Source organism: Triticum urartu, chromosome 7A (assembly GCF_056163025.1).
Source record: "Triticum urartu cultivar PI428250 chromosome 7A, HENAU_Tu73, whole genome shotgun sequence".
NCBI lineage: Eukaryota > Viridiplantae > Streptophyta > Magnoliopsida > Poales > Poaceae > Triticum > Triticum urartu.
In genome coordinates, this window is record NC_141879.1 from 261,464,276 (window position 1) to 261,536,364 (window position 72,089).

The following is a 72,089-nucleotide window of genomic DNA, read 5'->3' on the forward strand; positions in this document are numbered from 1 at the left end:
ATATGGCTTAACTTGAAACGAGAAAAATACACTCGCGGTCAACGTATGTAACAATACGCTCTTTACGGTCACTATATATAGTTTTGCGGTGATTATACGATCACTAGCTCATCGTAGAGCACCGTATTGCACCCTACTGACCGGCCACATAGTCGACGTGGCACTTTGTTGACTGGTTAAATTGTCACCTGGTTTTTGGGTCCCACCTGTCAGTTGGCAGAGCAAAGAAACCAGTTAAACAAAACTTTACGCAGGCGTGACACGAGTCCAACCCTTGCGCGCGAACCGCCCTGGCTGTGTATGTGAGTGCATGCACGTGTCCTCCCTCGGTCTTCCAACAAAGAGTGTACATCGGCTATAAAACAAAGAGTGTAGTACATGATGTACATCTACACTTCCAATGCATTTAGCCTTTAATCTAAATCGATATTGATTGACTAATGCACCAACTTGTGCTGTAGGTATAGGCTACATGTCTATCCTTAATTACAGCATGCAACGGCCTTCATTTAATCTTCTTATCTCAATGGTCGCATGCACACATAAGTCTGCTACTTTTGGGCGTTAATTATGCCCTGGTCAATGTGTAAATCTGTAAATGTACAGTATTTCACGGACGTAGGGAGTAGGTTGAGCACTTGAGCGTGAGCGTGTGTGTTGCGTCGTGTGCTGTGTGCCGCATGGGTGCGTGAGTGTTGCGTGCGTCCATGTGTACGTGTGAGTGTTGCATGTTGCATGCATGCATGCATGCATGGGGCTTACTCCTTCCCATTGACATGTTCATATTTCAAGCTTCCTCTGTTCCCTCCATATGGTGATACTCCCTCTGTTCCCAAATAGTACGGAGTCAAATCCTCCCTCTGTTCCCAAATACGGAGTATTTGTCTTTCTACAGATTTCAACAAGTGACTAGGTACGGAGCAAAATGAGTGAAGTGAGCATAGAGGCATAGGGATACTATAGAAAGGAAGTCCTCACGATCCATTATTCACCATCGCGGTCAGAGAGAACTATTCAACTAGTCTTCGCAGTGATGTGACAATACACGCTGCAGCAGATGGGACACGTAATTAATAAGCTGAACCAGCGTGTTGGTGTTACTAAATCAGCCTTACCCAGTACTGCCATCATGTTTACCAGTAGAGCACGCTTCCGCAAATACGCCTACGCACCTCTGTCCTCCATTAACTGACATGTGGGCCCTGTTGTGGTAGACCCACATGTCATCGGTGTAACTATTTACACTCTGAAGGACGGTATATCCTAGTAGTAGTAATAGTAGAATTGAGGTTGAATGCACTTTCTTCCCCGTCTTCCACTCTTCTTCCTCCTCTCTTCTTCTTCCTCCTCTCTTCCCCATCGTCGGCGCACACCATTTACCCCCGCTCACTGCTCGCCCGCCCACGCCATCTTCCTTGGTAGCTCGCGCATACCATATCCCCCCGCTCACTGCTCGGCCACACGAGGAGAAGCTTCTTCGCTCGCCCGCCCGAATCCACTTCCCCGCTGGCTCGCAGGCACCGAAAACCCCAATGGCAGAACTGACTGACACGCAGAGCCGCGATTGGAATTCCCTCCCCGATGTTCCCTTGGAGCAGATCTGTAGTCGTATGGACCTACTCAGCACCGTCTGTCTGGCCGCATGCTCGGTGTCTTTGTACCGTCTAGTCGGCTGCAACCGGCCGACTCTTTTCAAGACACCCTGCTTGCTGATGCCTGATCCTCGCAGGTGGCCCAAACACCGACTTGACAATCCTACGGAGGTTGCCGTGGTGCCCCTCGACATGCTACCACTACCCGTCCACCTGTCCTTCATGTGCGGCCACTACTGGGCGGGCATGAAGGCCAAATGGATCGTCCTCATCCACCACACCGGTAGTCCATGGCGTCTCGTGGATATCTACACCCAGCGAGAGATCACCCTTCCATCGTTGGATACCGCCGCCATCGAGCCTCGCGGCCCGCCGTACACTCCTGCCTACTAGGCACGAGACACGTCAAGCTTTTGGCTCGACCTATGTTTGCAGAAAGTTGTAATCTGCGAAGTGCCCACACCATCAGAAGACTACATGGATTACAAGCTCATTGCCTTGTTCAACATGGGATTAGTCTATCTGGAATCCGGTCGCCATACATGGTTATGGCTCATCATCAATCCTGTTGAGGCAACATTTCTGTCTGATGCTATAGTGCATGATGGCATCGTTTACGCGGTCGATGCACAGATTGGCTGCCTATACTGGTGGAATCTATCGTCGTGTAATTGTTCTATCTCATCTCATGTTTACCTTATGAATACGACTACCTGTTCATTTGTTACAAATTTAGAATGCATAGCATGTCTATAACCACATCATTGCTATATGTTCCTCTCATTTCGTAGATTTTTATGACCACACATGTTATTGTTAGAGTTGATATGAGAACAATTGGCATCTAATGATTGTTAGAATACATATTATGAGCATAACATCATGATTGCTATATGTTACTCTCATTTACAAGATTTTTATAACAACGCATGTTATTGCTTAGAGTTGATATGAGAACAGTAGTACTCCCTCCGTCCGAAAAAAGTTGTCACCGTGTACATTTTGCAGAAAACACCCCCAGCTTCCCCCTACACAATCCGCACTCCAGGCCTCCCATTCTTCCCCTTGCTACTCCATTCTTTCAATGCTTGCTTGCCGGCGACGCCGTGACACTGCGCCGCCTCGATCCCTTCCTCCCCCTCTCACCCCACGTCGCCTTGCCCCTCCCTCCCCACCTCCGCCCACGCCGATGCCACCTTCTTCCCCCATGCCTCGTTTGAAGCTTGGAATTTTGACCGAAGGTTGGATTTTTGCGCGGCGGCCTAGCGAGGCATCCATCCCCGAGGACCACTAGCCATGGCGGCCGCCGTCCATGTCTACCTCCTCCTCCAGTGCCCCTCCTCCGTCTGCCGCCTTGTCAACCCGGTCTCTTCTCCTCGCCGTGGCGCTCCCCCCTCTCCGCTCCTCCCTCTGCGTCGGCACCTGCCAACTACCCGGCGATGCCTGCTGGCCCTCGTCCGCCCACCTGCTCGCCGTCAACCATGAAGCCCGCCCCCTCCATGGACATCGTCAACCCAAGCACTGGGAAGCACGGGTGGTCAAGGTGGAGGAGCTCACCGTCGAGCTCGCCAGAGCACTACGCGCTCAAGGCGTCCACAACACCTCCACGTGCTCAAGTCCAGAGCTCGCCGGAGCTTCAGATCCAGAGTAAACTCAAGTTCATGCTATAGTTCTGAACTGAAGTTTATTTGTACTGATAGATGTTGAAGACAGTAGACAATTAGCAAATGTCGAAGAAAGTAGACAGATTTGGACTGAATTTTGCTCAATGAATATGGAAAATTATGGTGCACCAGCATAGGGAAAATTTAGCTACTGCTTGAGCTTTTGTGTAATCTTGGTCAATGTTGAAGACAATAGACAGATTTGGACTGATTTTTTCTTTAGTAATCTTGGTCAATGTCAAAACTGTGAAAATTGAAAACAAATTCAGTAATCTTGGTCAATGTCAATGAGAAACCAGTAACTATGGAAGTCAAAATTCAGTAAAATTTTGATCTTTTACTACTGGAAAGTCTGATTTTTGATCTTTTATGCTGCATTGCTGAAAATTGACAGTATTTTTTCATGTACTGAAGTGAAGGCTCAATGCTGCATTGTTGACTGGCACATCAGGGCAACCAGCAGTCCATAAAATTACAAATGATTTCTCCATGGAGCGGAAGATTGGTGGAGGTCCATTCGGAAACGTTTATAAGGTTTGGTTATTTTCCTTTAACATCTTCTATCCTTTCCACCAATTTCCATTTGGAGTACTCATATCTTTGTATCTATGGGATTAATAATACAGGGTGTTGTGCCAGATGATGGCAGAGTGATTGCGGGGAAGAAACATCAGCAAAACGCACCGATGCCGCCTGACAAGGCATTCAACAATGAGGTTCAGAACATTAGGGCATTACCTTTAGCTTTTTATACACTTCCATGTTTGGAGCTAGGACATTTTGATCTCCAAATGCTAGTTTGACATTTCACTAGCAATTCTGAAATACTCATGCTAAAGATTGCAGGAAAATGCTTTTCTCTCTATAGTTTGAGCCACATCTATAGTGCGATCCTTTAAATTCAGATCATGTACTCCTGGGAGTTGTCTGAATTTTTTTGTTAGAACTTGGGAGTCTTACATGACCTGTAGAACATCTAAAGTTCTGTTAGAAGATTCTGTAGTTCAAGGTTTGGTCCTCGGCCGTCTGTTTCTGCTATCTCCTAATCTTAAATGTGTGTAGTTTGCTCCACATCAACTACACATACTGTCAAAACTGACAAGATGTTATACTATTGTCAAAACTGAAAACTGCTGTCATTTTAAATGAATTTCTCTGAAGACATAATTGCAGTGGCTAGTCCTGGATATTGGTGAGAATCAATATTGTGGTTGAAATTCTACGCACACTAGAGTCACTACTGTTGTGTAAATTTTGAACTAACTCAAGAAAAGTGAGCTAGAAAATTTAGTACAAGATCATTGAAATTTTGAAATTTCAGTTTCGAAGCTTCAGTTTTGCATCTCAAGTCTGATTGCCACTAAATTGAGTACAAGATCACTGAAATTTTGTTTGAAGCTTCAGTGTAAATGTTCTATTTTCAGAGTACAAGATCACTAAATACAGTTTCTTGGGGTCCTATTTTTCAGTGTAAATGTTCTATTTTCAGCGTAAAATTTTGTTTAGAAGGGCACCTTATTTTTTTAGATTCTTCTATGATCATGCAGAGACTAACGGAGATAATGGATAGTGCAAAGGAGTCTATTTGGATAATGGCAGGGGAATCCAATTGCCTCGGGGAACAAATTTGACTAAGGTAATTTATGTTGAACATATCACTTCTGTTGTTAGTCTTCTCCTGGCTCACCTCCCTCTGCTCCTAGTCAGAGAGAATGCCAATGTGGCATGGTTTCACTCAAAGACACTACAAAAAAATACACTTCCGTGATGATACATGTTTGTCACAGTAGGTCGCATTTTCTGTCATGCATGTACATCCATGACGATTTTATGACAGAATCAAGATAGTCATACCTGTGTTGTCGTAGAAGTGTTCCATGACATTACCAAAATTATCATCATGGAAGTGTCCACTTCCATGACGATAAATCCCGCGTCACAGAAGTGCTTTCGTCAAGGGTGACCGACACGTGGCATCCACCGTAACGAAACGCCATTAAGCTATCGGGTCGGATTTTGGATCCGATAACCCGTTAACAGCCCCGACCAATGGGGATTTTCCACGTGTAAAATCATCATTGGCTGGAGAAAACACGTGTCGGCTCATCGTTGGGATAGATGTCATCCACTCATTGGACAGAAGGTGCCTATGATACGTCGACACGTGGCATGGCCCAACAGAGGCCCATTCCTGTGAAAAGGCCGGCCCGTTTGACTTGGTCAAAAGGTGGCGGGCCGGCCTATGTAAAGCCTGTTAACGGCCTGTTCGCATATAGCCCATTTACAACCCGCTAACCCAAGGCCCGTTATGCCCTATCCGAATTAGGCCCAGTAGCATCGTCTGGGCCACCCAATAAATTCCAGTCCGTTTTCACTTCTGGCCCATGTATGGCCCATGGCGTCTTTCGGCCCATATGAGGCACTATGTAACTCTTGGCCTATTAACGGCCCGTGGTGAAACTGGCCCATAATGAACAGTGTATCACTTTACACCCATTAACGGCCCGTGGTGAAACTGACCTGTAATGAACAGTGTATCACTTTATACCCATTAACGGCCCGTTATTCCGTTGGGTCGTTTCCAGCCCATGTTATCTTTCGGCCTTCTCAGAGCCCATTTATTCTTGGGCTCATTTCCAGCATTCGTTTACTTACGACCCGTTACTCTCATTTTCTGCTTGTGGGCCAAATTCAGCCCGTGGTTACAGTCGGCCCGTTTGTGGTCCGTTAATACGTTGGGCCGTTTTCATAGCGTCATCAAATACGGCCTATTAACGATGGCCCGTTATGGTTGGCCCATGAACGGACGATTCCAACTCTAGCCCATTTTACGACCATAATGCGGTCTGTTTGGCCCATGTTTGGCCAATCGATCACACGGCCCGTATAAGGCCCATTGATGATACGGCCCGTAGAAGGCCCATTGTTTCTATGGCTCGTAGAAGGCCCATTGTTTCTATGGCCCGTAGAAGGCCCACTGTTTCTACGGCCAGTAGGAGGCCCAGTGTCACTGCAGTAAATATTAGCCCATGGTTATTGTGGCCTAGTTTTAAAAAATAGGTTATTGCAGCCACTAGCTAACCGCGGAAAAAGAACTGCAATGACTACAAGCAAACAAATAAACAAGACAACAAGGAAATAAATAAGCAAGCAACTAACACTAGGCTATCACGGCTATTACACATATTACATCCACTGGGCATCAAAGTTCGCCACCAGTGCAAATATAGGGAACAAAGCAGCATATCATATACACTGGTTGTCAAAGTTGGCGACCAGCGCAAATAAACGCCGCAGCAAAACAAATCCAGAATTGAAACCACTTCAGAAGATCTCAAGAAACAATATCCTGGGTACCCATAATGCTGGCAAGATGCTTAGCAAGCTTATTAACTTTCTCTTGTTTGGCGCTTAAATCCTCCAGCGCTTGCTGTTGCACCAGAAAATATGCATCTGAATTCTGCACGGACTTCCTCAGTCCTTCAGCTTCCTATCGCAGCACATCTGATCGAGTTCTTTCAACTTGAAGTTGAGACTCAAGAAGACGAACTGATTCAGGCAGTGAGTTCGAAGAGCTTGTGCCAGTAGTAGTGGCCAGTAACTCGAACACTACATCAAGGCAGGACTTTTAGGTTCCCTCACTGTCGTCAAGATAGTTTTTATCAGCTTTCTTGGAGACCAACAGGGATGTCTCACTATCTTGAACCTTATCTGCATTACTTCCTTTACCATTGGATAACGCGGTACTGTTCTCCAATATTTTGTCCGCATTCTAAAAGAGAAACAAGCAGACACATCACATGTTTACCATGTTGTCTATGAAACTCATTTTGGTAAATGAGTTCAGTAGTAAAGTGGACATGATAACAACATGAAACAAACATATATCTATGTACTGTGGTCACTTTATGGTCGATATCATTCTAGTTTTTGTTGCCAAATCAAATAGAGACACAGTTCAAATAATATTTGTTCAAGACAAAGCAGAATAGACAGAATATAAGTGTGGGTAACTATAGAGCAATAACAACACTTGTAATGTGCATGACATGAGAACATAACTGTTTATTCAATTGAAACTGAAATCAACATAGAGCAGGTTACAACAGCAAACCAGTTAAAGAAACAGGTTTAAAACATACCTATTGCGCCATTGGAGTTTCAATTCCATCCTTTAAATTTGAAAATAGTTGGTATGAGTAAATACAGTAATGCAAGAGAAAAGGAGTATGAGCCATAGCTACAGAACCTGACCTGAGAACAAGTCTTCTTCTCCTTTAAGCGTTGAGTTGGGATTCAGAGTGATGGTCCTCGTGCTTTGGGTACTGCAGTTCCCTTACTAACTACTCGTGTTTGGGTGCTCTGTGGTGGAGACGGTGCTGTGTCAACTGGAACTGGGTTACTAACTGTTGGGGTTGGGGTTAGAAGGGGTGTAGCTGGTTCTCTGTCCAACTGGGTAGGGGTACAATCTGCGAGAGTCTGGGTTATGTGTGGTGGATCTGGTCCTTGGGCAAGTACAACCGTGGTTCTATCTGCATCAACTGGTAGCACTATCTTTTCTGAAGACCGTGTTGTTACTCACTTAGATACTGCCATCACGCTCTCCAATTCAAATGGCTGATAAACAAGAAAAAGTAATTGAAAGTATAGACATTGTATGATAGACAGGTGCAATGGATAGTGGGGAATAAAAGAGGGCATGAAATAATTCATATTTATGTTGTTTAACCAAACAGGATATCATGACACAATTTCACATATATGATGGCTAACTAAACAGGATAGCATGACACAATTTCACATTATGATGGCTAACTAAAAAATATGGAAAGACATAGTTCAAAATATGAGACTATGTAAACAGGATGACATGACATAACTATATAATGTGTTTATTAAATAGGTTGGCATGCCATAATTCACATACATTCACGGATAGAATGCCATAATTCAAAATATGATGACTGTAAACACTAAACAGGATGAGATGATATAATTATATGATGTCTTTATTAAATGGGTTTCCATGCCATAATTCAGATAGATGATGTGTATGTACTATGTACACATGATGGCATGATATAATTCAAATATATGATTTATATAGTAAGCAAGTAAGCAGATGGCAATCCATATATGATGTAAAAACTAAGCAATGCAAGACAACATGCATGACATGGGTAATATAACCCTGCCAAGTTTGAGCATAGACCTCAGGGGGGAAATAGGACTGGTCATCAATCTCTGAATCCTCCTCTAAGGAGCTCTCTGTAACTAGCAAGATGTCTGCTTCAGCAGGTAGCATTGTCTGCTCTGAATACCTTGTTTTCACTCCAGATACTTCCATCACCGTTTCAAATGGCTGATGCACATGAAGAGTAGTTGAATATACAAACGTTGTCACAAATAAAACACGTAATACAAAAAATGATAGCATGATATAATTCACATACATGATGATTGGCTAAACAGCATGGCATTGCATAATTCACATATATAATTCCTTTGAAAAAAGATAGCATTGTATAATTCACATATATAATGTCTTGCAACAAGATGGCAATGCATAATTCACATATATGGTAATTAGACACTGAACAGGTGGCATTCACACAAAGCATGTCTAAACTAATCAAATGACATAGCAATGCGAGACACCATACGCACGATATGAGCAACATAACCCTGCCAAGTTAGAGCATACACCTCGGGGGGGGGGGGGGGAATAGGACTGGTCATCTGTCTCTGAATCCTCCTCTGAGGAGCTATCCATAACCATCGAGATATGCGCTTCGTCAGATAGCATAGTCTGCTCTGAAGACCTTGTTTTCACTCCAGAATTTGCCATCACCGTGTCAAATGGCTGATGCACACGAAGAGCAGTTGAATGTACTAACATTGTTGACGAATGTAATATGTAACGGAAAAAGGATGGCCTGATATAATTTACATATAAGATGTCTGGCTAAGCAGGATGGCATTGCAAAATTCACATATATGATGCCTGGCTAAACAAGATGGCGTTGCATAACTCACATAAACAATGAATAAAATAAATAGATGGCATTCGCACAAAGGATGTCTAAACTAAGCAGATGACATATTTGATGTATAAAGTAAGCAATGCAAGACACCATATGCATGATATAACCAACATCAGCATGCCAAGTTAGAGCGAAGACCTCAGGGGGTAAATAGGAGTTGTCTTCTCCTTCTGAATCCCCCTCAGAACAGATATCTTCCTCTCGATTACAATCCGAAATGCATGGAGGGGGGCTGCCTTTGCGCCTACCATGGAGCGACGTCTGCATGAAATTTTATTGCCATGCAAGGCTCGTCTCATGTTCAGTTCCATTGTTTACAATAACTGTCATGCATAGGAATAAAACATAGTGAGATTATGTAAGGAGTGCATGCAAAAATCCAGAGTGATGGTAGCAACCTGTGGATAGACCCAAAACCAATAATAGCAGGCAGATAATGGCTTCAGTTAAAAAATATAGATAATGGCTTCTTTACTGTTTGTTTCCCACCCAACAAGAAACTCATAGTAGACACCGGAGATTAACCAGATAGTAGATAGAAACTATTGATAGCGGCCCCGATATGTACCCCACAACCATTTAAAAAATCAAGTTTGACCATTAGTTTGGAGCTGAATCAGAGTCTAATCAGTGAACAGGATGATAAAGTAGCATGTAATATTAAGCGATGCATAACGTAAGCAGACACGAAAGAGTGCGACCTCTCTTGCGGACCCGTGTAGTCCTTGAGGTCATCTGTTCAGTTGATGATAGTAATGCATTTTCATGACTGCCAGCGGCGGGGTAGAAGATCTGAGGCGGCGAAAGACAGTCTGGAGGCTGGATCCCTACTCTGCTGGACCCTTCTGTTGTTGGAGCAGCTGAGCTGGGGTGGACGACGGCGCAGCAGGAGCGGGACAAACCACACAAGGTTTTCTTTGACAAATATCTGTAAGAGAAGTAATTCTGTAAGGGCTCGTTTGAATTGGAGGATTCCAACAATGCAGGGATATGAAATAGACAGGAATAGGATAGGAATGCACGTGCAAAATAGAGAATTTAAAAACACAGGATTTCTGCCAATCTGGGTGTTTGATTCACAACAATTAGAAGATCACAGGATGCAAAGAAGCATGGTGAGATTAAGTCAAACCACAAGAAAATGTACGGTTATAATGCTATTATTCTACTATCTCTTAGTCTTGTGCTTCATGAATAGGAATTTGAAAAGGAGGACAAGTGAAAATTAAAATTCCTACGTTTTTTCTTTCAAGGAGACACTAAAGGAACAAATCCGTGTGCTCAGTGGACAATATATATAACATGTAGAGTAAAAAAGAGATGCAACAAGTGTACAACCTCTTTGGTGAAGCCATGTCGTTCTCAGCGTGATTGGGTTGGCCGGTGAGGATGCTCCGGCTGACTTTGCTGTCGGAGGAGGGGAAGAAGATCTTAGGCGTCTGGAGATGTAGCCCGAGGTACTGCTCCACTGTGATGGAGGGTTTCATCGTTGGAGCAGCTCCGGTGAGTTGTATGACGCCGAGGCTGAAGCAGGACAAGAGAGACAACGAACAACGTTAACCTGAGTGGAATTCTAATAGCATCTCCAATACATGACGTAAAATACATGACCACAAAGTGCTAGATGTAAAATACATTAGCTGCTCATCTCTGAACTTAACTATCGAAACTGAACTTAACTATCGAAACTGAACTTAACTGTCGAAACTGAACTTAACTGTCGAAACTGAACTTAACTGTCGAAACTGAACTTAACTGTCGAAACTGAATTTTGCTGTCGAAACTGAATTTTGCTGTCGAAACTGAACGCACTAGCAAGGTGAGGCTAGACATCGGTCGACTGACTTTTTCATCTCTGGTCAGTCGATTTTGCAGCTGTTGGATACGAAATCAAGGGCCTGCGGTTCATCTTCAACCTCCACCCCCTAAGCTGCCAGCCACCACCGGGCAAACAGCAGCCCCCCGCCGCCCGCGGCCGGCGGTGCGCCGCCCCGAAAACACTCCCCACCGCCGGTCCACCGTCGCCCCGGCCATCCCTCTAGCCCCCCCGTGCTGAGCTTTTTCTCCGGCGATCCCCATGCCACCGCCTCGCCAACGCCCCGCCACCGTCGGCGACCACCGCCCCCATCCTGGACCCTAAGATAGATAGTGGGGTACCTCTCCGGCGAGCCCCCCTCCCCGCTGCGGCTGGTTCTTACTTCACCCCGGCGAGCCCCCCCCCCTGAAAATCGACTGACCCAAAAGTTGATTCAGTCGACTGTAGTGTAGCTAAATCGGAGCAGCATCGCAAGCAAGAGCAGGAGCGAGAGCAGCAGCGCTAGCAAGAGCAATAGCAAGAGCAGACCAGGAAGGGGATCGAGATCAAAAGCAGAGCAGCAGCGCGTGCGAGAGCTAAAGCAGCAGCAGCTCCTACTGATGTGGACGTCGCCGCCGAGGGAGCGACGCCGTGGAGGAAGTGGCCGGCGACGCCGCCGTGGATGGAGCCGCGCTGTGTCGGCTCGGGACCGAGCGCCGGCAGCACTGTGAGATCGAATCAAGAATAAAATGCGGCGATTAGTGTACAACCTCTTTGGTGGCGCCGATTAGGCCGCAACTTCATCCAAGGAAACAGTGATGATGATGCTCTTCGGGTGGTGCAGGTGAAGACGGCGGTGTGGGAATGGAGGTGGCGTGAAAGACGAGGGGAACGTCGGGGCAACTCCTTGGAGGTGGAGGACGGGGTGGCTGAACCGGCGGGACGATGAGATCGACGACGGATCCTCATCCCGTACGGTGGATGAGGGACGTCGAGGTGTTGCTGTGGACGACGTCGTCGGGGAAGAGGCTCCAGCTGGGTGGCAGACGGAGCAGGGTGTGGGGTTTCGTCACGGGTTTTCGCGGGCTCAATGTACGAATGGGTGGGCAGATGGGATGGCAGTGGGGAACCATGGCTTAGAGACGCGCTTGTCCGAAATGTGGGGTAAGTTACGAAAGTACCCCCACAGATTTGAGGCGGTTCTTTCGGTTTAGGGGTACCACGGGCATTTCGCGTGTCGGGATTTCACAGGAGGTGGGAGTTTTCGCACGCGTTGTAATTTCGGAATAGTAAGGCGCGGGTTGAGATGGGGGGAGTTGTCGGAGCACAATGAGACAAAGATATATCTTAAATATTTCGGGCTAACAAGGCGCGGGTTGAAGATGCGGGAGTTTCGCAGCACGATAGACAGAGACGCTAACTTGAATTTTCGGCATAACATGGCGCGGCTTGAAATTTGGGAAGAACAAGCTTAACGTGTACCCAAAAAAAGACAATTTGCACCTCAACACGCACAACACACACAAACACCATTTAGACTAGAGTAAGGTACACGTGCATTGCACGCATGAGATTTGGCAACCAAATTATGAATAAATACCACATTATAGCATGCAAGCTTTGAGTCATATATGCATGATGTAGATGTTTGTTTAATTCTTATAGTTCATTTCATTCAAAATCATCTAGTTTTTATAAGAAAGCTAATATATTTTAAGATTCATGGAATTGTGCGTCGTAAGACATAAATTAAAAACAAATAATGGCAAATCATGTAGAAAAACATTTGGGCAATTCTGATACAGAAGATTCTAGAACAAATAAGAAGTGCTTGTGTTTTGATGTTTGTGCATTATGCTTAAGTTCAACCATGAAGTTTTCTAGATTATACATGTGGCAAAATCTGGTGGAATCTAGATGATATCCAATGGCCAGTAGTGCTCAAATTTGCCATCTTTGGACCATCGGATTCGCCTCATCCAACAACCACCTTTCAAAGTTAAAGTTACCCGCACACAATATAATAAAATATAAAATATAATATATATACATATATAGGGGTATAGATATAGATAGGTGATGCGAAAGCCGCCCATCATCTCCAATTAGAATAGTGTGTCCATGCACGGATGCAACGTGGCCAAATGATGTCTGCCATCGGTATCTCAAATTCAAATCTGTCTGACCTTATTCAATGTGTATACATTACAACATGCTCATTTCCAAATCACACCGCGCAGATCTCCATTATATTCATGCATGCATGGGTTTCAAACATCAGGATCTCTTATTCAAATATTCGAATTCAACTTTATATTGATTATGACCTCACCTATTCTTTTACACCCACACAGTAGTCTTCTGTTTATAATTGTACCACTAACTTTCTCTCGTGCATGCATGCACACACACTACCAGTCGACATTATCCATCGCACACATGCAATCTTTTTCTTCAGGTCGGTCTCCCATGAAGGCACACCCCCACACACATCCCCCTCTCCATCATATCGGGAATTCTTTATCTCTCGCGCATGCATGCGCAACGATCGATGTTCCTCTATGTATGTGTGTATATAGCTAGGTCTTTCATAGTTTTCCACACAAACCGATCAATCGATATATCCAGTGAGGTCTCACCCTCTTTCCCACGTCCATATCGATCAATATATACCTCTCTATATAGGATTAACATATATAGCTAATACACCCACATTAATTATATATCCAACGTCCCCCTCTCATCATCCATGCCTTACGTTTCACCTCTCAGACGCGTGCACAATGGCGAAGACAGGGGGCAGTAAGGGCCCCGCCCCTCCCCCCTAACATCACTATATATCGAGGCTAATATGAATGTGATCATTAGACAATTGCTGCTAAAAATGGTTTAAGTTCATGAATTGACCCTCCTCGTAAAGGATTAGCAATGCTTGCCCCCCTAGCTCATTTATTTTTCATGGCTCCGCCACTGCACGCAACAGCGCACGTGTTCGCCCCCTCTCTTTAAATATCGATCTCGCACTTGTGCATTCCTTCATAGTCTCCCTCCACTCGGCCCCTCGCACCATCTTCTAGCCCCCCACCGGATTTTGCCACATGTAAAATCTAGCAGACTCCATGGTTGAACTTAAGCATAATGCACAAACCTCAAAACAACAGTGGTTCTCTTTTGTTCTAGAATCTTCCGTATCATAACTGCCCAAACTTTTTTCTAGTTGAATTGCCATTATTTGTTTTTACTTTATGCTTTACAACGCACAATTCCATGAATCATAAAATAGATTAAGGGCTTCTTTGATTCAAAGGATTCTCAAAGGAATTTTGGAGGATTCTAATAATTAGGAATTTTTCCTATCTTGGTTGTTTGATTCGTAGGATTGTAAACCATAGGAATTTTTCCATATGATTCATTTGCACTAGATATCATAGGAAACATCCCATCCACTCAAACCTCTTTGAAATAATTCTGCGTTTTTTCTACGCACAATCAAACACTCGTACAATCCTATAGGATTCAAGACGACATTCCACTATAATCCCATGTTTTTCCTATTCCCGCGTTCTTAGCTTTTTTATAAAAACTAATTGATTTTGAATGAGATGAACTATAAGAATTAAATGAATGGTTACATCAGGCATATATGACTCAGAGCTTACATGCTATAGTGTGGTATTTATTCATAATTTGGTTGCAAAATCTGATGCGTGCAATGCACGTGTACCTTACTAGTACTTCGAGTATGTGCAAAACACGTAAATTAGAATACCAATGGCACGCTACACAGTGTCTCTCTTACAGTCCATGAAGCCACGTGGCACATGTGGAGGCGTTGTCGCGACCTCCTTGCATGGATTGATCACAGTCACGTGCTGCTGGTTCCAGAAGAATGTACTCGTCCTCCCTGAGCCATACTGGCGGTACATGCACGAAGCGAAGATGTGCACGCACGCCACGCACGCACTCATTCCCTCGCACGCACACGCGGGTACACGGGCGGACGCAATTTTGTACCAAGATCCACCCCATGTGATAATTTGACGCATGTAAAGTCGTTCACTTCATTGATGGTCAATTAATACAGCGCATGCAAATTGAGTGGACGTGAGGGCGGAAGAAAGACATTATTACTCCACACCGTGCATGCGAGTAGTTAAATCGTGGGTTGCTAGTAGTACTTCCATTGGTCTCCTTCGTATTTTGTGCCAATTTTTGACAGTAACATAATATTTATGCATTTGAGTAGTGTAGTACTTGAAATTTATGTTCCGCTAAACTCATCTGGAGCCGTTTCGGGCCTCGAAACCAAAACCATCAATTAATCTTTACCTTGTTCCCATCGCATTCGAAAGCCTGCTCACACCTACTAGTACGTACCAAACCTGAACGTGTTCCCACTATGCAGGTATTAGTACTAGTGCTAGTACTTAGGTTATAAAAAGGGGAACTACCTAACCGAAAATTACTCTACCTTTCCTCCTCATAAGTGCTTCTTCTTCGTCCGTCGTTGCCATGGCCAGTGAGCAGAGCTCTAGGTCGAGAACTACTCGTAACAAGGGAGCGACAACCAAGGTTGCGGAAAAAAAAGAGGGCTCGCCGCCACACAGAGACCTCAAAAGATCTCTCACGGGCAGGCGATGGCTCCCAGGAGCGCCCTAGCCGCGGAGGCGAACATGCCGAGCCGGCGGAGCTAGAGTCGTTATCCCTCGACGGCATGCCCGATCAGCTCAATAAGCACCTCAATAAGCAGAAGGAGTTCATCCAGGGCTTGATGGAGTTGCTGAAGGAGTGCCTCGACGACATGCTCGCTGAGCTCAATCAGCAGGGGGAGTTGAACGCTGGCTTGGTGATGCTGCTGAAGAAGAGCATTGCCTTGGAGAAGAAGGCGACCGGCGAAATCCTGCGACTTCAGGAGGACAAGGCGAAGCTCTGCCACGAGATCGACCTGTTGAAGGAGAAGAACGCCAGCTGGAAGAAGCTGCATGAGAATAGTAGTTCCTCGATGAAGATGCTGCAGGCCCTCGTCATGGAACAGAAGGAGGAGTTGGCGAAGCTCCGCATCGAGCAGCCGACTGCTGTCAAGGTACGTAATGCAGCCGTGGAACAGATGATGAAGGCTCGCGTCAAGAAATCCCGCGTCATGGACAGAATGAAGAAGATGGCGGAGGAGACGCGCAAGGAGATGGAGGTCATGGAGGCGATGAAGAAGCAGTTACGACTCTGCGGCGAATTAGATCATTTGGGGTGATAATCTTCCTTCTTCTTTTGCTCCTGTGTTTCATCTTTTGCTTCGGGTGTTTCGCCGCATGTGTCACGTTCTCTGCGAGGCATGAATAGAACAATGGTTTTTTTGAGGGAATGAATAGAACAATGCTAACAATGAGATGACTAGAAAATTAGATCATTTTTTATCGCCATATGGCACTGGGCTGCCGTGTTTCGTGCTCCTCCGTCATAGTACTACTCCAGTGGAAAACTTGAGTATACCACACGGTTCTTTGCTCCTCCTCGATCAGGTCGTTGGCGCATTTATACGAGCAGTCAAATCACAAGGCCCCGCCTTCCAGCAGTAATGAGCCGTCAAATCACAAAGGCCCTCGTCTCTCATGAAACCGACCAAGCTAGACTACCCTGCCCTCTAGCCTTTTAAAAAATGTATACTTTTGTACAACAGTAGTATTGATGGATTGCGCCATGGAGCAAAACTTGAAATTTTAAAAAAGGTGGTACATATAGAGAGAGCTCGTCGCCAAATTATGCATATAGTACTATTAAAAAGGCTAGTCACAATAATGGTGTCCAGCACAACCCACCCCTCAAAGAAAACTAAAAGGGTGCTTGGATACGTTTTAGTCCCATGACTAAAAGTAGTGGGACTAAAACATGCTAGCCTCATCCATGCTTGGATCCAAATACTAAAAAGGGTAAAATCAAGTTAATGAGCATTGTTGGGGAACGTAGCAGAAATTCAAAATTTTCTACGCATCACCAAGATCAATCTATGGAGTAATCTAGCAACGAGGGGAAAGAGAGTGCATCTACATACCCTTGTAGATCGCTAAGCGGAAGCGTTCAAGTGAACGGGGTTGATGGAGTCGTACTCGTCGTGATTCAAATCACTGATGATCCTAGTGCCGAACGGACGGCACCTCCGTGTTCAACACACGTACAGCCCGGTGATGTCTCCTACTGAAAGTGCGTTATATCGACTAGAGGGGGGGTGAATAGGCGATTTTTATGAAAGTCTTCAAAACGTGAGAGTTATGAAGACAAACAGTGAAGATTATGCCTATTACTATGCAGCGGAAGTTAGATTACACTAGGCCAGCCATGGTCATGTATTCAATAGAGTGAAAGCACAATGACAAACAGCTTCAGTGTAATAAGGATCAGGTAGGAAGAAGTTATGAAGCCAAACAGATCATGCATTCACGTTGTGAAGACAAAAGATAAAGCAAGCATGCAATGGCTTCACAATGAATAACAGTAAGTCAAAGGAAGTGAAGATGAAACCAGTGACACGTTGAAGACAATGATTTGTTGGACCAGTTCCAGTTGCTGTGACAACTGTACGTCTGCTTGGAGCGGCTAGGTATTTAAACCAAAGGACACACAGTCCCGGACACCCAGTCAAGGACACTTAGTCCAAGACACCCAGTCCTCACCGTATTCTCCTTGAACTAAGGTCACACAGACCTCGTCCAATCACTCGTGGTAAGTCTTCAGGCGACTTCCAAACCTTCACAGACTTCGTTCACTGGCAATCCACAATTTCTCTTGGATGCTCAGAACGCGACGCCTAACCGTCTGGAGGATGCACAGTCCTCAAGTGTAATAAGTCTTCAGATCACTCAGACACAAAGACTTAAGTGATGCCCAATTTACTCTGGCACTGGGTGGTTAGGGCTTTTCTCCTCGCTAGGAATTTTCTCTCAAAGGCTTCGAGGTGGGTTGCTCTCAAATGACAAAAGCCGTGCACTGAAATCTGAGCAGCCAACCGTTTATGGTTGTGGGGGTGGGCTATTTATAGCCACTTGGCAACCCGACCTGATTTTTCCGAAATGGCCCTGGGTCACTAAGGAACTGACACGTATTCCAACGGTCATATTTCGAACTCTCGTGGCAACTTTACTTGAGCTGCAAGTAAAGCTGACTTGTCCGATTCTGGACAAGATTTGCTCTCATAGTCTTCGCTCGAAGACATAGGTTTGTATTAGGCATCACTTCAGTCATTCTGACTGGTTCTCTTGGACCCCACTTAACAGTACGGTGGTTCCTATGACACAACATAAATGAAATAAAACTACGAAGGATCTAAGTCTTCGAGTTCCATAAGCTTCATAGGGAGTCTTCTCATGTCATTTCTTCAATATGAATGTCTTCATAAACCACCATTGTCTTCAATGTCTTCGTACATTTTTAGGGGTCATCTCTGGTAGTAAAACCGAATCAATGAGGGACTTCTACCTGTGTTATCCTGCAATTCTCACAAACACATTAGTCCCTCAACTAGGTTTGTCGTCAATACTCCAAAACCAACTAGGGGTGGCACTAGATGCACTTACAATCTCCCCCTTTTTGGTGATTGATGACAAACTAGTTGAAGTTTTCAACGGGGAATATAATTTGTGAAATTGTAAAGGGATTGTCTTCATAAGTTGCAAGGGCTCCCCCTGAAGATGTGCATATAAGTAATTTGCTTCTTGAATGCAAATGCACATGGCAGGTTGTACTTGTGGAGATCCACTTCAACTTATGATGACAATCCACTATGCATGTAAGAGTATACGAAGATAATGACATGCATAATGGAAAATGGACGTCTGCAGAATGAGATGAGTGCGGAATTTATCGTCGCACATGCGGAATTTATCTTCGCAAACAGAGTGGTAAACAAGTAGCAGACGACCATCGAGTTTTAGTGCTTACAACTCAAAGAAGCAAATGTAGCAGAACGGGAGTTGTAAGCACGAAGCAAAATGTAGCAAAATATAAAGGTAGTCGCCCATAGTGACCCGCTTGAAGACTATAAACATCATATGCTTCTCCCCCTTTTGTCAGGAATGACCAAAAAGGTTTGAAGACATAGAGTTTTCTACGCGTTCCCAGGCGCAGCAGGGTCGGTGGAGTTGTTTGGTGGCGGTGCAGACGAGCTTGGTGCAGATTCGACGCGTGTTGAAGCAGGTGGAGATGATGTCGCGTCATCTTCTTCTTCAATAATCCGGGCAGACACGGTGGCCGCAGAAGAAGAGAACTCTGACTCTTCAAGTGATGGTGTGCTTCGCATCACAGCTTTTCTTGGAGGCGTGGAGTCAAATTTGAATCTCTCTTTGAAGCCATCCTCATGCAGGTCAGCTTCAGTGCACATCATGGTGAGGCCTTTCCAAGTGCGGCGACAGGTCTCGTGTGCGACAAATGCATTCTTGGTTGCCAGATTTCTGATGCGATTGACGTCTTGCATGATGCTTCTCATCTGCCTCTTGAGCCAGTCGTGATGCCTATCGTGCTTTTGGTGAAGAGCCACAAGAAGCTCTCGGTCATTGAGTGCACGAGCGCGCTTCTTTGGTCTCTTTGCAGCTGTGCTGTTAGTGGCTTCAGTTGATGCAGGGGCACGTGTGGTGCCAGCCATTGGATACACTCGGGAGAGAGCTTCAACACCTTCAATATTGTGAGTGAAGCTCTGGTGTTCTGCATTCTGAAGACTTAATGGTTGCTTGGCAGGCTCTGGATATATTGCTTCAGCAGATGTGTCCACATCTGGCAAAAATATCATATGGTTGCGGGCTGACGGTTGATAGGAGATTGCAGAGTGAAGCTTGATCAGACTCATAACCCAAGGAGCATAGAACTTCAATCCAAACAATTCTGAGGCAGACGCTGCAAGTTGACGGATGAAGAGATCCTGTGCGTTGAAGCATTTGCCATGAAGAATGCAGAAGATGAGAGTCTTCATTGCACCTTCAATCGTTGCATATCGAGAGTGTCCCTTAACGGGCCAGAGAGTCCGCCTTATGATGTGATATATTGTTCTGGGCAGGTACTCTAAGTCTTCAACGAAGAACCGAGTTGGATAGGGTGCATTAGGAGGCAATGGCTTCATCATTGAGAGCATCTGACTCATATCTGGCTCAGGACGCTGAAATATGCTCTCAATTGCTTCAGCATGGAGTTGGCAGCCTTCTTCAAAGAATTCTCCAGGAGTGGGAAGGCCGGTAAGCTCAATTATGTCGAAAGCATTGGCTTCATGATGGACATTGCCGGTCATCCACTCCAGGATCCATGTCTTCGGATCTCTGTTATAGCCTTTGATATGGAGGGTGGCATAGAACTGGAGCAGAAGCTCTTCGTTCCAGTGCTCTTCATCGGTGATAAACGGCAGCAGACCCACTTGCTTGAAGCAATCCAGTGCTTCTTCCAGACCAGGCAGACCAGCAACAGCTTCAACCTCAAGGCACTTGTGAGAAAAGATGCGGCCTTGGTTGTATAGGATGCATGAATAATAGCTGCGCTGTTGATAGCTCCAGAACCTATCTGATACAATCCGTTCCCTTGAATAAGGGTTCTTGGAGCTGTTGAAAAACGTGTTGTCTGTCCTGAAGCCGTTGATGTTGAAGGAGCCAGGAGCTGATGCAGGACCTGGGAACCTTGGCAGTCGTGGGATCGGCTTCTGGACATGGGGCCTGTGCGCAACATGATAGTTGAATTGGGGACCCACAGCAGACTCAGGCACAGAAGGTTCAGGAGCAGTAGCTTCATTGTCTTCTGAAGCTGTTGTTGGGGAGGGCTCCACATTTACTTCGGCGTTGTTTGTGGCAGCCTCAACATTTGCAGCCTCCACACGTGTAGTTGGAGGGACGAACTCAGGCACGTTCTCCTGGAGAACTGCTTCTTGTTGGTGCGGGGAAGTTGGAGCTTGTGGTATTTCTGCATGCTCTTCGGATGATGCAGCCGGAATGTCATCAGCAGCCTGAGCCCTTGGCCCTTTGCGAAGCCTACGGAATGTAGGCGCCGGTGGAGTTGCAGTGGGTTGGGGCTCATTATCTTCCTCCTGTGGGCGATCTGCCCACGATGCATCTTGTGTGATTGGCGTCAATGGACGACCAATGCTGATGCTGATCAGTTCGCTTGTCTCAAGTTGAGGAAGGGCTGCATCACCTTGTACATTGTCTTGGAGACCAATATCTTCAGCAGCGTTGGGGTCGGCTGCTGGAATGTCTTCAGCGTGCGGAGCCTCTATGAAAGCAGGCTCATGCACTGTTAACTGACGATCTGCGTCAGGATAGCGGACGGAGAGGGGTTCAACTATCAAGGGCTCTGTGGGAGCAGCCCGAGATTTCTTGGTCTTGCGCTTCTTGATGGTGGGGTCAGAAGGAGAGGCTTCAGAGTGTTTCCTCTTCCTAGCTTCAGCCTCTGCAGTCCGTGTCTTCTTGAGCTCTGAGGCGGTTGATCGACTCTTTGGCTTCGAGCCAGTCGTTGCAGTGGGGAAGACAATCGGAGCAGTTTCTGACCTTGGCGCCTCTGGTTCAGGCACAACAGGCTTCTTTTTCTTCTTCGCGGCCACCCTGGGGTCAATGCCGGGACGCCCAAGTGACTTGTGCTTCTCAGCCTCATTGTAGGCCTGCACGCAGCGATCAGCCAGAGTCTTCATGCGCTCTCGCGAGCCTTGAGCTTCGGCACGCGTCTTCAGAAAGTTCTCTTTCATCTCGTGCAACATGATCTTGAAGTTTTTCACTTCTTGCACGCTGAGCTTGGCTACGTGCTTCTTGAACTGAGCCTTTTCAAAATCAATTTTCTGCTTCAGTTCAACAATGCGCTGGGCTATTGCAAGTTCTGAAGCAATTGCGCCTTGAAAGGCAACGCTGAGGCTTATGGGCAGCTGCAGATCGTCGAAGCTGATGTCCGGTGAGGCAAACCATTCATCGATGAAGTTGTGGATGATGGCGACATTAAACAGAGGCAGATTGTTGAAGATTTCAGCCTCCTCCTTGCTCTTGATGAGCTGCTCAAGAGCATCATCTCCAAGATCTTCATCGCTTGAGAGATCAATGGTTTCGCACTGCAGAATGGCAGCAGCTGTGAGCTCTTTGCCTGTGTGTGGCTGAGGCTTCTTGGCTTCTTGGGGCTTGGAGACTCGTGATAAGTCTTCAGACTGCACACTGGCTTCAGGAGGTGCAGTTGCCAATGGCTTCGCTCTTGAGATTTTGGGAGAAGCGGTTGGCTTTGAAGCTTTTGGCTTCTTCTGCTTTGGCTTCGGCGCAGCAAGGGCGTCATCAGACTCAGTATCTGCTGGAGGGTCATTCACGGCAGTCCCTTGGACTAGGATGCGGGTGATGAGGCCTGCAAGATTGGCATACGGCCCGATGATATTGGGATCGGCGTCGCGTGTGCCATCTGCCCTTGGTTCAGAGGGGCCAGGGTTGAAGTCTAATCCCAGCTTCTTCTTGTTTTGCTTTGCAGAGTTCTGTGCAAATTGGAAGTTGCTCTTGAACAGATTGTCATCGCGACACCAGAGAAGTGATGACGGATGTGCTTCAGCTGGCTGTGGTCCTCTCACCATGCATGGATAGAAGCCTTGAGCAATGGCTTCGTCTCTGGACCTGGGTACGAGATTTTTGTATAATACGTCTCCCCACGGTCTCTTGATGGCGCACTTTTCGGCATACTCCTGAGTGACGAAGCGGTATTGAAACCATTGCTCTGCCCAATATCTTCGAATCCATTGGATTCGTGTCTTGCGCTGACCATAGCTTTCTTCAGGATCAGTTTTGTACATCTCTGCCAATTCATCAGGCAGATCTTTAGACGTTCCACCACGTCTCTGTCTGCCTCCCTTCCTTGCTGCTATTTCTGAAGCCATGAATCTTAACTTGGAAGGCTTCAAGATGTTCAAAGGCTTCAAAGGCTTCCTTTTGCTTGACCAACAAGAACTGGCTTCAGAAGAGTTGATGTGATGCTGCAAGTACTCTGCAAATGAATGCAGACTATGAGAATCAAAGGATTCTCCCACGGACATGTACCTGTGACAGCATTAAGGTGCGAGGGAAGGGGAAGAGGTCATATGCATTCTCAGAAGGTTTTGAAGATAAATTGGTTTAGAAGACAGTGACCTCATTGTGCGAAGACATTCACTTATAGATAAGAAGTTGGTTCCAGATTTGTACGAACCCATTGATCAGTACAAGTGAGGAATCTAACTACTTTATGAAGCACAAGTGAATATACTAGGCATGTTATGAGATGCAGCGAGAGATCTATCTGGTGTGAAGAGAAACTTCTTATTGTAGAAAGTGACAGAACCAAGTGATCAAAAGAGGCTATAAAAAGAAGTTTTATTTACCCCACTGGAACTGCTAGACGGAAGGAAGTTGATGCCGAGCAGTTCAGTTCTCCGTGCCCTAACTTGGCGACGGAAAACACCTACGGCGACGGCGGAGAGGACGATAACCGCGGTCGGCGTGAGGACGACGTTGGAGAGGTTGCGGCAGCGAAGCGCTTCGTCTCCGGTGTCGTCGAGTGCTAGCGGTGGCGCTAGGGTTCGTGCGAGGATGGAAGAAGGAGATAATGACCGCGGTAAGTGTGAATTTATAGACTCAGAGGCGGCACTGTGCTATTACGCAGGTGCCTGGCGGTTCGCATTTGAGGCACGTGTGGCCAGTTAGAGGAAGATTGGGGCTTGTTCCATGTCCCACGCACGCCTAAATTGTCGGGCGGTCGTTCCTGCTTCTCCGGATCTTATGTGGAGGAATGAGCATTAAAAACGGACTTTTATGGTTGTCTCTATGTCTTCGGCTGACAAGGACACAGTGAAGACATTCGACAGTTTCAACAGAATGCATATGACTTGGAGAGATAGAGTTTGAGATAGAAAGCATAGAGAGGTTAGGGTCCGATCACATTCACTTAGTTCAAAAGATTCAACCAAGAAGACATAGCTATAAGTGAATGCTGTAGAGGACAGAACACTAGTATGTATATATCTATATAATCAACATAGTGAAGATAATCATGAATACATGTTGAGTTCGAAGCCAAACTAAATGTGAAGATATTGCAAGGTAACGCCATGAGTGAAACACTTCAAAATGGAATGTTTGGTGGTGGCGTTACCCACCGTATAGGAAGTATTAGACCTAGACACAGCGCACAATTATCGTGGCGCTCCAAAGTCAAATTCCTCATTAATGTATTCACACTTAGAATGTATGTCTTCATTGATTGAAGATATACTTTACTTTGTGTGTTGCACATCTAAGTCATCAATATGCATAAGTGTTAGGATGTGTGCCTGATCACAGGACATTTGAGGATTTCAGGATATTTAGCTCACACCGTAACTTGCAAAACCTCTTCTCATCCAAGGGCTTGGTGAAGATATCTGCCAATTGCTCTTCAGTGTTGACGTGTATGATATCAATGTCTTCCTTTACAACATGATCTCTGAGAAAGTGATGACGAATTTCAATGTGCTTTGTCTTCGAGTGCTGAACTGGGTTGTTGGCAATCTTGATGGCGCTTTCGTTGTCACAGTAAAGTGTCACTTGCTTCAGATGAATGCCATAATCCTTGAGTGTTTTCTTCATCCACAGAAGCTGAGCACAGCAAGATCCAGCAGCAATGTATTCAGATTCAGCAGTGGAGAGAGATACACAGTTCTGCTTCTTTGAAGACCAACATACAAGTGATCGTCCCAGAAAGTGACATGTGCCTGATGTAGACTTGCGATCAACTTTGTCACCAGCATAATCAGCATCCGAAAATCCAACCAAATCAAACTCTGAGCCCTTTGGATACCATAATCCTAGAGTTGGGGTGTGAGCCAAATATCTAAGAATTCGCTTCACAGCTAAGTGATGCGACTCCTTTGGTGCCTCTTGAAATCGAGCACACATGCAAAAACTAAGCATGATATCTGGCCTAGATGCACATAAATAAAGCAAAGACCCAATCATGGAGCGGTATACCTTTTGATCGAACTCTTTACCATTGTCGTCAGGACCTAGATGATGTTTGGCCAGCATTGGTGTTGTGAAGCCTTTGCAGTCTTGCATACCGAACTTTTTCAGGAAATCTTTGAGATACTTCTCTTGAGATATGAAGATGCCATTTCTCTGTTGTCGGATTTGAAGACCAAGGAAGAACTTCAGCTCCCCCATCATGGACATCTGATATTGCTCTTGCATCATATATCCAAACTCTTCACTATACTTCTGATTGGTGCAGCCGAAGATAATGTCATCCACATATATTTGGCACACAAATAGTTCACCATCGTATGACTTCGTGAAAAGAGTGGGATCTAGGGAACCAGGTATGAAGCCTTTGCTCTTCAGAAAGTACTTGAGTGTATCATACCAGGCCCTAGGGGCTTGTTTGAGGCCATACAGTACCTTGTCGAGCTTGTATACCATATCAGGATGTTTTGGATTTTCAAAGCCAGGTGGTTGTGCAACATACACTTCTTCTTCAATCTTGCCATTGAGAAAGGCACTTTTCACATCCATTTGATATAGAAGTATGTTATGATGATTTGCATAGGCCAGCAGTATGCGTATGGCTTCAAGCCTAGCCACAGGAGCAAATGTTTCATCGAAGTCAATGCCCTCCACTTGAGTATATCCTTGAGCAACGAGACGAGCTTTGTTTCTGACAACTTGACCATGCTCATCTTGCTTGTTGCGGTATATCCATTTGGTGCCTATTATGTTGTGCTTCCATGGATCAGGACGCTTAACCAGTTCCCATACATTATTCAGCTCAAACTGTTGAAGCTCTTCTTGCATAGCTTGAATCCATTCAGGTTCCATGAAGGCTTCTTCAACTTTCTTGGGTTCTGATATTGAGACGAATGAGAAATGCCCACAGAAGTTTGCTAGCTGAGTTGCCCTTGAACGAGTGAGTGGACCAGGTGCATTGATGCTGTCAAGTATTTTGTCAATCTGTACTTCATTTGCAACACGAGGATGTATAGGGCGAAGACTTTGCTCTTGCTGATCTGCGTTGTTGTTTGGAGGAATGTCTTCATGCTGAGCATTGTCTTCATGTTGATCAGGTGCTGAGATGATGAGTTCTTCTTCAGGATGAGCTTCAGAAGGCATAATCTCTCCAGTTCCCATAAGCTTGATTGATTCACTAGCTGGAACTTCATCTAGCACATTTGGCAATTGCTCTCTTTGTGATCCATTGGTTTCATCGAACCGCACATCCACAGTTTCAACCACTTTGTAGTGGAAGAGATTGAAGACTCTGTAGGAGTGCGAATCCTTTCCATATCCAAGCATGAATCCCTCATGTGCTTTTGGTGCAAACTTTGAGGTGTGGTGTGGGTCCTTGATCCAGCATCTTGCACCAAATACTCTGAAGTAACTGACGTTTGGCTTCTTGCCAGTTAGGAGTTCATAAGATGTCTTGTTCAGAAGCTTGTGAAGATAAACACGATTGATTGTATGGCATGCAGTATCAATGGCTTCAGTCCAGAATTTTCTTGGAGTCTTGTATTCATCTAGCATTGTTCTGGCCATCTCAATGAGTGTTCTGTTCTTGCGTTCGACGACGCCATTCTGCTGTGGCGTGTATGGAGCTGAGAATTCATGTGTGATGCCCAAGGACAGTGTTCTTGAATTCAGTGCCATTGTCACTTCTGATGTGCTTTATCTTGGCGCCAAAATTGTTCATAGCTCGAATTGCGAAGCGTCTGAAGACATCCTGCACTTCAGTCTTGAAAAGGATTATGTGCACCCAAGTATATCTAGAATAATCATCAACAATTACGAAGCCATAGAGGCAAGCAGTAGTAGTAAAAGTTGAGTAGTGAGTGGGACCGAAAAGATCCATGTGGAGCAGTTCGAAGGGTTGTGTAATAGTCATGATTGTCTTCGAAGGATGTTTTGCCCTTGTCATCTTCCCTGCTTCACAGGCACCGCATAAGTGATCTTTCTTGAACTTGACGCCCTCGATGCCTATGACATGCTTTTTCTTCGCAAGGGTGTGGAGGTTCCTCATGACAGCATGTCCAAGCCTCCGATGCCAAAGCCAGCATTCTGAAGCTTTTGCAAGAAGACATACTGCAAGTTGTGGTCCTCCTGAGAAATCTACCATGTACAAATCACCTTTCCGATACCCTTCAAACACTAGAGATTTGTCAGATTCCATTAGCACCAGGCAACGAAATTTTCCAAACATTACAATCATATTCAAATCGCAAAGCATTGAGACAGACATTAAGTTGAAGCCAAGGGATTCAACAAGCATGACTTTATCCATGTGTTGATCCTTTAAGATTGCAACTCTACCTAGACCCAATACCTTACTTTTACCAGTGTCAGCAAATGTGATGTGGCTCTTGTCGGATGGACGTAAAGTTGAGTCCATAAGAAGGCTTCTTCTGCCAGTCATGTGATTTGTACACCCACTGTCAATAATCCATTCTGAAGACTTTGAAGTCGCTGGTGTCGTACCCTATAGTGCAGTTAGGGGGATAGGCTTCACGAAGAGAATTGTGAAGCATAAACATTTGACGAACCAGTGGGTTGTGAAAACTTAGATCCAGATTAGGACTAATAGGGAGAGTAGCATGCGATTCAGGAGCAAAGTACATAATGATGCCATTCGGGCATTTTATCTTGCGCCCTACAAGATTTTTAAGGTCCCCAGCAATAGCATCAGAAGATTTTGTTTTTCTGCTGGAGACCTTTCCCTGCAAAAGAGAGTTAAGCTTTCTTAACCACCCACGTCTTCAAGGGTGGCTTAGAAGCAATAAGTCTAAGTGCAGCATCTGAGAATTTTGGCTTTGAAGCCTTAGCAAACAGTCTAGCAGGTGGACAATAATACTCATAGGAATAAGCAGAATAATTTTTGGTCATATGAACATGACGATTCGAAGAACCGCTCTCATATTCATATGCCTGAGTATGGTTTCCCTGCAAAGCATTTGCGTTAGTGTGACTCAGGTGAGTCCTCTGTTTGTATGAAGCCTTTGGACCATATGAAGCCTTTGGTCTGAGGTTTGTCTTCTTCAAGTGAGGTGTCATGAAGACATTCACAGGAAGATTTTCCAGACACTTTTTCGGAACCCAGATCTTCTTCATAGGCGGTCCATTCCTGCAGTTAGTACCAATGTACCTGGCAAACACTTCACCATTCTGATTCTTAAACAGTTTATAGTTTGCATCAAAGGATTCATCAATGATAATGGGGTTAGCACAAGTGAAGCCAGATAGATTGGATGGATCTGTTGAGGATTCCTTTGCAGCAACCCATGTGGTTTTGGGGTACTGCTCAGGTTTCCAGTAAGAGCCATCTGCATTAATTTTCCTCACGAACCCAACACCCTCTTTCCTAGGGTTTTGGTTCAGAATCTGCTTCTTAAGGACATCACATAGTGTCTGATGCCCTTTCAGACTTTTGTACATCCCTGTTTCAAGCAATGTCTTCAACCTAGCATTCTCATCAGCAATAGCAGTGGTATCCTCAGCAGAGGGGTTAGTTACCACGTCAATAGTTGAAGATATTGCAACAGCAGTAGCAGTGGAACATTCAGCAACAGAATTAGCATTATCACGCTCAATGCATTTAAGACATGGTGGTTCAAATCCTTCCTGAGCGGAACTGATCTGTTCGGCTCGAAGTGACTCATTTTCCTTTTGAAGATCTTCATGATCCGCTCTCAACTTCTCAAGATCTTGCTTCTTTTGAAGATAATCATAGGAAAGCTTTTCATGAGTAGTTGAGAGAGTCTCAAGACGATCTTCAAGTTCCTGATACTTAACGTGAAGATTTTTTATGTCTTCAATTAAGGATTCAGAACGAGTCATTTCAGCACCCAACAGATCATCGCTTCTGTCTAACAGTTTTTGAATATGTTCCATAGCTTTCTGTTGTTCAGTTGCAATTTTAGCAAGTGTTTTGTAGCTAGGTTTTGAATCACATTCAGAGTCATCGTCACTAGATGTTTCATAGCGAGTAGTGCGTGTGTTTACCTTGGCACCGCGTGCCATGAAGCAGTAGGTAGGAGTGGAGTCGTTCTTGTCATTTGCGTCAGTGTCGGTGATGCAGTCATTGTCTTCAGTGTTGAAGATGGACTTGGCGACATATGCTGTAGCCAGACTCGCAATGCCAGAATCAGACTCCTCCTCAGACTCCACCTCTGCCTCCTCAGATGCGGACTCCTCCTCTGAATCCATCTCCTTTCCAACAAACGCACGTGCCTTGCCAGATGAGCTCTTCTTGTGTGATGAAGACTTTGATGAAGACTTGGAAGAAGACTTTGAGTATTTCTTCTTCTTCTTGTCGTCAGAATCATATTCCTTGCTCTTCTTCTTCCTTCTGTTCTCATTGTCCCACTGTGGACACTCAAAGATGAAGTGTCCAGTTTTTTTGCACTTGTGACATGTTTTCTTCTTGTAGTCATGAGCAGAAGCTTCATCATTCCTTGAGCTTGATCGTGAAGATTTTCTGAAGCCTTTCTTCTTGGTGAATTTTTGGAACTTCTTCACTAGCATTGCAAGTTCTGTTCCAATGTCTTCAGGATCATCAGAACTGCAGTCAGATTCTTCTTCAGATGAGGAGACAGCTTTTGCCTTCAAGGCGCGAGTTCGCCCATAGTTTGGACCGTAGATATCTCTTTTCTCAGAAAGCTGAAACTCATGTGTGTTGAGCCTCTCAAGTATGTCAGACGGATCGAGTGTCTTGAAATCAGGACGTTCTTGAATCATCATGGCCAGAATATCAAACGAACTATCAAGTGATCTCAGCAGCGTCTTGACGATTTCATGTTTGGTGATCTCAGTGGCGCCGAGGGCTTGAAGCTCGTTTGTGATGTCAGTGAGTCTGTCAAATGTGTGCTGGACATTCTCATTGCCATTTCGCTTGAAGCGGTTGAAGAGATTGCGAAGGACACTGATTCTTTGATCTCTCTGGGTTGAGGTGCCTTCATTAACTTTGGAGAGCCAATCCCAGACCAGTTTGGATGTCTTCAAGGCACTCACACGGCCATATTGTCCTTTGGTCAGATGACCACAGATGATATTCTTGGCAGTAGAGTCCAGTTGAATGAATTTCTTGACATCAGCAGCAGTGACACCTTCTCCAGCCTTGGGAACGCCGTTCTCGACGACATACCATAGGTCGACGTCAATGGCTTCAAGATGCATGCGCATCTTATTCTTCCAGTAGGGATATGCAGTTCCATCGAAGACGGGGCAAGCAGCGGAGACTTTGATTATCCCTGCAGTCGACATAGCTAAAACTCCAGGTGGTTAAACCGAATCACACAGAACAAGGGAGCACCTTGCTCTGATACCAATTGAAAGTGCGTTATATCGACTAGAGGGGGGGTGAATAGGCGATTTTTATGAAAGTCTTCAAAACGTGAGAGTTATGAAGACAAACAGTGAAGATTATGCCTATTACTATGCAGCGGAAGTTAGATTACACTAGGCCAGCCATGGTCATGTATTCAATAGAGTGAAAGCACAATGACAAACAGCTTCAGTGTAATAAGGATCAGGTAGGAAGAAGTTATGAAGCCAAACAGATCATGCATTCACGTTGTGAAGACAAAAGATAAAGCAAGCATGCAATGGCTTCACAATGAATAACAGTAAGTCAAAGGAAGTGAAGATGAAACCAGTGACATGTTGAAGACAATGATTTGTTGGACCAGTTCCAGTTGCTGTGACAACTGTACGTCTGCTTGGAGCGGCTAGGTATTTAAACCAAAGGACACACAGTCCCGGACACCCAGTCAAGGACACTTAGTCCAAGACACCCAGTCCTCACCGTATTCTCCTTGAACTAAGGTCACACAGACCTCGTCCAATCACTCATGGTAAGTCTTCAGGCGACTTCCAAACCTTCACAGACTTCGTTCACTGGCAATCCACAATTTCTCTTGGATGCTCAGAACGCGACGCCTAACCGTCTGGAGGATGCACAGTCCTCAAGTGTAATAAGTCTTCAGATCACTCAGACACAAAGACTTAAGTGATGCCCAATTTACTCTGGCACTGGGTGGTTAGGGCTTTTCTCCTCGCTAGGAATTTTCTCTCAAAGGCTTCGAGGTGGGTTGCTCTCAAACGACAAAAGCCGTGCACTGAAATCTGAGCAGCCAACCGTTTATGGTTGTGGGGGTGGGCTATTTATAGCCACTTGGCAACCCGACCTGATTTGTCTGAAATGGCCCTGGGTCACTAAGGAACTGACACGTGTTCCAACGGTCAGATTTCGAACTCTCATGGCAACTTTACTTGAGCTGCAAGTAAAGCTACCTTGTCCGACTCTGGACAAGATTTGCTCTCATAGTCTTCGCTCGAAGACATAGGTTTGTATTAGGCATCACTTCAGTCATTCTGACTGGTTCTCTTGGACCCCACTTAACAGTACAGTGGTTCCTATGACACAACATAAATGAAATAAAACTATGAAGGATCTAAGTCTTCGAGTTCCATAAGCTTCATAGGGAGTCTTCTCATGTCATTGTCTTCAATATGAATGTCTTCATAAACCACCATTGTCTTCAATGTCTTCGTACATTTTTAGGGGTCATCTCTGGTAGTAAAACCGAATCAATGAGGGACTTCTACCTGTGTTATCCTACAATTCTCACAAACACATTAGTCCCTTAACTAGGTTTGTCGTCAATACTCCAAAACCAACTAGGGGTGGCACTAGATGCACTTACACCTACGCCTTGATCCAGCAAGGGGAGAAGGAGAGGTTGGAGAAGACTCCATCTAGCAGCAGCACGACGGTGTGGTGGTGGTGGAGGAGCGCGGGAACTCAAGCAGGGCTTCACCAAGCATTACGAGAGACGAGGAGGGAGAGGGGTAGGGCTACGCCAACAGGGAGATTGAATCGCGTGTGTTGGGCAGCCCCAAACCTCAAGTATATATAGAGGGAGGGGAGGGGCTGTGCCCCCACCTAGGGTTCCCTCCCTAGGGGTGGCGGCAGCCCCCAGATCCCATCTGGGTGGCGGCCACAAGGGGGAGAGGGGGAGGCGCACCTGGGGTGGGCCTTAGGGCCCATCTGCCCTAGGGTTTGCCCCATTCCCCTCTTGGAGGCGCCTTGGGCCTTGGTGGGAGGCGCCCCAGACCACCTAGGGGCTGGTCCCTTCCCACTATTGGCCCATGTAGGCCTCCGAGGCTGGTGGCCCCACCTGGTGGACCCCTGGACCCCTCCGGTGGTCCCGGTACACTACAAATGATGCCCGGAACACTTCCGGTGGCCAAAACCATACTTCCTATATATCAATCTTTACCTCCGGACCATTCCGGAACTCCTCATGACGTCCGAGATCTCATCCGGGACTCCGAACAACATTCAGTAACGGCGTACATACTTTCCCTATAACCCTAGCGTCATCGAACCTTAAGTGTGTAGACCCTACGGGTTCGGGAACCATGCAGACATGACCGAGACAACTCTCCGGTCAATAACCAACAGCGGGATCTGGATACCCATGTTGGCTCCCACATGCTCCATGATGATCTCATCAGATAAAGCACGATGTCAAGGACTTTATCAATCCCGTATACAATTCCCTTTGTCTAGCGGTACGATACTTGCCCGAGATTCGATCGTTGGTATCCCGATACCTTGTTCAATCTCGTTGCTGGCAAGTCTCTTTACTTGTTCCATAACACATAATCCCATGATCAACTCCTTGGTCACATTGTGCACATTATGATGATGTCCTACCGAGTGGGCCCAGAGATACCTCTCCATTTACACAGAGTGACAAATCCCAGTCTCGATTCGTGCCAACCCAACAGACACTTTCGGAGATACCTGTAGTGAACCTTTATAGCCACCCAGTTACGTTGTGACGTTTGGCACACCCAAAGCACTCCTACGGTATCCGGGAGTTGCACAATCTCATGGTCTAAGGAAATAATACTTGACATTAGAAAAGCTTTAGCATACGAACCACACGATCTTTGTGCTAGGCTTAGGATTGGGTCTTGTCCATCACATCATTCTCCTAATAATGTGATCCCGTTATCAATGACATCCAATGTCCATGGTCAGGAAACCGTAACCATCTATTGATCAACGAGCTAGTCAACTAGAGGCTTACTAGGGACATGGTGTTGTCTATGTATCCACACATGTATCTGAGTTTCCTATCAATACAATTCTAGCATGGATAATAAACGATTATCATGAACAATGAAATATATAATAATAACTAATTTATTATTGCCTCTAGGGCATATTTCCAACAGTCTCCCACTTGCACTAGAGTCAATAATCTAGTTCACATCGCCATGTGATTAACACTCACAGGTCACATCGCCATGTGACCAACATCCAAGAGTCTACTAGACTCAATGATCTAGTTCACATCACCATGTGATAAACACTCAAAGAGTTCTGGGTTTGATCATGTTATGCTTGTGAGAGAGGTTGTAGTCAACGGGTCTTGCCATATTCAGATCCCTATGTATTTCGCAAAACTTTATATCGTAGATGCTGCTACCACGTTCCACTTGGAGTTATTCCAAATTGTTGCTCCATTATACGTATTCTGTATCTCTACTCAGAGCTATCCAGATAGGTGTCAAGCTTGCATCGACGTAACTCTTTATGTCGAACTCTTTATCACCTCCATAACCGAGAAACATTTCCTTATTCCTCTAAGGACAATTTTGACCGCTATCTGGTGATCTACTCCTAGATCACCTTTGTACCCTCTTGCCAGACATGTGGCAAGGCACACATCAGGTGTGGTACTCAGCATGGCATACCGTATAGAGCCAATGACAAGATCATAGGGGACGACCTTCATCCTTCCTCTTTCTTCTGCCGTGGTCAATCTTTGAGTCTTACTCAACTTCACACCTTACAACTCAGGTAAGAACCCCTTCTTTGACTGATCTATTTTGAACTCCTTCAAAAACATGTCAAAGTGTGCATTCTTTGAAAGTATCATCAGGCGTCTTGATCTATCTCTATAGATCTTGATGCCCAATATGTAAGCAGCTTTATCCAGGTCTTCCTTTGAAAATCACTCTTCAAACAAACCGTTTATGCTTTCCTATTTCGGATCAACAATATGTCATCCACATATACTTATCAGAAATGTTGTAGTGCTCCCACTCACTTTCTTGTAAATACAAGTTTCTAGCAAACATTGTATAAACCTAAAAGCTTTGATCACTCTATCAAAACATATATTCCGATTCCGAGATGCTTGCTCTAGTCCATAGAAGGATTGCTGGAGCCAGCATACCTTTTAGCATCCTTAGGATCGACAAAACCTTTTATTGTATCACACACGACTTTTTCTTACGAAAACTGGTAAGAAAACTTGTTTTGACATCCATCTGTCAGATTTCATAATCGAAAAACACAGCTAATGCTAACATGATTCCGACGGACTTAAGCATCGCTACGGGTGAGAAATTCTCATCATAGTCAACTCCTTGAACTTGTGAAAAGACTCTTTCCCACAAGTAGAGCTTCATAGAAGGTAACATTACCGCCCATGTCCGTATTCTTCTCAAAGATCCATTTATCTCGATGGCTTGCCGATCAACGGGCAAGTCCACCAAAGTCCATACATGGATCCTATCTCGGATTTCATGGTTTCTAACCATTTGTCGGAATACAGGCCCACCATCGGTTCTCCATAGCTCGTAGGTTCATTGTTGTCTAACAACATGATATCTAAGACAGGATTACCGTACCACTTAGGAGTAGTACATATCCTTGTCGACCTACGAGGTTCGATAGCAACTTGATCCGAAGCTTCATGATCACTATCATTAACTTCCTATTCAACAGACGTAGGCTCCACAGAAAACATCTTTCTGTGTTGCATCACTCTCTGGTTGAAATAAAGGTTCGACAACCTCATCAAGTTCTATCTTCCTCCCACTCAATTCTTTCGAGAGAAACTCCTTCTCGAGAAAGGACCCGTTCTTAGTGACAAACAATTTGCCCTCGGATCTGAGATAGACGGTATACTCTACTATCACCTTTGGGTATCCTATGAAGATGTGTTTGTCCGCTTTGGGTTCGAGCTTCTCCGGCTGAAGCCTTAAGCATCGCAGCCCCAAACATTAAGAAACGGCAACTTTGGTTTCTTGCCAAACCATATTCTTATGACGTCGTCTCAACGGACTTAGATGGTGTCCTATCTAAAGTGAATGCAGCTGTCTCTAACGCATAACCTCAAAATGAAAACGGTAGATCGGTAAGAGACATCATAGATCGCACCATATCTCATAAGGTTCATTTATGACGTCCGGACACACCATTACCCTGTGGTGTTCCAGGTGGCTTCAACTGTGAAACAATTCCACAATGTCTTAAGTGTTTGCCAAACTCATAACTCAGAAATTCTCATTGATCAGATCGTAGGAATTTGATCTTCTTGTTATGATGATTATTAACTTCACTCTAAAATCACTTGAACTTTTCAAACGTTTCAGACTTGTGCTTCATTAAGTAAATATACCTATACCTACTCAGATCGTCAGTGAAGATGAGAAAATAGCGATATCCACCGCACGCTTCAATTCTCATTGCATCACACACATCTGCATATATGATTTCCAACAAGTCACTTGCCCGTTTCATTGTACCTGAAAATGGGGTCTTAGTCATCCTGCACATGAGGCATGGCTCGCATGTGTCAAGCGATTCAAAATCAAGTGACTCCAAACATCCATCGATATGGAGTTTCTTCATGCATCTTACGCCAATATGACCTAAGCGGCAGTGCCACAAGAAAGTGGTACTATCATTATTAACTCTACATCTTTTGGCGTGAACATGTGTATTACCATGACCGAGATTCAATGAACCATTCACATAGGGTGCATGACCATGAAAGGCATTATTCATGTAAACAGAATAACCATTATTCTCTAACTTACATGAATAACCGTATTGCAATGAACATGATCTAATCATATTCATCCTCAACGTAGACACCCGATAACATTTATCTAGGTTCAATACTAATCCCGAAGGTAGATGGAGCGTGCGATGGTGATCTCATCAACTTTGGAAACACTTCCAACACACATCGTCACCTCGCCCTTTAGCCAGTCTCCGTTTAGTTTGTAGCTTTTGCTTCAAGTCACCAATAATAGCAACTGAACCGGTATCCAATACCCAGGTGCTACCAGGAGTACTAGTGAGGTACACATTAATAACACGTATATACTTTGTTGAAGTTGCCAGCCTTCTTATCTACCATGCATTTGGGGTAATTCCGCTACCAGTGACCGTTCCCTTTACAATAGAAGCACTTAGTCTCGGGTTTAGGTTCAACCTTGGGTTCCTTCAAGAAGCGGCAACTGGTTTGCCATCCATGAAGTTTCCCTTCTAGCCCTTGCCCTTCTTGAAACCAGTGGTCTTGTTAAACCATCAACACTTGATGCTCCTTCTTGATTTCTACCTTTTGCGGTCTTAAGCACCGTGAACAGTTTCAGGATCAACTCCATCCCTTGCATGTCATAGTTCATCACGAAGATCTAGTAGCTTAGTGATAGTGGCTAGAGAACTCTATCAATCACTATCTTATCTGGAAGTTTAACTCCCACTTGATTTAAGTGATTGTAGCACCCAGACATTCTGAGCACATGCTCACTAGCTGAGCTATTCTCCTCCATCTTGTTGGCAAAAGAACTTGTCAGAGGTCTCACACCTCTCAACATGGGCATGAGCCCGAAATCCCAATTTCAGCTCTTGGAACATCTCATATGTTCTGTGGCATTCAAAACGTCATTGGAATCCCGATTCTAAGCCGTAAAGTTTGGTGCACTAAACTATCAAGTAGTCATCAGGATGTGTCTGTCAGGTGTTCACAACATCCACAGACGATGTTGTAGGGGTTTGCACATCGAGCGGTGCATCAAAGACGTAAGCCTTCTGTGTAGCAGTGAGGACACTCCTTGGACTACGGACCCAGTCCGCATCATTGCTTACAATATCTTTCAACTTAATCTTTCTCTAGGAACGTATTGAAACAGGGAGCTACAACGTGAGCTATTTATCTACAACATATTTGCAAAGACAATTTAGACTATGTTCATGAAAATTGAGTTCATCTAATCAAATTATTTAATGAACTCCCACTCAGATAGACATCCCTCTAGTCATCTAAGTGAAACATGATCCGAATCGACTAGGCCGTGTCCGATCATCACGTGAGACGGACTAGTCATCAACGGTGAACATCTCATGTTGATTGTATCTTCTATACGACTCATGTTCGACCTTTCGGTCTTCCGTGTTCCGAGGCCATGTCTGTACATGCTAGGCTCGTCAAGTCAACCTAAGTGTTTCGCATGTGTCCCGAGGCCATGTCTGTACATGCTAGGCTCGTCAACACCCGTTGTATTCGAACGTTAGAATCTATCACACCCGATCATCATGTGGTGCTTCGAAACAACGAACCTTCGCAATGGTGCACAGTTAGGGGGAACACTTTTCTTGAAATTTTAGTGAGTGATCATCTTATTTAAGCTACCGCCGTTCTAAGCAAATAAGATGTAAAACATGATAAACATCACATGCAATCAAATAGTGACATGATATGGCCAATATCATTTTGCTCCTTTTGATCTCCATCTTCGGGGCTCCATGATCATCGTTGTCACCGGCATGACACCATGATCTCCATCATCGTGTCTTCTTGAATTTGTCTCGTCATCTATTACTTCTACTACTATGGCTAACGCTTTAGCAATAAAGTAAAGTAATTGCATGACGTTTATGTTGACACGCAGGTCATAAATAAATTAAGACAACTCCTCTGGCTCCTGCCGGTTGTCATACTCATCGACATGCAAGTCGTGATTCCTATTACAAGAACATGATCAATCTCCTACATCACATATATCATTCATCACATCCTTTTAGCCATATCACATCACAAGGCATATGCTACAAAAACAAGTTAGACGTCCTCTAATTGTTGTTGCAAGTTTTTACGTGGCTGCTATAGGTTTCTAGCAAGAACGTTTCTTACCTACGCGAAAACCACAACGTGATATGCCAATTTCTATTTACCCTTCATAAGGACCCTTTTCATCGAATCCGATCCGACTAAAGTGGGAGAGAAAGACACCCGCTAGCCACCTTATGCAACTAGTGCATGTCAGTCGGTGGAACCAGTCTCACGTAAGAGTACGTGTAAGGTCGGTCCGGTCCGCTTCATCCCACGATGCCGCCGAATCAAGATAAGACTAGTAACGGCAAGTAAATTGACAAAATCGATGCCCACAACTGCTTTGTGTTCTACTCGTGCATAGAAACTACGCATAGACCTAGCTCATGATGCCACTGTCGGGGAACGCAGCAGAAATTCAAAATTTTCTACGCATCACCAAGATCAATCTATGGAGTAATCTAGCAACGAGGGGAAAGAGAGTGCATCTACATACCCTTGTAGATCGCTAAGCGGAAGCGTTGAAGTGAAAGGGGTTGATGGAGCCGTACTCGTCGTGATTCAAATCACCGATGATCCTAGTGCCGAACGGACGACACCTCCGTGTTCAACACACGTACAGCCCGGTGACGTCTCCTACGCCTTGATCCAGCAAGGGGAGAAGGAGAGGTTGGAGAAGACTCCATCCAGCAGCAGCACGACGGCATGGTGGTGGTGGAGGAGCGCGTGAACTCCAGCAGGGCTTCGCCAAGCACTACGAGAGACGAGGAGGGAGAGGGGTAGGGCTGCGCCAACAGGGAGATTGAATCGCGTGTGTTGGGCAGCCCCAAACCTCAAGTATATATAGGGGAAGGGGAGGGGCTGTGCCCCCACCTAGGGTTCCCTCCCTAGGGGTGGTGGCAGCCCCCAGATCCCATCTGGGTGGCGGCCACAAGGGGGAGAGGGGGAGGCGCACCTAGGGTGGGCCTTAGGGCCCAACTGCCCTAGGATTTGCCCCCTTCCCCTCTTGGAGGCGCCTTGGGCCTTGGTGGGAGGCGCCCCAGCCCACCTAGGGGCTGGTCCCTTCCCACTATTGGCCCATGTAGGCCTCCGGGGCTGGTGGACCCACCTGGTGGACCCCTGGACCCCTCCGGTGTTCCCGGTACACTACCAGTGATGCCCGGAACACTTCCGGTGGCCAAAACCATACTTCCTATATATCAATCTTTACCTCCGGACCATTCCGGAACTCCTCATGACGTCCGGGATCTCATCCGGGACTCCGAACAACATTCGGTAACCGCGTACATACTTTCCCTATAACCCTAGCGTCATCGAACCTTAAGTGTGTAGACCCTACGGGTTCGGGAACCATGCAGACATGACCGAGACAACTCTCCGGTCAATAACCAACAGCGGGATCTGAATACCCATGTTGGCTCCCACATGCTCCACGATGATCTCATCGGATGAACCACGATGTCAAGGACTTTATCAATCCCGTATACAATTCCCTTTGTCTAGCGGTACGATACTTGCCCGAGATTCGATCGTCGGTATCCCGATACCTTGTTCAATCTCGTTGCCGGCAAGTCTCTTTACTCGTTCCGTAACACATCATCCCGTGATCAACTCCTTGGTCACATTGTGCACATTGTGATGATGTCCTACCGAGTGGGCCCAGAGATACCTCTCCGTTTACACGGAGTGACAAATCCCAGTCTCGATTCGTGCCAACCCAACAGACACTTTCAAAGATACCTGTAGTGAACCTTTATAGCCACCCAGTTACGTTGTGACGTTTTGGCACACCCAAAGCACTCCTACAGTATCCGGGAGTTGCACAATCTCATGGTCTAAGGAAATGATACTTGACATTAGAAAAGCTTTAGCATACGAACTACACGATCTTTGTGCTAGGCTTAGGATTGGGTCTTGTCCATCACATCATTCTCCTAATGATGTGATCCCGTTATCAATGACATCCAATGTCCATGGTCAGGAAACCGTAACCATCTATTGATCAATGAGCTAGTCAACTAGAGGCTTACTAGGGACATGGTGTTGTCTATGTATCCACACATGTATCTGAGTTTCCTATCAATACAATTCTAGCATGGATAATAAACGATTATCATGAACAATGAAATATATAATAATAACTAATTTATTATTGCCTCTAGGGCATATTTCCAACAAGCATTTATTATCCTCCAAACCCTCCAATCCAGAACTCGCCTGTGTTAAAGGAGAGGATTTAAATGAGTAGCGAGAGGACTAATCCACATTTTAGTAGGGGTACCCCTGACTAAAAATTTTTAGTCTCAAGACTAGTTTTAGCCCCTCTTTAGTCAGGGGTGCTTGGAACTTTAGCCTCTTAAAGAGACTATTTTTAGTCAGACTAAAATAAGTCCCTTGGATCCAAGCACCCTCTAAGCATCCTGGAATTCTTTGACAAAACTAAGCACCCTGAAATTCTTTGACAACTAAACAGCTGGCTATATGATGTTGGGCATATATATTGTACGTATATAATGTGAAGAAACGAGTGGTAGTACTATACCAACTAAAAGATGAAATGTAAGAAATACTAGTATGTAAGTACCGAAGAGTTAAAGTAACAAGAAGAAACATAACATAGTTTTGCTGGGGGCTCAGCACAACACACCCCTCAAATTAAATTAAGCACACCTGAAATTAAACTTTGCAACTATTCCGGTAGACACTGCATTAGAACCACCATGAGCAACAACACTGCCACCTTACTCGGAGTCCTCGTCCACGTCCTCGACTTGGTCCTTGTCCCTCTTCCTCTTGGCCGATACTTCTTTGCTTGAACCGCACACTTGGCTGTTGCTCTTCATCCAACCCTTGTATATATTGAAGCAAAGGTAGCCATCCATTGCAGCGTAGTGGGTGTGGTCTATATCTAGTACATTCTGCTGCCATGCATGATGATGAAACGTGTATGGAGGTTTCTCCAGTTTACCGTACAAAGGATGAACCATGGCTCCTGCCAGGGTCAGTATTGAAGGCTGACGAGAGGACACCGGCCGATTCTTCTGGAGGTCGAAGGTGTTGCCTACAACGAGGCCTATCTGACGCAGGATTTCTTTGTCGTTACCAAAGTCTACAGTAACGAATTTGACTAGGTTGCTCTCGAGGAAGTCCTTAAAATCCTGGCACTCAACGTCGGCATGGCATATGTGGTAGACCAAGCATAAGTCATGCACGCAAACCTGGATCACGGCGGGCTTCTTCCTCTCTTCATCCTTTAGATCCTTCTCTCGTCCCAGGACTGTGGTGTACTGAACATCTAGCCCAGCGACCCACTCATCATCTGTGTCTTCGAACATGCGTCTGAAGCGAGAAAGGCATCCTTTCACCGTCATGGAAGAACGGGTGTAGATGATGCCGAACTCATCAACGGTGATGGTTCTAACCTTGTACTCACCGCCGATCGGGGAGATTTGGGACGCCATGGATTTGGGAGGAGGGTTAGGATTAGTGGAACTGGCGTAATGTGAATGGACAGGACGACTAGGAGCGAACCGCCGTAGTATTGAAGGACGTGCGGGGACGAGTAGGAGCGAACTGCCAGTGTGCGATCGGCGGGGTAGTGGCTTTCCATTCTCCCATGATACGGGCTTCCGAGAGCCCTTGGATCTGAGATCGAACGGTTGCATGGCGTGATTCTAGACCCATGGGTGAATATCCTATCCTGGAGGGTTATTCTGCAAATTTTCAGCAACTTAGCATGCGACCGTTTGATCTCAGATCCAAGGGCTGCCAGCAGCCCGTATCGTGGTCGCGCCTACCACGACCGTCGCGTCGCTTGTGCGGTCGCACCCTTGGAGATTTAACATAGTGTATTAGGCTATCTGATGTTGGCATGTCATACATAGTCATCACTTAGTCACTCATACTACAACAAGGTTTTGTCTATAAGTGTATTTTTTTACTTCTCTCTATCTCTTTCTTCGTACTCCCTCCGTCCCATAATATAAGAACGTTTTTGACACTAGTGTAGCGCCAAAAACGTTCTTATATTATGGGACACAAGGAGTACTAGTATTTATTGCATTTGCCAAGGAGTGACCTCTTCCAATGAAATGGTGTTGCTAAGTTTGCTTCATTTCATTAGCTATAGACTCAAAATTGTCTTTTCACCTAGGTACACGCACTTAGCACCGTTTCTTCCTTGGGTCACCAAACTAGTCTCTCTCTTCTTGATTAACTTGCCACATCAGACTTTATGCCTATGTGGCAAGCTTAAGCGCTTGTAGGAGCAAGTAAAAGTAAGTACAATAGTGCACTTTACATGGCATTTTTGCATATGTGGAGGAAAGAGAGGCATGGAAAAAGTGGAGAAGTGGGCTCTTATGCAAGAGCCAGCCTCTACTACATGGTGGAGCATTGGGAGAGGAACATGTATGGAGGTGGTTAGGAATCGGGAGACTCACGCCGGTCGTAGCGCCGCAGTTAAAATGATAATGGCAAGTCAAATCATGGGGGGCCACCTGTCCAGCAGTAACTTGCTGTCAAATCACACAGCCCTATGTTTGCAGCAGCCTACTCCCTCGTCTTCTCGCGTCTCTGTCGAACCGACTAGGCGGAACTGCCCCGCCGCCTACCGCGTAGGAAAAGCCCCGCCCTCGACTTTTAAATAGTATACAGTATACTATTTTTGTATCCATGGATTGCGCCCGCGCCATGGAGCAAAGCATCTAGAAAACGGCGGTACACATGTACGGAGTATACAGCACGCCCGTCACGTTCGCTTCGCACCCCAGACGGTCGGTCAGTCTGGCACGCTGCTCTCCGAATGGAACACGCGTCATATTGCGTTTGCACACACATGTGGGACAACAATTGAGAACCGACCATCGGCACACTCCCCGGCCCCGCAAGTCGGGTGACTTAATAGAAGAGGGAGACGAGCGATAGTACTAGAGAAGTGTTGTACTACGTTGGTGCCTAGACGATCCTTGCAAGACACGGAAGATCAGTTCATCCATGCATGTGACCAGACTCCTGCAGACACGCCTGGATTGGCTATCGTCTACATATCGTGCAGGCTGTGTTGTACATGGCTGTAGTTGTGGTGAGAAATCTAAAAAAAGGTTTCTTGTCATCTCGCAAAATTAGGTGTCATGTGCTTCGGATCACTGCTAGGGTTAAACAGTGACAACTGAGTTGGGCTAGTCATTGGGGGCACATGCATGAACAGTGACTACTTGGCTACCATCTAGGTCAAGCCCGCTATGTTAATTAGGACATCTATTGACGGACCCCTTTTCTATGAGTTTATCTTTAATTTGAGCTTTGTTCCTCGTCTAGTTTGTCCGTCGGGATTCATGTTGTCTCCTTTGGGCAGTGAGGTTATGATTTCTTGTCATGTGGCATTCTTTCATGTTATATGTTATAATCCGGCACTTCAGATCAAAATGACAACAACTGCGCCTCTGGGCCACGTGCATGAAGACTTCTCGACAGTCATTGACGAGGTCAAGCCGGCTCCGGTAGACAAAAGAAAACTAGTACTACTCCACTATATAGGCAGGAGCCTCCGCGCTTGCTTGCTAGTGTTGCTCTCTTCACACTGTCTCGGCCTCTCCAGATCTAAACACGACAGTGGTGGCCACTCTCTCTCTCTCTCTCTCTCTCTCTGCTCACCGCTGGTCACTGATCCAGCCGGATCCTCTCTGCCGGGGAAGGTGAGAAGGTGCAACGTTCACGCGGTCGTCCTCGGCGACGGCTCTCACGCACTGCTGGGCGCGTCCCAATCAGCCTGCCTTGTCGTTCCCTCCCAAGCACCGTTGGCGAGGGAGGGCCTCCGACCCTTTCTTCCTCGCTGTCGTAGTGTGGGCAGATCTGGCCTCCCGCCGCCCACCTAGCGACATCCCGGCGACCATCAGGTATAACTTCCTTCGAAACCGGCCTTGCTCTACTTCCTGAGCTCCTGACGTCGCTGCATTTGTATCTTTTACTATTTCTCAGGCCCCCTCATAGATAGGATCGATCGGCTGTTTGAAAACCACCTAATTTTTTTATGTTTAAGAGGTAAAACTAGTTCATGCACTCGAATCTAGTACTACTTGGTTCAAACAAGGAAGAAAGGGGGTGGGGGTGGGGGAGGATTTGTTACCTGAATCTAGGACTTGGTCGAAAGAGGAAATAATGTGCATGAAAAGTAGCAGAGACTGGCTATCCAACTAGTCTCTAGGTCTAATAGGGAAATAAAGGGAAACGCAGTACAAACTCAATATAAACCCGATCTGTTGGTTGAAAAAGGAAAGAAAGTGGGGACTGGGGGACAAGTCAACAGAGTAAGTCCAGCACTAGATTTGCTAGCCTCACACAGTATAAGGTGGCTATACCGAACAAAAATGGGACCAACCCAGATATCCTGTTCTGCTGTTTGTTGCCCCGAGCCACTCTTATGTAATGCGACTGGTAAAATGTAGCAGTCGCACTGTTAAAAGTAAGGACACGTTAAACCAATGTTGTTTTCAATGTAATGCCTCCAGTAATATGAATCAATGACACTTCTTTACATGTCCTGCTAAAATTTCCCATTAAGATAAGTTGGTTCTTTTCGTTAGAAATGCAACTGTCCTGGTCCACCTACTCTCCCGTGCCCAAAGTAATGTCGTATTTAATGGTTGTCATAGTTAATCCTAATGCCCACACTAATATCTAGCAATGCCAGTGCTTTAGAAATTGCTACTGTCCTTGTAGGATTGCCATTCAGATAAGGAACATGCTTCTTTTCATTTGATGCATGTTTCATCACTTGTTAGTCACCCTCCTTTCCACCTTTTTTGTGCAAACAGAGATATACATTTCACGCTCGATCTTAGTTGAACTGCACAAATGATAACCAAATTGTCGTTGAGCATTCCAGGAGCTTCACAACCAACCTTGATGTTGCTCAATTTTATTGCAACTAATGAAGAAGAAGCTCTGTGGGTTTCGTTTTCTGATGGAAATGGAACCGGGGCTGGAGCCCTTTTCTTAAATTTTTTTTGAAGAAGAAGCTGCTAGCTCACGGGACATTGCTTCATTTTAGGTGAACTGCACCAAAAGGTCCCATGAATTGAATCATCCATGTTGGTGACTGAAAGAGCCAGCTTCAGCATCCCAGTCTAAGCACCCCCGACCTCCATCCTTGCGATGCACGGTACACCTCGTTTGCCACCTGCTTGACCCTAGTGTCACTGATAAAATGAAGTAATAATATAGTTAAAATAGAGCGAGTGTCATCTCTATCATTTCATTTCCAATGTAGATAAAGAAAGTGCTTCTCTTTGTTAATGTATGTTTCATCAACTAGTCCCATTGTTAATGTTTAAGCGTTTCTGCAAACTGGGGTGCTTAATTTTAGTTGATATGTACAAAAATAGAGATTTCAATGTCTCAAAGGCGCCTCCTTGTACTACCGCTGTACACTGATGTTCATCACTGGCAGAAGGTGTATCTGGGAGACTTGGGACGATGTCCAGTATGAGGCGTACCGTATGAGGCGTCGCAGGGCCCATCTCGCCCTCGCAGCATGGCATACTATGATACTATCGCAATATTTTCTTCTATTTATTTTTTGTGTTTCATCAACTAGTGCCACTATAATGTAATCACGCTTTTTCATTATCTGTGCAAACAGGGTTATTCAGCTGCATTTTGGTGGAACTGCACAAATGTACGTATGGAACCGGCATATATGCAGAGTGCGAGGTGTGCCAAGTAAAAAATTACCGACACCAACCATGCTGCATGCACGCATTGGCATCCACCCCCACTAGTAGGATGTGTGGCACTCTCTGTGGACGGATCTTTCTCGGCAACAAATCATCTAACCAAATACTAGTAGCTTATATTGGCAGTTTTCTAGGGAGTACTCTTTTCTGAAAGAAGCACCAATCTATTTTTCTTTATTTGTACACTGTGTCACAACTTTGACCCAAAGGTCCAGAGCTATTTTAGGGTGATTGGCGTACTACTCGGAGACTAATTGTAAGCATGATTTTCATTAGCTATCACACTGATTGTAAGCATGAGCAGGTGGAAGATTAGGTTAGTGCGAAGCTTACCTTAAAACCCTACCGCCGCCGTTGAAACGAGGCGAGCGTCAAGGGAACCGTGGAGAACGGCGGGGAAGCGACGTCGCGCCATCCGGCCTCCTCTTGCAGTGGGAGAACGAATACTCCTGTGGCTCCGGCTGGCTCCGCACCCTCACGAATGACACACCATACTCGATCGATTCGTTATCCTTTGGGTGCTCGACCTTTGACCTGTACGCCCACCACCTCCGCCTGACTTTCGCCTCGGGCGAATCTGTCTGCTCCATCGCCCAGAGGAGATACTCGATGAACTCGGAGGACTGCGGCATAACTGCCGCCGATGAGCACATGTACATCGCCGCCCTCATCGCCGCTGTCTCGCTCTTTCGCATACATTGCCACGTGGCCTGCACCGTCCTTGAAATCTCCCACTCATTGGCAAACCAACTAAGGATCTCCTTCAACCTGGCTAACTTTGCCTGGTCGCCGCCAGCGATCTGCCTGATTCACTGCTGCATCCTCTCCATAGATGTCCTTCTGAGTGGTCTGGTGCTAGCTTTGGAAGATGGGAGGAGAGACGATGGTCTTGCAATAGAGAAGAGGGAGAGGAGAGACAGTGGTTTTGGAATGGAGATGATGTAGAGGAGAGGAGGTGGTTTTGCAATGGAGAAGATCAGAAGAGGGAGAGGCGAGACGGTGGTTTTGGAATGGAGATGATGGAGAGGAGAGGAGGTGGTTTTGCAATGGAGAAGATTAGAAGAGGGAGAGGCGAGACGGTGGTTTTGGAATGGAGATGACAGAGAGGAGAGGAGGTGGTTTTGCAATGGAGAAGAGGGAGAGGAGCGTGCGGCAGCGATTTAGGATTGGACGAGAGGACCGGCACGCTGTGACTTGATCAAAATCAAAATCAATTTACCCTTCAACTAAGAAAGCAACCCCACATTAACTAGTCTCCCTTTTATTCTGGGTCATAATTGACCATGATTTTCGCACATAAAATATATGTTATACGTTGCAAAAATAATATAATTTGAAAGTACATTCAGATACAAACCAAACAATACAATTTTTGGTGACATGCATTCACATTTTGCTTGTCAAATACAGTACGTGGCCAAACTTTGACCCAAAATACGCAAAACAACAAAAAAATACTTCCAAGACTAGCACCGCTCTTCCGCTCTTCTCCTCTTAAACCACCGCCACTCCTCTCCTGTTCCAATCTAAGTGCAGCACCGCTCCTCTCCTCTTCCATTTCAAAACCACCGCCCCTCCTCTCCTGTTCCAGTCCCAAACCAGTGTCGCTCCTCTCCCGTTCTAATCCAAAACCAGCGCTGCTCCTCTCCTCTTCCATTCAAAAACCACCGCCGGCGAGTGAAGGTGCTGTGGAGAAGTAGATCGATGGAGGAGTACAACCGATACGTGAGGATCGCAGACGGTGACCTTGTGAAGCTAGCTAGGATGTTGGAGATACAGTATTGGTTTGACAACAAGGACCAACTAGCGGCGACGGCGACATCCATGGCCAAATATCTTCAATAGAGCAAAAAGGCGGCGATACTCCCGGAGGGAGTCGCGCCGGAGTACATAGAGCTGCTCCTCTGGGGCATGGAGCAAACAGATTCACCGAATCCGATCGTGAGGGAGCAGTGGTGGGAGTATCAATCCTGGATGGAGCATCCACCAGAGATTGAAGGATTGAGCATCTATAGGGTGCCGTTTGTGATGGTGTCCTGCTAGAGCGAGCTGGTGGAGTCTTCGTCGACCGAACCCAACTACAAGAGGAGAAAAGCAGTTGGTCCGACGACGCTTCCCCGCCATCGTCTCCCTCGCCGTTCACATCGTCTCACGGGGCGACTGTCTGCTGCCGATGAATAGGAGGGGGCTGCCCCCCCAGCCCAATAGTCGGGCAGGTTGTGAATTGTCAGGACGAGCTTAGGGTTGTCAGCATTTGCAGGTTGTGAATTATGTTTTTTGTTGTGTATTTTGAGAGTACTTTCAGATATGAATGTCTTTTGAATTTCAGATTTGCAGTATTGAGCATATGAAGTATTTTATGAATTCTGGAGATCTATTTTTAGCACTTAAAAATGTAGTTTCATAGGAGTATAAAAGTGCAGACAATGTGATTCTCAGAGAAGAAACTGCAAGTTTCAGTTTCAGATAAGAAACTGCAAGTTTAGTTTCAGATAAGAAACTGCAACTTTCAGAGGCATAGCATTTATATTAACACGGCCTTTTCAAACAGGGTTAACATCATGTTGGAAGTTTTATTCATGGCTGAAAATGGAACTACCAGCCAGTTAACATCATGCTGATCAACATTCATGCATAGCACATCTTCATATGATGCACAGTCAAAATGCCCACACAATGTCGAGTGTGCGAAACACAGAGAAAACGAGGGACGAAGTTTTGGCAAGTGTTGGACGTGGTTTTGGGCTGCCCCGTCTAGGCTTTCATTTTTAACATGCGCAGCCCACGACCTCGGATGGGAGGTCCATAGGCCTGTTTGTATTTTCTTAGGGCCGTCATGTATCGACCGGCCAATGGACCTCCCATCCGAGGTTTTATTTTTGGCAGCCCAATTTATGTATTTTTTTGAAGAAAACGCAGAGGTCTGTTCTATTTTTATATATTAGAATAGGAATGCCAGGTCCAACTTATGTTTCCCTTCTAACTATATTATATATATTTAAATTATTTTATATGTTATTATATATTATTTTTATTGTCATCATATATTTTACAGATACTTACATATGTAAGAAAACAATATCCCACATCTTATTAACTAATAAAAATAATTTCTTAACAAATAAAATCCTGGATTATTTTGGCATGAAAATCCTAGTGATTATGTACAAAAGCTTGGTAAGATTTAAGGACGAATGTAATAATATCACTTATTATTTAAATATATTTATAAAAAAATGCTCAGCCCCTTTTTATTTTTTGATAACATTGCTGGCCCAACTCAACATTATAATTAGAATTAGCCCAGCAAAATCGTGTATTTCGAGAAAGTGCAAATGGCCTGTAATTTTTTAGGAAATAAAATAAATGGGCCACATGGATGCTACATTATTTGTTCACCCAGCCCAGCTAATGGCTGTATTTCAAAAAAAAAAGATCAAATTGACTGTAAATTCTACCACGCAAAAAAAGACTGTAAATTCTGAAAAATGGGTTGAATACGTGCCACATTTTTGGAGGCTGAAATGTGGGCCAATAGGTCGAAGCCAACGCAAGTCGTTGTCAATTTAGTCAACAAATGATTTTGACATATTAGCCGTTCGATTTACATCCAACGACCAGCATCCATCTTCAATCTCTTGTCTTCTTCCTCCAGCGCCGCCGGGACCACCTCCCGCCTCCTGCTGCTAGCAGCTCTGCTTAGCATGCTTCGCTATGAAGTGCTACTCCACCGTTGGCCAGGCCATCCCTCCACCCCTCCACACCTCTTGTTCTTCTCCACCGACTGCCGAACCACACCCACTAGAACCAGTTAACCCTCGTACACCTCTCGGTCTGCAACTCTACTCCCGCGTCTTCCCATCTTCAGCTCGTTGCTGTCCGGGGCCTTGCCGTCGTCCACCACCTTGGATGCGCTCGGCGCGGCATGGTCAATGTGGTCAACAAATGACACCATCGGAAGTAGAATGTGCATGGAGAGGCTGACAGCTGGGTCCACGGCCGTACACAAGGAAATGCCTCCTTATTATGTGCAAAATAATGATTCCTCCACCTGACATCTGGGACCCACCGGAAGGGCCTATGTATTTCGCGAAAATAACGTGCCCCCCGCTGACATGTCGGACCCACCAGCTATCTTCGCACGCAAGGAAGTGCCTCCTTATTACGCACAAAAAAATGAATATTCCCCCTACCAGCTGGAACATAGCATAGTGGGAGGCTGATTTGTGGGCCTACCAAGTTGATGGGGACGGAGGGCTTTGTCAACTTAGTTAATATGAACGATTCTAGCTCCTGTTATCGTACGATGTTCATCCAACAGCCGTAGTGCTTCTTCAACCTCTGGTCTTCTTGCTCCAGCCGCCCAAACCAGCGCCGGCCATACCGCGTGCTCCTCCCTCCCGTGGCCGGTTGTGATGCTGCGGAGGCCTCGCCGCCCCTACAACTCCCACCGCTGGCCAGGCCATCCCTCTACTCACCCACACTCCCTGTTATTCTGCGGCGACAGCAGCCTCACACCGCAGCCGAACCAGTGAACCCTCGTACTCCTCTTTGCGTGGGCATCCACTGCTGCGTCTTCCCCGGCTCCGAGTCGCCCCCTTCCTAGTCCTCGCCATCGTCCACCGCCGTGGTGCTCTCGGCGCGACGTGGTCAACGTGGTCAAGGAACGACTTCCATCGGACGTGGACCATATGTGGAGAGGCTGACAGTTGGGTCCACGGCCGCAGCAAGGAAGTGCATCCTTATTACGCGCAAAATAATGATTCCTCCACCTGACAGCAGGGACCCACCGGACGGGCCACCATATTTCGCGAAAAAACGTTTCCCCCGGACTGTTGGGACCCACCAGCTACATCTTCGCACGCAAGGAAGTGCGTCAAGGCAAAAAAAAAACGATTCGCCCCCTGACTGCTGGGACCCACCAGCTACATCTTCGCACGCAAGGAAGTGCGTCCGGGTGAAAAAAACCATTCACCCCTGACTGTTGGGACCCACCAGCTACATCTTCGCACACAAGGAAGTGCCTGACAGTCGGGACCCACCTGGACGAAGTGTACGTAGCGTTGTCATTTTGGTCACGAACGTGTACGTACATATATACTGGTGGATGTAGAGGCGCACACGTGTCGTAGTAGAGGCACGCACGTAGCATGTACACATATGTACAGCAGCTAGGGTGCAAGAAACAAAATACGGCCACGTATGTGTACATACAGGCGGGGTCTCGAATGCCTACTCGCGCATACGTACGACCAGGGCTCGTGTACATGGCTGGGTCGGAACGGAGAAACAGCGTCATCGTCCTGTTCATGGGGAGGCAACGGAATGCGTCGTGTTCATGGGGAGGCAACGGAATGTGTCGTGTTCATCAGGAGGCAACGGAATGCGTGGGAGCCAACCGGCTACGTCGGAACAGAATGCGTGGTCGTGTTCATCGGGAGGGCTTGGACGAAACAGGCGACGGAAACGAGGCCTGGCGTACCGCACAACGGAGGAAACGGACCTCCTACGTTTGGAACGGGGTCCTGTTGATCGGGAGGGGTGTGGCGTACCGCAAAATGGAGGAAACGGACCTCCTACGGTCGAAATGGGGGTCCTGTTAATCGGGAGGGGTGTGACGTACTGCAAAACGGACGAAACAGACCTCCTACGATCGAAACGGGGGTCCTGTTGATCGGGAGGGGTGTGGCGTACCACAAAACGGACGAAACGGACCTCCTACGGTCGAAATGAGGGTCCTGTTCATCGGGAGGGGTGTGGCGTACCACAAAACGGGACTCAACGGGATACTGTTCATCTCCACCGTCGACCTCCTCCAGTCTCCATGGGCTACCATCGACCCCCTCCAGCCTCCACGGGCTCCTATTCATCCAGCCTCCACCGCGCGCTACTCCACCGGCTACTGTTCAACCACCCCTCCACCGTCTACTGTTCATCCAGCCCTCCACACCACGGGGTCCTGTTCAACCACCCCTTCACGGGCACCCCTCCACCGTCTACTATTCATCCAGCCCTCCACCACACCACGGGGTCCTGTTCATCCAGAGGCAACGTCACCGCTCACTGTTCATCCAACCCCCCCCCCCCCCCGCAACGCTCACTATTCATCCAATCGATCGGCTTCAGTTAGCAGTAGTAGCGAATCGCTCGATCGGGTTCAGTTAACAGCCATCGATCGATCTCTCGGGTTCAGTAACGTGTAGCCTGCAGTGCAATCGCTCGGGTTCCGTTAGATCCCAACGCCTCGCTCGGGTTCAGTTAGAGCCAACGCCTCAAACACACGCACGTACGTGTATGAGAGAAATGCGCATCGCTCGGCCCCCGACCTCCCACCGTAACCGGGAACTCCTCGAAATTTTCCTCCCCCTCGCTTCTACCATGTTTTTTTCCGTCAAGGACGACCAAAAGAATGTCATGCAACTGTGTCTCCGGCCCGCCCAGGACGAAAAGCCCATTCTTTGTCATGATTTTTTGTCATAGAAGTAGGAGCCCACCACATCTATGATGATACCGGGTTTTGTCACAATTATCATCATAGAAGTGTCATATGTATGACAGAAAAAAATTTCGTTCGGACCAAAATGTCACGGATGTGTCTTTTTTTTGTAGTGAGAGCATCTGAAAATTCTCTTTCTGAATTAGAGTTTCTCAGATATGCCAGCCAAGCAAATTCCTGTTGTTAAATTCGCTAAAAATTCAGCTAATTTGACTATTGAAACTAAATTCAGTTAACTCCTTACAGTAAATTCAGTTAACTCCTTACAATAATTTGAAATTTGACAGCAAGAATGTTCCAATGAATCATTTTGTAGATGACCCAAAGACTAACTGAAAATATTTGGAAATATACTCCAGCCTTGAGTAATCTAGTGGAATCATATTAATTGTTTCCAAAATAAATTGATGGATTGTGGACTGAAATTATTTGGAAATAAGATAGCAATTGATCCAGCTGGTTATATCTATCAACTTTCATAAATGTCTGTTTAGGAAAGAGGATTGTTTCCTTGTTATGTTATCTAGAAATGTCTGAACTAATCTAAACATGTGACCACTATAATTTGTTCATCATTTAGCAGTAGTGCAATACTTGAAACCACTATACATGTTTCTCAGCAGCAATGTCTGAACTAATCTGACCACTATAATATGTTCATCATTCAGCCTTAGTTGTTGTTGCTGCTACAATTTCAGCAAGCAAGCATTTCATCAAAGACACACATACACAAACATAAATGCAGTCTTGTGGATCCACACATGCTGCTGTAGTTGAAGAACACACTGGAATTTGAACTTTAGTTTAAATTTGAGCTTCAAGTTCATAAAAAGTTGGGAGCACATTCAGCAGCACTGAATTTAAATGTGTACACTGAACTTTTACAGGCAGTAGCATTGAACTTTAACTCTTGCGGCACAGGCGGGCAGCAGCAGTGGCGAGGGGTGGGGCGGCAAAAGGCAGCGGTGGCGAGGGGCGGGGCTCGATCAGGCGCCCGGTCGCCTCGCCGCTGGGCAGACCCGCATGGCCCTGCCTGCCAGAGTCGCCAGAGAGAGGAGCGACGGCCGCAAGCGTGAGGAAGCGGCCTGGGACATGAGTAGCAGCATGCACTCCTGGTCCAGGCGATCGACACCCAGGAGCACGCAGAGCTCGAGGAGGACGACCTCAACCGGATCACAGCAGGAGCCTCCGGCGACGCTCGGAGGGGATCTTGGCAGGATGGGAACGCGGGGAGGGGATCGTGGCTGGAGGGGAACACGCGGAGGTGGTCATGGAGTGAGGGGAATGCGTCGGCGCAGTTCCTCAACAGCGGCGGAGCAGTTCCTGGCCAGCGCACGTCCTGGCCGGCGCAGGTGAAGAATCCTACGATGGCACCTTTGGCGACGCGCAGAATCGCGCAGGTGCAGGTGGGTGGCGATGGTGGAATCAGAGGCGTAGGTGGCGGGCGACGGCGGAATCAGAGGCGCACGTGGGCTCGTGCTAGTGGACGGCAGTGAAATCAACTAGCGGTGCCTGGCCAGGCGATGCACGGGGACGACCGAGGAAGAAGATGGAGACATGAATCTATTTGAGACAGTTTTAAAACTCGGAGGGCTTTTTTGCAAAAACACCAGTGCACTGCGCGTTGGACAACTTTTTCCGGACGGAGGGAGTAGTAAGTGCTATGGTAGAATAGGAGTAGGCGCTGTCATAGCTGTTTTCCTCTCATTGTTACATGATGTTTGAACCATGACATATTGCTAGAATATGAAAGCCATTGGCTTATTTTTTTAACTTGGGGTATGATTATGACCACGACATTGCAATTCTCTGTCTACGATATGTGTCACTGTTATAATAATCTTAATTCCACACATACTCTGAACATGATTGTTTATTTTTGTTCTTTTGGTCTCCAATTTGAATGTTGCAGCAGACGCAAATGCGCTGGCCTTCATGATTCCAGGACATGGAATCATACTAGCCGATGGGTGGTGGTTTATCGCTCGTTCAGCTGACGGCGGTCATTTGATGCTCATTCGCATGTACCAAATTGACCAAACCATTACATCAAACCACATGCAGTACAATGCGTGGGGCATTCTTGACATTGATGGCTATGGCTGCTTCGTGTTCGAGAAAGATCGCAGCTCCGTTGGGCCAGGCGTATTCAACTGGAGGCGGGTTTACAGCCTCGGCAACCACTCCTTGTTCCTCGGGCTCAATTATCAATTATCCGATCATCCAACCAATCATCGATCATATCACCGGCGATGATTACTGTGCTATGCAACTTCCATTCGCGAGGGGGGCTGTGTTTACACATCATACCATGGGTTTCATGAATCACCATATCTAGAGATTCGTTGACACAGCTTGTTGCCAGATAATCTTCAGTGTGTGAAAGGCATCAAGCTTCCATGCGATGGATGGCTTTTGCAAACCCGGCATGCGGCGATGTGGTTCATGCCAACAGAAAATATGCACAACTTGATTCGTGCTGATATCTAGACTGAGCCATGTATTCTGCTGCTGTAGCATGACCCTCTTTTGTTGGATATTATGTACTGTTGTTAGTTTGAAGCACTCCTCTGGTTTGAAGGATAGATACCTTCCTGGGATCAAGTGCATCCTAACTCACCTGCGTTGGATGTACTGATAATGATGATGGAGATGCTGTGCAGAAGCCATATATATATGTCAGTTAGGCTTCAAGTGCGTACTTGTTAGTTAAACCTATGTATAAATTGTGACACTAAATACGACTAGTAAGTAGTACAGTAGCAGTACTAGTATACGTCGGTCAAATTATTCATCACGTCCACACATTGAATTCGCGTGACAACACGCTGCGCGTGACGTGACACAAGAATCCCGGCGGCGTGTTCGGGTATTCCAGACTTCAGATTTGGAGTACCACTTATCTGTCGAAATCTTTCATCATTCACTTAAAACAGTCGATTGATCATACATTGAGTACCATATAACTAGAATTACCGATGCAAGTCGAAGAAGGATTGGCCGGTGCTGCCGGCTGGCGTCAAGTTCGATCCCACGGATCAGGAGCTGATCGAGCACCTTGAGGCCAAAGTGAGTGCTTACAGCGTGAGATTTCAGTCTCTCATCGATTTGTTCATACCAACCATCGACAACAAGCACGACATATGCTACACCCAACCTAAGAAACTTCCAGGTAAGACACCGATCGGCCGTCTACTTGCACAAATATATTCCTTTGTTTATAGCTCTATTTTTATTTTTAGACGTAGGCCTGGTGAAGGAATTACAATTTGATAGTTAATAAAAAGTGAAACAAGTGACTGCAATATGCCAAAGATGTTATGAAAATGCCAACTAGGTACACTAAAACCTGTATTCCACAATACTGCAGGTATCACACTGAGTGGCCTAAGAAAGCATTTCTTCCAGCGCAATTCCAGGGCATTTAAAAGGGGCACGTGGACACGTCGCAAGATACAGTCGGAGTGCGGCATGCACGCGATGTGGCATAAGACCCGCAATACCTTGCCGGTGATGGTCAACGGCCGGCAGACGAGCAGCAAAAAAGGTTCTGGTGCTGTACACCAACAAGAACTTGGACCAGCAGAGGACCAACTGGGTGATGCACCAGTACCACCTCGGGGACCTGGAGCAAGAGAAGGAGCGGGAGCTGGTCCTCTGCAAGATTTTCTACCAGACGAACACTAGGGCCAGGAGTAAAAGATTATAAGTTAGTTTGGTATTGGTAGTTGTACTACCTTGTCGTCCGCAAGTTGGTATTGTTGTTAATGATCTTTTGGTATGAACTTGCATTTGCTTCCAACCATCATGCTGAGGGTCGACGTGGATATAAAGCTAAATCATTTGTTTTGAAACGAATTTTCAGGCACCTGATTTTTATTTGATGGGTAGCATAAGCACCCGCCGTTCGAATTCCTAGTTCTCCAATTTTTTCGAAACAAGTGCATGCACTTATTATCATGATAAAAAAAATATCCATGCTGCATCCCAGTTATCAGTCTGTACTTGCAGAATTCTCTCATTTATTGAGCACGTATATTGTTTTTTCAGGTCGAGCAAGTTTCAACTAGCCTGTAGACTGCCCAGGGTTGGTTTTGTTTTTAACAGGCCCAGCCCATGACGACAACGGGGCATAAAGATCCGGCAGGTATCTACTGGCCTCTGGCCCGCTAGCGTTAGTTATATTTTGTCTTACAACATCCACATGCAGTTTTTTTACTGAATCAAACACACAGCCCAGTTCTATTTTCCTCTTGAAACGCATGTTCTACATCCGTTTTCTAATCTCTACCTATAGTTTTACTAGTTCATATAGACGTATCATTATATTGAAAACACATGAAATTCCCTTTTCATATTTACATCCTTATTTTTATTGTTTTCCCCACCCAACGCTGAATTTTTTACCACTGGTTTTCCCTTAAACCAACTCAATTGTCCCACGTCTTATTTGCTTACAAAAAAGAACGATTTTTTTGGCAAATAAATAAGTTCTTAAAAAATGTTTATCATTTCGGGATTACAACAGTTCAGACTCCATCGAAATATGCAAAATAAGGTTGAACTTTTTGACCGTGGTCCTGGGCAGAAAATGGGATGTAATAAATTACTTAAGAATTAGTAAATGGGTTGCAAATTATAAAAAATAGCAAATCGGCTTTATGTTGTCTGCCACATATTTGGAGGCTGACTTGTGGGCCTACTAAGTTCATGCGTACACAAGGTTTCTCAAAAAAGAAACTTAGTCAACAATCGACTCTACCAGCATCAGACCGTTAGATTGACCGTTAGATGTCAATCTAACGGCAATCGTGCTTCTTCAGTCTCTGATCTTCCTGCCCCAGCCGCCCAAACCAGCGCCGTCGGAACCGCCTGCTCCCGCCTCCCGTGGCCGGCAGTGCTATCGGGCAGGCCTCACGGCCCCATCATACTCGCATCCCTGGCTTGTCTATCCCTCTATTCACCCACACCTCCTGTTATTTTCCGGCGACGACAGCCGAACCAGTCAACCCTCATACTCTCCACCGCGTGGGCAGCCACTGTCGTGTCTTCCCCGGCTCCATGTTGTTCCCTTCGTAGGCCTCGCCGTCGTCCACCGCCCTGGTGCTCTCAGCGCGGCGTGGTCAACGATGTCCATCCAACGGCTGTAGTGATTCTTCAACCTCTGGTCTTCTTGCCCCAGACGCCCAAAGCAGCGCCGGTCGTGCCGCATGCTCCTGCCTCCCGTGGCCGGCTGTGCTACCGCGGAGGCCTCACCGTCCCCATACTACTTCCACTGCTGCCTAGGCCATCCCTCCACTCACCTACTCCCCCTGTTATTCTGCGGCGACGGCAGGCTCACACCGCAGCCGAACCAGTGAACCCTCGTACTCCTCTCCGCGTGGGCATCCACTGCCGTGTCTTCCCCGGCTCCGTGTCGTCCCCTTCCTAGGCCTCGTTGTCGTCCACCGCCGTGGTGCTCTCGGTGCGGCGTGGTCAATGTGGTCAACGACCGACTTCCATCGAAAGAGTACTGTACATGGAGAGGCTGACAGCTGGGTCCATGGCAGCCACAAGGAAGTGCCTCCTTATTACGCGCAAAATAATTATTCCTCCACCTGACAGCAGGGACCCACCGGATGGGCCACCAGTATTTCACGGAAAAAACGTTTCCCCCCTGACTGCTGGGACCCACCGGACGGGCCACCGTATTTCACGAAAAAAATGTTTGCCCCTGACTGCTGGGACCCACCGGACGGACCACCGTACTTCGCGAAAAAAACATTCCCCCCGCTGTCAGCTCGGACCCACCGGAAGTGCCTCCTTATTACGCATAGAAAAATGAATACTCCCCCTGCTAGCTGGGACTCACAATGGTGGGAGGCTGACTTGTGGGCCTACTAAGTTGACGGGGACGGATGGCTTTATCGACTTAGTCAATATGAACGATTCTAGCTCAAGTGACCGTATGATGTCCATCCAACGGCCATCGTGCTTCTTCAATCTCTGCTCTTCCTGCTCCAGCCACTCAAACAAGCACCGGCGGGACTGCCTGCTCCCTCCTCCCAGCGGCTAGCTCTGCAGCCTCGCAGGCCTCACCGTCGCATCGTACTCCCATCGCTGGCCTAGCCATCCCTCTACTCACCCACACCTGATGTTATTCTCCGGCGACGGCAGACGAACCAGTAAACCCTCGTACAGTCGTACTCCCCTCCACATGGGAAACAACTGTCGAGTCTTCCCTGCCTCCCTGTCATTCCCTTCCTAGGCCTCGCCATCGTCCACCGCCCTGGTGCTCTCGGCGCGGCCTGGTCAACGTGGTCAACGACCGACATGCATCTGAAGTGGACTGTACATGGAGAGGCCGACAGCTGGGTCCACGGCCACACGCAAGGTAATTCCTCCTTATTACGCGCAAAATAATGATTCCTCCACCTGACATTAGGGACCCACCGAAAGGGCCTCTGTATTTCGTGAAAAAAATGTTACCGCCGCTGACAGCTCGGACCCACCAGCTATATCTTCACACGCAAGGAAGTGCCTCCTTATTACGCACAAAAAAATGAAATACTCCCCCTGTTAGCTGGGACCCAGTATAGTGGCAGGCTGACTTGTGGGCCTACTAAGTTGACGGGGATGGAGGGCTTTGTCAACTTAGTCAATATGCACGATTCTAGCTCCAGTGACCGTACGATGTCCATCCAACGGCCGTAGTGCTTCTTCAACCTCTGGTCTTCTTGCTCCAGCCGCCCAAACCAGCGCCGGTCGTGCCTCATGCTCCTGCCTCCCGTGGCCGGCTGCGATGTGGCGGAGGCCTCACCGCCCCCTACTACTCCCACCGCTGGCTAGGCCATCCCTCTACTCACCCACACCCCTGTTATTCTATGGCGACGGCAGCCTCACACCGCAGCGAACCAGTGAACCCTCGTACTCCTCTACGCGTGGGCATCCACTGCCATGTCTTCCCCGGCTCCGCATCGTCCCCTTCCTAGTCCTCGCCGCCATCCACCGCCCTGGTGCTCTCGGCGCGGCATGGTCAATGTGGCCAAGGAACGACTTCCATCGGACGTGGACTGTACATGGAGAGGCTGACAGCTGGGTCCACGGCCGCAGCAAGGAAATGCCTGCTTATTACGTGCAAAATAATTGTTCCTCCACCTAACAGTGGGGACCCACCGGACGGGCCACTGTATTTCACAAAAAAATGTTTTCCCCCTGACTGCTGGGACCCACCAGCTACACCTTCGCACGCAAGGAAGTGCGTCCGGGCAAAAAAACAAAACGAATCGCCCCCTGACTGCTGGGACCCACCAGCTACATCTTCGCATGCAAGGAAGTGCCTGACAGTCGGGACCCACCTGGTCGAAGCGTACGTAGCGTTGTCATTCTGGTCGCGAACGTGTATGTACATACTGGTCGATGTAGAGGCGCACATGTCGTAGTAGAGGTGCGCACGTGTCATAGTAGAGGCGCGCACGCAGCATGTACACGTACGTACACCGGCCAGGATGCAAGAAAGAAAATACGGCCACGTATGTGTACATACGGGCGGGGTCTCGAATGCCTACTCGCGCATACGTACGGCCAGGGCTCGTGTACATGGCTGGGTCGGAACGGAGAAACAGCGTCGTCGTGTTGTTCATGGGGAGGCAACGGAATGCGTCGTGTTCATGGGGAGGCAACAGAATGCGCCGTGTTCATGGGGAGGCAACGGAATGCGTCGTGTTCATCAGGAGGCAACGGAACGCGTGGGAGCCAACCGGCTGGGTCGGAACGAAATGCGTGGTCGTGTTCATCGGGAGGGCTTGGACGGAATAGGCGATGGAAACGAGGCCTGGCGTACCACAGAACGGAGGAAACGGACCTCCTACGGTCGAAATGGGGGTCCTATTGATTGGGAGGGGTGTGGCGTACCGCAAAACGGAGGAAACAGACCTCCTACGGTCGAAACGGGGGTCCTGTTGATCGGGAGGGGTGTGGCATACCGCAAAATGGACGAAACAGACCTCCTACGGTCGAAACGGGGGTCCTATTCATCGGGAGGGGTGTGGCGTACCGCAAAACGGGACTGTTCATCTCCACCGTCGACCTCCTCCAGTCTCCACGGGCTCCTGTTCATCCAGCCTCCACCGTGCGCCACTCCACCGGCTACTATTCAACCACCCCTCCACCGTCTACTGTTCATCCAGCCCTCCACACCACGGGGTCCTGTTCAACCACCCCTCCACGGGCACCCCTCCACCGTCTACTGTTCATCCAGCCCTCCACACCACGGGGTCCTGTTCATCCAGAGGCAATGCCACCGCTCACTGTTCATCCAAAACACCCCGCAACGCTCACTGTTCATCCCAGAGGCAGCATCGATCGGTTTCAGTTAGCAGCAGTAGCGAAGGAATCGCTCGATCGGGTTCAGTTAACAGCCATCGGTCTATCGCTCGGGTTCAGTAACGCGTAGCCTGCAGTGCAATCGCTCGGGTTCAGTTAGAGCCCAACGCCTCGCTCAGGTTCAGTCAGAGCCAACGCCTCGCACACACGCGCGTACGTGTACGAGAGAAACACGCATCGCTAGGCCCCCGACCTCCCAGCGTAACCGGAAACTCCCCAAAATTTTCCTCGCCCTCGCTTCTACCACGGTTTTTGGAATGTCATGTAGCTGCGTCTCCGGCCCGCCCAGGACGAAAAGCCCATTTTTCGTCATGATTTTTTGTCATAGAAGTAGGAGCCCACCACATCTATGATGATACCGGGTGTTGTCACAATTATCGTCATAGAAGTGTCATATGTATGATAGAAAAAAAATTTGTTTGGCCCAAAATGTCACGGATGTGTCTTTTTTGTAGTGATGCCACATCATCACTATGTCCTAGGTGGCAAATTTATCGACACTTGTCTTACAGCTGTTGGAGATGCCCTAAGGGTTGACGACTAATTAAACAACACACAATCGACAAATCAATCTATCGTCTTTTGCCTTTACACTACTAGGGAAAAGCCTAGCAGTAGCGCTGGTTTTTTGCCTTGCAGTAGCGCGGGGTGCCGCGCTACTGATAAGGCATTGCAGCTAACACCTAGCTGTAGCGCGTGTTGTCCCCCGCTACTGCTATACATGGCTAGAAGCAGTGAGCTTTAGTGCAACGTGCTGCTGCTAATAGCTACATCGCTTTTATCTAGGACGCACTACTGGTAAGAGCGCGCTGCTGCTAACTTTATTCCCCTCACTACTGCTAGTTTTATTAGTTTCTGTTATTTTTTTCTGCATATTTGTTTTGTATTTGAACAGGTTTTATACAATAATCTTTAGCATGTCATACACATACAAATGTAATCATAGCATATACATACAAATAGTCTCATCAAATCATGTCATCATCATAATCATCATCCAACATAAAGTGGTCTCTCTTCATCCTCTCAAAAATAGCGATACAAGTCTCGTTTACTTGCAACTACATCATCATCCATCTAAACAATGATATACGCGATAAGAGCTATCACTATGAGTGAGAGCGGAACTATGTAGTACATGAGTCCGTATCCCTCTCTCGCACTAGCGTGAACCTAAACTAACTAGTGGCTGTCGATCCAACCGACCCAAGCACCGAACGTACGGCACCTCCGTGTTCAGCACACATTCAGATCGATGATGTCCCTCGATATCTTGATCCAGTTGAGGACGAGGGAGAGTTCCGTCAACATGACGGTGTGGCGACTGTGATGATGAAGTTACCGACGCAGGGCTTCTCCTAAGCACTACGACGATATGACCGAGGTGTGTAACTGTGGAGGGAGGCACCGCACACGGCTTAGAGAAGACTTGGTGTGCCTTTGGGATGCCCCCTCCCACATATATAACGGGGGAGGAGAGGAGGCCGGCCCTAGAGGGGGTGCGCCAAGGGGGGAGTCCTACTTGGACTTCCGGTCCAAGTAGGATTGCCCCCCTTTCCTTTCCGAAGAAGGGGGAAGGGGAAAGAGAAGGAGCAGAAGAAGGAAAGTGGGGCCACCCCCAACCCTAGTCCAATTCGGATTGGGCTTGGGGGCGCGCGCCTCCACCTGGATGCCGCCTCCTCTCTTCCACTAGGGCCCATGAATGCCAATTAACCCCCCAGGTTTCCGGTAACCCCCCGGTATTCCGGAAAATGTCCGAACCTTTCCGAAACCATTCCGATGTCTAAACATAACCTTCCAATATATCAATCTTTATGTCTCGACCATCTCGAGACTCCTCGTCACGTCCGTGATCTCATCCGGGACTCCAAACAAACTTCGGTTCATCAAATCACATAACTCATAATACAAATCATCATCGAACGTTAAGCGTGCGGACCCTACGGGTTCGAGAACTATGTAGACATGACCGAGACACATCTCCGGTCAATAACCAATAGCGGAACCTGGATTCTCATATTGGCTCCTATATATTCTATGAAGATCTTTACCGGTCAAACCGCATAACAACATATGTTGTTCCCTTTGTCATCGGATGTTACTTCCCCGAGATTCGATCGTCGGTATCATCATACCTAGTTCAATCTCATTACCGGCAAGTCTCTTTACTCGTTCCGTAATGCATCATCCCATGGATAACTCATTAGACACATTGCTTGCAAGGCTCATAGTGATGTGCATTACCGAGAGGGCCCAGAGATACCTCTCCGATACACGGAGTGACAAATCCTAATCTCGATCTATGCCAACTTGATACGTCTCCAACGTATCTATAATATTTGATTGTTCCATGCTATTATATTATCAACCTTGGATGTTTTATATGCATTTATATGCTATTTTATATGATTATTGGGACTAACCTATTAACACAGAGCCCAGTGCCACTTTCTGTTTTCCCCTTGTTTCAGTGTTTCGCAGAAAAGGAATATCAAACGGAATGAAACCTTCGGAAAAGTTATTTTTGGAAGGAAAGCAATACAGGAGACTTGGAGTGCATGTCGGGAAAGAAACGAGGGAGGCACGAGGTAGGGGGCGCGCCCACCCCCCTAGGCGCGCCCTCCAACCTCGTGGGCCCCTCGTGGCTCCCCTGACATATTTCTTCCGCATATATATATCAATATACCCTAAAACGATCGGGGAACACAATAGATCGGGAGTTCCGCCGCCAGAAGCCTCTGTAGTCACCGAAAGCCAATCTAGACCCATTCCGGCACCCTGCCGGAGGGGAAATCCTTCTCCGGTGGCTATCTTCATCATCCCCGGCGCTCTCCATGACGAGGAGGGAGTAGTTCACCCTCGGGGCTGAGGGTATGTACCAGTAGCTATGTGTTTGATCTCTCTGTCTCGTGTTCTTGATTTGGCACGATCTTCATGTATCGCGAGCTTTGCTATTATAGTTGGATCTTATGTTTCTTCTCCCCCTCTACTCTCTTGTAATGGTTTGAGTTTCCCCTTTGAAGTTATCTTATTGGGTTGAGTCTTTAAAGATTTGAGAACACTTGATGTATGTCTAGCCGTGCGTATCTGTGGTGACAATGGGATATCATGTGATTCACTTGATGTATGTTTTGGTGATCAACTTGTGGGTTTCGCCCATGAACCTATGCATAGGGGTTGGCACACGTTTTCGTCGTGACTCTCCGGTAGAAACTTTGGGGCACTCTTTGAGGTTCTATGTGTTGGTTGAATAGATGAATCTGAGATTGTGTGATGCATATCGTATAATCAAACCCACGGATACTTGAGGTGACATTGGAGTATCTAGGTGACATTAGGGTTTTGGTTGATTTGTGTCTTAACGTGTTATTCTAGTACGAACTCTAGGGCTGTTTGTGACAATTATAGGAATAGCCCAACGGATTGATTGGAAAGAATAACTTTGAGGTGGTTTCGTACCCTACCATAATCTCTTCGTTTGTTCTCCGCTATTAGTGACTTTGGAGTGACTCTTTGTTGCATGTTGAGGGATAGTTATCTGATCCAATTATGTTATTATTGTTGAGGGAACTTGCACTAGTGAAAGTATGAACCCTAGGCCTTGTTTCAATGCATTGCAATACCGTTTACGCTCACTTTTATCATTAGTTACCTTGCTGTTTTTATATTTTCAGATTACAAAAACTATTATCTACTATCCATATTGCACTTGTATCACCATCTCTTCGCCGAACTAGTGCACCTATACAATTTACCATTGTATTGGGTGTGTTGGGGACACAAGAGACTCTTTGTTATTTGGTTGCAGGGTTGCTTGAGAGAGATCATCTTCATCCTACGCCTCCTACGGATTGATAAACCTTAGGTCATCCACTTGAGGGAAATTTGCTACTGTCCTACAAACCTCTGCACTTGGAGGCCCAGCAACGTCTAGAAGAAGAAGGTTGTGTAGTAGACATCAAACCCTTTTCTGGCGCCGTTGCCGGGGAGGTGAGTGCTTGAAGGTATATCTTTAGATCTTGCAATCGAATCTTTTTATTTCTTGTTCTAGCACTAGTTTAGTTTATAAAAGAAATCTATAAAAAGGAATTGAGTTTGCCTCATATGCTTCATCTTTTTAATATCTTTCGTGAGTATGATGGAAAGGAAAATTGTGCCAAGGTGTCAGAAGAAGAATGCATTAAAATGTTTGGCACTAAATCTTTGAATGATGAGCATGATTGCAATGTTGTTAGTATGAACTCCTTGAATATCCATGGTACTAATGATGATTGCACTAGTCATGATGAAAATATCTCTGATAAGCATGTCGATTTTTGTGGAGTATATTGGGTTTGCAAGTACACACCAAATATGGAAGATAGATATTGCAAGAGGCATAAGTACTTGGAAACTAAATGGTTGCAAGAAAGGCTAGATGCTTGTGCTGAAAATTTAAAATTTCTTAGCCATACTTGTGAACTTTGCAATGAACGTGATCATTTTAGTACCCAATGCAAATTGTTTCATGATCGTATCGTGTCCAAAAATTGTGATGACTTGATTTCCCTTGCACATCATAATGAACATAGTTTGCTCTTGGGTTATGAAGAGATGAAACGTATAACTAAGGATATTCCAAAATTTGCCCTTGATAGAGTTCTTCATTTTGATCTAGAGGAAATTTATATGTATTGTGCGGTGAATTGCATTGAAAATCCTTATATTGCCAATTACATAAAGAAAAGAAAATAAATAGAGGATAAAGAGAATACTAATGAAAGGGAAGAGACTTCCCAATACTTTCCTATTATTTCTTATGATGAATCAGGTAACGAGGAGGAGCCTTCTATTCAACCAATTTCATTAATAAGGAGCTCCAAAAAGAGGATTAAACCCACACATGATGTGGTGAAGAAGACGAAAAGGAAAAGGAGGAGAGGTAAAAGGATATCTCTCCCAAATAATGTTGCTCCTATTATTGTTGTGCCCCATGAAAATGAAGATGATGCACTTGATGATGATCTCGTTATGCCTATTGCTTGTTGTGATGATTATGATTGGGAATATAATAATACTTCTTATGATCTTGAAAATCTTTTTGGCACTTTCTTGGAAGATTATGATAATTGCTATACTATTGGTGCTATCTATACTATTAATGATGAGAGTGATTATGCTTATGATATGAAAAGGCCCAAGCTTGGGGATGCTATGTTTGATGAGGATGACATATTTTAGAATATATTTTCTGCAATTAATGTTTGTCCCAAGCTTGGGGATGCTATGTTTAATAATGATGATATTTTTATGCTCCCAAGTTTTGATATGCAAAGTTGTTATGATAATAGCATGCCTTCTACCTATGATGATTATATTTATGAAAGTGGGTTTGGAAGAGTGTCAACTTTAGGAAGAATATATTTTCTGCAATTAATGTTTGTCCCAAGCTTGGGGATGCTATGTTTAATAATGATGATATTTTTATGCTCCCAAGTTTTGATATGCAAAGTTGTTATGATAATAGCATGCCTTCTACCTATGATGATTATATTTATGAAAGTGGGTTTGGAAGATTGTCAACTTTAGGAAGTAATGATCCCACTATTTTGGAGGATGTTGAATCTTATAATATTTATGAAAGTGGATTTGGAGAGGTCATGACTTTATTTAGTGATGTATCCACTATTTCGGAAGATGTTTCAATAGATTATGATGAGAAAATAGTTGCTACTTATGATTATGACTACCCTTTCTCTGAACATTACTCCTTTAACATGGAAACAATTTATAGTATTCAAGTCTCTTATGATACTCCTACTATTCCGAATGAGAAGAATTTTGCTTATGTGGAGAGTAGTAAATTTTCTATGCTTGTAGATCATGAAAAGAATGCTTTAGGTGCTGGTTATATTGTTGAATTCATTCATGATTCTACTGAAAATTATTATGAGGGAGGAATATATGCTTGTAGGAATTGCAATAATATCAAGTTTCCTCTCTATGTGCTTAAAGTTTTGGAGTTATGCTTGTTTTGCCTTCCTATGCTAGTTGATTATTGTTCCCATAAGTTGTTTGCTCACAAAATCCCTATGCATAGGAAGTGGGTTAGACTTAAATGTTCTAGTCATATTCTTCATGATGCTCTCTTTATGTTTCAATTCTTATGTCTTATGTGAGCATCATTGAATTCATCATGCCTAGCTAGGGGCGTTAAACGATAGCGCTTGTTGGGAGGCAACCCAATTTTATTTTTGTTCCTTGATTTTTGCTCCTGTTTAGCAAAAAATAAATTATCTATACTCTGTTATTATTGAGTTTTTATGTTTTAATTAGTGTTTTTGCCAAGTAGAACCATTGGGAAGACTTGGGGAAAGTCTTGTTGATCTTGCTGTAAAATACAGAAACTTTAGTGCTCACGAGAATTGCTGCCATTTTTTTATTGGAGAGCGCTATTTAGTTAATTATTTTTGCAGATGATTAATAGATAAATTCCTCACTTCCAGCAATTTATTTTAGAATTTTTGAGGTTTCATAAGTTTGCGTTAGTTACATATTACTACAGACTGTTCTGTTTTTGACAAATTCTATTTTTCATGTGTTGTTTACTTATTTTGATGAATCTATGCCTAGTAAAAGATTTATAAACCATATATAAGTTGGAATACATTAGTTTTAACACCAATATAAATAAAGAATGAGTTCATTACAGTACCTTGAAGTGGTGTTTTGTTTTCTTTCGCTAACGGAGGTTACGAGTTTTCTGTTAAGTTTTGTGTTGTGAAGCTTTCAAGTCTTGGGTAAAGATTCGATGGACTATGGAATTAGGAGTGGCAAGAGCCTAAGCTTGGGGATGCCCAAGGCACCCCAAGGTAATATTCAAGGATAACCAAGCGTCTAAGCTTGGGGATGCCCCAGAAGGCATCCCCTCTTTCGTCTTCGTTCATCGGTAACTTTACTTGGAGCTATATTTTTATTCACCACATGATATGTGTTTTGCTTGGAGCGTCATTTTATTTTATTTTTTTGCTTGCTGTTTGAATAAAATATCAGGATCTGAAATTATTAAATGTCAGAGAGTCTTCATATAGTTTCATAATTATTCGACTACTCATTGATCTTCACTTATATCTTTCGGGGTAGTTTGTTGTTTCTCTAGTGCTTCACTTATATCTTTTTAGAGCATGGTGGTGGTTTCATTTTATAGAAATAGATGAACTCTCATGCTTCACTTATATCATATTGAGAGTCTATAAACAGCATGGTAGTTTGCTTTGGTTATGAATCTAGTCCTAATATGATGGGCATCCAAGAGGGATATAATAAAAACTTTCATATAGAGTGCATTGAATACTATGAGAAGTTTGATACTTGATAATTGTTTTGAGATATGAAGATGGTGATATTAGAGTCATGCTACTTGAGTAGTTGTGAATTTTAGAAATACTTGTGTTGAAGTTTGTCATTCCCGTAGCATGCACGTATGGTGAACCGTTATGTGATGAAGTCGGAGCATGATTTATTTATTGATTGTCTTCCTTATGAGTGGAGGTCGGGGACGAGCGATGGTCTTTTCCTACCAATCTATCCCCCTAGGAGCATGCGCGTAGTACTTTGTTTCGATAACTAATAGATTTTTGCAATAAGTATGTGAGTTCTTTATGACTAATGTAGAGTCCAGGGATTATACGCACTCTCACCCTTCCACCATTGCTAGCCTCTCTAGTACCGCGCAACTTTCGCCGGTACCATAAACCCACCATATATCTTCCTCAAAACAGCCACCATACCTACCTATTATGGAATTTCCATAGCCATTCCGAGATATATTGCCATGCAACTTTCCATCGTTCCGGTTATTATGACACGCTTCATCATTGTCATATTGCTTTGCATGATCATGTAGTTGACATCGTATTTGTGGCAAAGCCACCGTTCATAATTCTTTCATACATGTCACTCATGAATCATTGCACATCCCGGTACACCGCCGGAGGCATTCATATAGAGTCATATTTTGTTCTAAGTATCGAGTTGTAATTCTTGAGTTGTAAGAAAATGAAAGTGTGATGATCATCATTATTAGAGCATTGTCCCAGTGAGGAAAGGATGATGGAGACTATGATTCCCCCACAAGACGGGATGAGACTCCAGACGAAAAAAGAGAGGCCAAAGAAGCCCAAATAAAAAAGAGGCCATAAAAAAAGAGAAGGCCCAAATAAAAAAAATAAAAAAATAAAAAAATGAGAGAAAAATAGAGAAGGGACAATGCTACTATCCTTTTACCACACTTGTGCTTCAAAGTAGCACCATGATGTTCATGATAGAGAGTATCCTATGTTGTCACTTTCATATGCTAGTGGGAATCTTTCATTATAGAACTTGGCTTGTATATTCCAATGATGGGCTTCCTCAAAATGCCCTAGGTCTTCGTGAGCAAGCGAGTTGGATGCACACCCACTAGTGTCTTTTGTTGAGCTTTCATACACTTATAGCTCTAGTGCATCCGTTGCATGTCAATACCTACTCACTCACATTGATATCTATTGATGGGCATCTCCATAGCCCGTTGATACGCCTAGTTGATGTGAGACTATCTTCTCCTTTTTGTCTTCTCCACAACCACCATTCTATTCCACCCATAGTGCTATATCCATAGCTCGCGCTCATGTATTGCGTGAAGATTGAAAAAGTTTGAGAACATCAAAAGTATGAAACAATTGCTTGGCTTGTCATCGGGGTTGTGCATGATTTAAATATTTTGTGTGGTGAAGATAGAGCATAGCCAGACTATATGATTTTGTAGGGATAGCTTTCTTTGGCCACGTTATTTTGAGAAGACATGATTACTTGGTTAGTATGCTTGAAGCGTTATTATTTTTATGTCAATATTAAACTTTTGTCTTGAATCTTATGGATCTGAATATTCTTGCCACAATAAAGAAGATTACTTAGAAAAATATGTTAGGTAGCATTCCACATCAAAAATTCTGTTTTATCATTTACCTACTCGAGGACGAGCAGGAATTAAGCTTGGGGATGCTGATACGTCTCCAACGTATCTATAATTTTTTATTGTTCCATGCTATTATATTATCAACCTTGGATGTTTTATATGCATTTATATGCTATTTTATATGATTTTTGGGACTAACCTATTAACCCAGAGCCCAGTGCCAGTTTCTGTTTTTCCCTTGTTTTAGTGTTTCGCAGAAAAGGAATATCAAATGGAGTCCAAACGGAATGAAACCTTCAGAAAAGTTATTTTGGAAGGAAAGAAATACAGGAGACTTGGAGTGCACGTCGGGAAAGAAACAAGGGAGGCACGAGGTAGGGGGGCGCGCCCACCCCTGGGCGCGCCCTCCATCCTCGTGGGCCCCTCGTGGCTCCCCTGATGTATTTTTTCTGCCTATATATATATATATCCATATACCCTAAAACGATCGGGGAACACAATAGATCGGGAGTTCCGCCGCCAGAAGCCTCCGTAGCCACCGAAAGCAAATCTAGACCTGTTCCGGCACCCTGCCGGAGGGGGAATCCTTCTCCGGTGGCTATCTTCATCATCCCGGCGCTCTCCATGACGAGGAGGGAGTAGTTCACCCTCGGGGCTGAGGGTATGTACCAGTAGTTATGTGTTTGATCTCTCTCTCTCTCTCGTGTTCTTGATTTGGCACGATCTTGATGTATCGCGAGCTTTGCTATTATAGTTGGATCTTATGTTTCTTCTCCCCCTCTACTCTCTTGTAATGGATTGAGTTTCCCCTTTGAAGTTATCTTATTGGATTGAGTCTTTAAAGATTTGAGAACACTTGATGTATGTCTTGCCGTGCGTATCTGTGGTGACAATGGGATATCGCGTGATTCACTTGATGTATGTTTTGGTGATCAACTTGCGGGTTTCGCCCATGAACCTATGCGTAGGGGTTGGCGCATGTTTTCGTCATGATTCTCTAGTAGAAACTTTGGGGCACTCTTTGAGGTTCTATGTGTTGGTTGAATAGATGAATCTGAGATTGTGTGATGCATATCGTATAATCATACACATGGATATTTGAGGTGACATTGGAGTATCTAGGTGAAATTAGGGTTTTGGTTGATTTGTGTCTTAAGGTGTTATTCTAGTACGAACTCTAGGGCCGTTTGTGACAATTATAGGAATAGCCCAACGGATTGATTGGAAAGAATAACTTTGAGGTGGTTTCGTACCCTACCATAATCTCTTCGTCTGTTCTCCGCTATTAGTGACTTTGGAGTGACTCTTTGTTGCATGTTGAGGGATAGTTATATGATCCAATTATGTTATTATTGTTGAGGGAACTTCCACTAGTGAAAGTATGAACCCTAGGCCTTGTTTCAACACATTGCAATACCGTTTACGCTCACTTTTATCATTAGTTACCTTGCTGTTTTTATATTTTCAGATTACAAAAACTATTATCTACTATCCATATTGCACTTGTATCACCATCTCTTCACCAAACTAGTGCACCTAGACAATTTACCATTGTATTGGGTGTGTTGGGGACACAAGAGACTCTTTGTTATTTGGTTGCAGGATTGCTTGAGAGAGACCATCTTCATCCTACGCCTCCTACGGATTGATAAACCTTAGGTCATCCACTTGAGGGAAATTTGCTACTGTCCTACAAACCTCTGCACTTGGAGGCCCAACAACGTCTACAAGAAGGTTGTGTAGTAGACATCACAACTCAACAAACACCATTGGAGGCACCTGTAGAGAATCTTTATAATCACCCAGTTATGTTGTGACGTTTCATAGCATACAAGGTGTCCTCCAGTATTCGGGAGTTGCATAATCTCATAGTCTAAGGAACATGTATAAGTGATGAAGAAGGCAATAGCATAAAAACTAAACAATCATTATCCTAAGCTAATGGATGGGTCTTGTCCATCACATCATTCTCTAATGGGTCTTGTCCATCACATCAAGAGAACCAAACACATCAAGAGAATGATGTGATCCCATTCATCAAATGACAACACATGTCTATGGTCAGGAAACTTAACCATCTTTGATTAACGACCTGGTCTAGTAGAGGCATACTAGGGGCACTCTATTTGTCTATGTATTCACACATGTACTAAGTTTCTTGTTAATACAATTCTAGCTTGAATAATAAACATTTGTCATGATATAAGGAAATATAAATAACAACTTTATTATTGCCTCTAGGGCATATTTCCTTCAGTCTCCTACTTGTGTTGGAAATATGCCCTAGAGGCAATAATAAAATGGTTATTATCATATTTCCTTGTTCATGATAATTGTCTATTGTTCATGCTATATTGTGTTATCCGGAAATCGTAATACATGTGTGAATATATAGACCACAACATGTCCCTAGTAAGCCTCTAGTTAACTAGCTCGTTGATCAATAGATGGTTACGGTTTCCTGACCATGGACATTGGATGTCATTGATAACAGGATCACATCATTAGGAGAATGATGTGATGGACAAGACCCAATCCTAAGCATAGCACAAGATCGTGTAGTT

At 45.6% G+C, this 72,089-nt stretch overlaps 1 protein-coding gene across 4 annotated transcripts; it reads left to right on the forward strand.

The window, feature by feature from the left end:
- Positions 1-2,618: 2,618 nt before the first annotated feature.
- LOC125522389 (uncharacterized) lies at positions 2,619-46,249 on the forward strand. Of its 4 annotated transcripts, XM_087537066.1 has the most exons (5): positions 2,619-3,239; positions 3,676-3,790; positions 3,883-3,972; positions 4,804-4,892; positions 45,637-46,249. In XM_087537066.1, exons 1-4 carry the CDS (start codon positions 2,905-2,907, stop codon positions 4,885-4,887), a joined length of 624 nt encoding a protein of 207 aa, XP_087393192.1. In that variant the 5' UTR covers positions 2,619-2,904; the 3' UTR covers positions 4,888-4,892; positions 45,637-46,249. The 4 variants fall into 4 exon arrangements, 2 of the variants coding, with proteins under 2 accessions (XP_087393192.1, XP_048543405.1); XR_007289748.2 differs by lacking the exon at positions 45,637-46,249 and having other exon boundaries at positions 3,896-3,972; positions 4,804-5,107; XM_048687448.2 differs by lacking the exon at positions 45,637-46,249 and having other exon boundaries at positions 4,804-5,107.
- The last annotated feature ends 25,840 nt before the right edge of the window (positions 46,250-72,089 follow it).

Bases quoted from the DNA above. Each gene is read 5' to 3' on its own strand.
- LOC125522389 (XM_087537066.1), top strand. From the start codon at position 2,905: ATGTCTACCTCCTCCTCCAGTGCCCCTCCTCCGTCTGCCGCCTTGTCA. The intron at 3,240-3,675 runs GTAAACTCAAGT...ACTGAAGTGAAG, and splicing joins GCCGGAGCTTCAGATCCAGA to GCTCAATGCTGCATTGTTGA. The intron at 3,973-4,803 runs GTTCAGAACATT...ATGATCATGCAG, and splicing joins ACAAGGCATTCAACAATGAG to AGACTAACGGAGATAATGGA.